This window comes from Crotalus tigris, unplaced genomic scaffold (genome assembly GCF_016545835.1).
Source record: "Crotalus tigris isolate CLP2741 ecotype Arizona unplaced genomic scaffold, ASM1654583v1 scf7180000017647.191426, whole genome shotgun sequence".
NCBI lineage: Eukaryota > Metazoa > Chordata > Lepidosauria > Squamata > Viperidae > Crotalus > Crotalus tigris.
Window position 1 is genome coordinate 27,764 of NW_024096539.1, and position 72,089 is coordinate 99,852.

The 72,089-nt window shown below is 40.5% G+C and overlaps 1 protein-coding gene and 1 pseudogene across 2 annotated transcripts; one reads left to right on the plus strand and one right to left on the minus strand.

The window, feature by feature from the left end:
• The first annotated feature begins 31,952 nt into the window (after positions 1-31,952).
• On the plus strand, positions 31,953-32,064 carry LOC120304765 (annotated as a pseudogene).
• A 4,217-nt stretch (positions 32,065-36,281) lies between these two features.
• IRF1 (interferon regulatory factor 1) lies at positions 36,282-49,232 on the minus strand. 2 transcript variants are annotated; one of them, XM_039335711.1, is made up of 10 exons: positions 49,076-49,232; positions 44,997-45,087; positions 43,739-43,838; positions 41,703-41,879; positions 40,924-40,964; positions 39,809-39,935; positions 39,184-39,303; positions 38,466-38,488; positions 37,974-38,133; positions 36,282-37,197 (listed from the first exon to the last, which is right to left on the minus strand). In XM_039335711.1, the coding sequence occupies exons 2-10, from the start codon at positions 45,078-45,080 to the stop codon at positions 37,109-37,111; spliced, it is 921 nt and encodes a 306-aa protein (XP_039191645.1). In that variant the 5' UTR covers positions 45,081-45,087; positions 49,076-49,232; the 3' UTR covers positions 36,282-37,108. The 2 variants fall into 2 exon arrangements, with proteins under 2 accessions (XP_039191645.1, XP_039191644.1); XM_039335710.1 differs by having other exon boundaries at positions 37,974-38,136.
• Between the last annotated feature and the right edge of the window lie 22,857 nt (positions 49,233-72,089).

Here is a 72,089-nt window from a genome sequence, read left to right on the forward strand (position 1 = left end):
GCTTGTTTGGAAATCTGTGCTGAAGGTCACAGAATCATGGGATTCTGTGACTATCATAATTGCGAGCCGGTCACCAAGGACTTAGATCACAATCACAAACTGCAGAGTCGCTGTAATGACCACAACTTCAAGAAACAGTAGCTTCCTCATTCAGTATTGCCGTAACTTCAAACCACTGCTGAATGAAGTTGTTAACTCTAGATTACCCATACTAGACCTAGCTTCATCCTTAGGTGAAATAAAACATGGATTTCAGAGGCTTCAGTGAGACAAATAGCCAACTAAGTACCTACTGCTGTACCCTCTTTACATCTTTTCTACAGTTTTCTGCAGCAAATATAGCTTATTACACAGAGGTACACTTGTCAAAATTTCTGGTTTTTGTTATATTATTTCTATGTCATCTTTGTGCACTACTATCCATATAAAAATGTCTTCTTTAATTAGTGAATCAAGGATTCTGGGGAAAAATATTGAAACAACTACATAGGTATTGCCCAGTAATTCATTTAGCCTTTTTTAAAAGTATGTGACAAATGTTCACTGATTGAATAAAGTACTGAGCATCATAAGCACTAGTGCAATCTTAGGTGTGAACTCCTTTGAAATTGCTAGTCAGATAAACCACAGCATATTAATTGTGAAAGCACCTTGCCAAAATAGCTTTGTCTTGTTATGGATAGGTGTGAATTATGTGAAGATTGAAAGTTGACCTAAAAGCAAGCCTTTTTCTAAAGCTTTTTTTAACCGAATCAAAAGATACCATCCTTTGGACCATGTCTGTGACTATGTTTTTACTTAATTTACTGTCAAGAAGAAAAAATAGTTAACCGATTAAATAATCAGCTGAATACTTAAAAATATTTCAACTTCAGGTCTACTAGTTTATGACAAGAAAGTCAGAGACAGTCCGGTGTGAGGCGACGGCGATGGCGGCTAGCTTTTAGCCGTCCAGCTGGGGAAGTGTCAGAGCCGCGGAGCGCAGCGTGCATCAGCTGGCCCGCGGCTCGGAACTCCCTTCCCGGGCAAAGGGAAGGGACAGAGAGTGCAGGGATAGAGGTAGAACCCCTGAACCCCCTCTGGATTTGTTTCTAGAGGGGGTGAAAGGAGTGTTCCCTCGGAGCTCCTGCTGATCTCCGCCTCCCAGCTGTTTTTGCTTCCTAGGAAGCAAAAGAAACCGCCGCTTCTATCTCCGTGTTTATAGCATTCTGGTGAGTAATTTTTAAACGGACGGAGCAGTTTAAAGGATTTTTTGTTATAATTTAGGTGTTTATTTTTTTTATTTTTTGATTTCTACTATTATTCCTCCTTTTTTTGTTATATTAGTGAAAGGATTTAAGATGGCGCTTTGAAAGTGTCGGAGTTTTTTTTTCCTTTCTCTTTTGTTTTACTTTCCCTTTTTAAGGACTGGTTTTTGCTTTTACTTTTGCTTTTGGCTTAGAATTTTTTCTTTTGAATTGTTTGCTCTTTTATTTTTTATTCTTTGGATTTACTCTGGACTTTCAAGGACTATAGTTTGTCTCTTTTTAAAAAATTTTTTCTTTTTTTTCCCTCCTCCCTTCCTGGCTGGAGGGGAAAGGAAAGTGACAATTGTGCTTTTTAAAATGGCTTCAAAGAGGCAGCAGCCTTCCTCAATACCCAAGGTTATTTCTTCTCCTATAACTTCCACTGCACAGCTACAACAACAATCTAAACATGTACCACCGGCTCAGCCACCACCCTCCCCTCCTCTATCTGGACTTTCAGCACAAGAGGTTAGAGGCATAATGGGAGAGATTGTAGTTCAAATGAGAGAGGAAATGAATCAATTTGTCTCACAGATTAAATCAGAAATTAAATCTGATCTCAAAGAAGAGATAACGGGGATAAAGACTAAATTGCAAGAAAACAATAATGAATTACGACAAGATATACTGGCAGCTGTTTCAGGTTTGGCTACTGTGGTGGTTAAGCTCGATGCAAGGCTTGAGGAAGTGGAAGACAAAGTTGACTCTTTGGATGACAAAATTCAAGATGTGGAAAGGAAGGTGGACTCCTCACAAGAAGATATTTTGATGTTTCAGTACAGACAAATGGAGTATGCCCTGAGGATCAGAGGCCTCAAGGAAGATGTGAATCAAGATCTGGTGGAGGTGGTCCTTACTGATCTGGCGCTGGCCTTGGATATGGATAAAGGAGAATTACAGAGAGAAGTGGAAAAAATTTATAGGCTCAACTCCTGGATTGCTAAGCAGAAGAACTTGCCTAGAGATGTGGTGATTTATTTTACAAAGAAGTCCCTGCGGAATGAGATTATACAAGCTTTTTACAATAAAAGATTTCAGATTGCTGCCCAAGATGTCATCATTCTAAAGGAAATCCCATCCAAAATTTTAAGAAGCAGGAAAGACTTTGCTTTTTTAACCAATGAGCTTAAAGCTAGATCGATGCCATTTAGATGGGAAATTCCGATGGGTATTGTTTTGAGCCATGCTGGGACACGCTACAGATTGAACACAGTTGATAAAGCTAGAGACTTTTATACTTCGGTCCTGGGTGCAGGCTCAACCTCATCTGGTCGGAAATCTCTGAGTGGCAAGGAAGTTGAGCAGCAATCTGAGGCATTAGATTTGGTTTCCGCTGGGATGATAGAAGCTGTAAAGCAACGCCAGACGGAGGTTAAAGAGCAGAGGATGACCCGTGCAGCCTATAAGCGTAAAGAGAAGGAGCAACGTAAAAAAGAGCCTAAAGAGAGTTCTCCTGGAAGTGCATCACCGCCGGTGGGAGGAGCAAGACCCAAGAGTTATGCAACACACGCAGCTCTTTCAGAGTTTGATGGTGTCTTCTCCAGGCTGCGTGCCAAGGGAGATGGCAAAGTTTTTGACCTGGAATGTTAATGGATTGAATTCTCCTCAGAAACGCAAAAAAATCTTTTATTATTTGAAGCAACATACTAATGATGTTATTTGCTTACAGGAAACTCATATTTTACTTAAAGATCAGAAATATTTAGTTAATGCTCGTTTGGGATCTCATTTTATATCTTCTGCTCCTGGGAAGAAAGGGGGAGTTGTTATATATGTTAAACAAAACCTACCAGCTTGTCTGGTAGAATCAGATCCCCAGGGGAGATATGTGATGATTGAACTTGGTATTTATGGTAAGAAAATACTTATAGTTGGACTTTACGCTCCAAATCAACAACAGGAACAATTTTATAAGCAGTTACATCAAAAAATAACATTGCTTGATTATAGATCAGTGGTATTAATGGGTGATTGGAATGGTGTCTTAGATACACAAAGGGACAAGAAAGGTTCCTCTCCTTTTTTTAAACAAGCAAGGCTACCTAAAGCCTTTTTTGATATGAAAGAAGACTGGGAATTAAGGGATTATTGGCGGGAACGTAACCAAGAGGAGAGAGACTTTACTTTTTTTTCTGATAGACACCAATCTTTTTCAAGAATTGACTTTTTCTTGATTACCACGGACTTGTATAATAAAGTAAAGAATGTTAAGATTTTTCCTAGATCACTGACGGATCATAGTCCAGTTTGGATGGAGCTGATTCAAGAGAAAGAGGAAAGAAGATCCTGGAGAGTTAATGAAAATTTGTTTAGACAAGAGAAGAATGTTCAAAAATTAAAGGAGTGTTTAAAGGATTATTTTGCTTTGAATATGTACAAGGGGACTTCAATGTCAATGGTATGGGATGCAGGTAAAGCATTTATGCGCGGTGTTTTGATAAAAATGAATAATTTTTATAAGCGAAATCAGATTCAGAAACGTAGAGAACTTGAAGATGAAATTAAACTAAAAGAAAGGGCTTTGATTCTAAATCCTTCTGATGAAAGTACTAAAGAATCTGTAAAGTTATTAAGGTCACAATTTAATATGTTGATAGCAGATCAAGCTGCAACCAACTTATTATTTATGAAACAAAATACATTTTGTAATGCTAATAAGCCGGGGAGATGGTTGGCTTATCAATTAAGAAAGAAACAGAGACAGAGAATAATAGAGAAAATAAATTACAAGGGTAAACTAGTTTCTCAGAAGGAATTAATTAAAAAATCTTTTTTGGATTATTATCAAAACTTATATAAATCTACTAATGTACAATTGTTAGATATAAATAAATATTTAGCTGAGGCAAGTTTTCCTAAACTGACTGAGGATCAGAAATATGAAATTAATGGCTTAATTACTAAGGAGGAAATTGCCTCAGCAATTCAACAATTGAAATTAGGGAAAGCACCGGGTACGGATGGGTTAACAGCTGTTTATTATAAAGCTTTAATGGAGGAGATGATCCAACCATTAAATGATCTTTTTAATGGTATCTTACAGGGTTTAGAGATTCCTCCTTCATGGCGTAGTGCCTTTATATCATTGATTCCAAAGGAGGATCAAGATCTTACTTTACCAAAAAATTATAGGCCTATATCTCTTTTAAACGTGGATTATAAGATATTTGTAAAAATTTTGGTAAATAGGCTTATGAGGGTGGTGCATCATCTTGTGCATAAAGATCAATCAGGGTTTATAACAGGAAGGTATATGAAAAACAATGTTAGACAAATTATTAATCTATTAGAATACTTAGATAAGAACAACCAAGTTCCTGCAGGGCTCATATTTTTAGATGCTGAAAAAGCATTTGACCAATTGAATTGGCATTTTATGCTAAGAGTAATGGAAGAAATGAATTTTGGTGAAAACATATTACAAGCCCTTAAGGTAATATATCAAAAACAAACAGCACAACTTATTGTTAATGGAGGTCTTTCGGAGGTTTTCACAATAGAGAAAGGTACTAGACAGGGGTGTCCTTTATCGCCATTGTTGTTTGTTTTAACATTGGAAATATTATTGATCAAAATTCGAGAGTCTCAGGAAATTAAAGGAATATATGTTAATAAAAAAGAATATAAGTTAAGAGCTTTTGCGGATGACTTGGTTGTTACTTTGTCGCAACCTGATTATTCTGTAGTAAACTTATTACAGTTGATTCATCATTATGGCTTGGTCTCGGGTTTTAAGATTAATGTAAATAAGACCAAAATTTTACCTAAAAATATGTCTAGTCAGGAGAAGCAGATTTTGACTAACCTGACGGGTTTTGAGATTGTTAATAAGGTAAAATATTTGGGGGTGATGTTGTCTGTTTCTAATGTAAAATTATTTAAAAATAATTATGAAAGGTTGTGGGTCAGGGTACAGAAGGACTTGAAGAACTGGGAAAAGTTGCAATTATCCCTCATGGGAAGAATTGCAGTGATAAAAATGAATATTTTACCCAAGTTTCTTTTTCTGTTTCAAATGTTACCAATTTTGAAAAATGAGATTAATTTAAATGAGTGGCAGAAGGGTCTTAATAAATTTATCTGGGCAGGGAAAAAGCCAAGGGTTAAGTTTAAAATTATGCAAGACTTCCGTGAGAGGGGTGGACTTAAGGTACCAAATTTGAAATTATATTATGATGCGGTGGTTTTAACACTAATCAGTGATTGGGTAAATTTGACAAATTCTGAGATACTTTATCTAGAGGGATGGGATTTACTTTATGGGTGGCATGCCTATTTAACATTCAATAAAAAAATGGACTGGGCTTTTAAATCTCATATCTTAAGAATTTCTTTACTTAGGATTTGGAGAAAATATTATAAAAGTGATTTCAAAGTACCATTATGGGCTATACCTTGGCATGCGATAGAAGCAATAAAAAGAGGGGTTAAAATGGATATGGTGTCTTACAGACAGTTACTTAAATGGGATGGACAAAACTGGCAATTAAAATCACGGGAAGAGTTAGCACAAGAAAACTTTATTTATTCTTGGTTCCAATATAGGCAATTACTAGACAGATGGAAGATGGATTGTAAGGTGGGTTTTCTTAGAGAAGATGAAAATCTTATTAAGCAAGTGAAGGATTCAAGACAAACCCACATTAAGAGAATTTATGCGGTTTTAGTTGAATTGGATTCAGAAACGGAACTAATTAAAGATTGTATGATAAGATGGGCGCAGAATTTTGGTGAGCCAGTCTCATTGGACACCTGGGAAAATATTTGGGTGAGAAATGTCAAATTTACACAAGCACAGAACTTAAGGGAGAATTTTTATAAAATGTTTTATAGATGGCACCTTGATCCACAAAAAATGTCTTATATGTACCCTGACGTGCAACCCAAATGTTGGAGATGTGGTTATAAGGAGGCTTCCTATTATCATATTTGGTGGTCATGCAGAGAGATAAAAGCATTTTGGATCAAAGTATGGTGGAATATCCAGAGAATTTTTAGAAGGAGGGTAAAATTTACTCCGCAATTATTTTTGTTAGGTATTGTTACAGATTGTGATACAAAGGAGGTTGTTTTGATGTTAAATTTGATTACAGCCGCTAGGCTGTTAGTAGGACAATATTGGAAGAAGGAATCTTTGCCTACATTGCAGGAATGGTTTCTTAAAGTAGCTTATCTGGCGGAAATGGCAAAGATTTCGGCTTTCTTAAAGCAACAAACGCAAGAGAAGTTTCTTGCTGTTTGGGATAAATGGATAAAATTTATACAATTTAGATTGGGTATACAAAAATATTATATAGTTTTTTCATAAGTTTTATTTTCATATATATTATAGATAATCTTTTTATATATATAAATATAAAGTTCTTAATTTAATTTTTATTTTTACTTCTTAAGCCTATATTCTGCTCTGGGAAGCTCAGGGGGGGGGAAGGGAGGGGGGGGTTTGGGAGGGGTGGGGGGTTTTTTTTATATATATATGTATTGTTTAGTTTTATTTTTTTTGTATATGTTGTCTCTTGTTTTGTATTCTTTTTTCTTTTTTGTAAAATTTATAAAACTTTTAATAAAAAAAAAAATATCTCTGGATGTAGGAGATGATGCTGAACCCAAGGGTGGGGTCAAATATAACATTAGTTTGGAATCACTACACCCATGTAATAGACCTAAGTCCAGGCCCCCTTGAAATCCATTGACTCTTATCTGGCACCAACTTTCGTTGATTATTAGTTGATCAGAATCTTGTGTATAATAGCATGTAATAAACTCATGGTGTTTTGGAACTCTAAAAAAAAAAAAAAAAAGAAAGTCAGAGACAGCACATGTCCTTTTTAATTATTTATCTTCTCCAACTTTCTCAGTCTATGTTAAGAATTATGCATTTTTCTATTATTATTTTTTTAGTCTTCAATGCCAGATGAACAAAGATTATATTTAATGGGGCTTTGCAAAGCATTTAAAGGTTGGTGTGCTTTGCAAAGCAATGTTGATTGGTGTGAACAAAAAGCCCTTTCCTGGAAGCCTAAAATAACCACCTTACTGTATTTTAAGGATTCTTAGTGCAGTGGGCATGCACTCCTATGGAAATCATCTGGGAAAGATTTTGAAATAGCCTGGTTGAGCCTTCTCTGTACTTCACAGAGAAATACTTCATTCACACTAACATGCTTTATGAAGCACCTCTTCAGGTCTTTCCCATGAAAATGTGGGACTGGGTAAAGTTCACAAATCAATGCCATAGCTAAAATGAAGGCCCATTTTGGAAGTGCCTGATAAATTAAGAAATGTAGTTATGTCTAGTAATTCAGATATTTGCTCAGTTTATCTACACCTGGTTAAAGCATCTTGGTCTATCTGCTTGTAGTTCCTCCTCAGAAAATTGAACCAAGGCGGTATATTTTTTTCTTACCTAAATCTGCTGCTTTGGGGCACATCTAGACTGTCAGTTTAATGTGTTTTTCTCTAGTCTGTGGAGCAGCATAAGTATATGCTAGCATCATTTGATAAATCTACATAGCCAGTCTTAACTTTGCCTCAGTAAGGAGAATGATCATATTCTTATAAATTACTGCAGGGCAAATTGTGGTGCAGAGACAAATGGATTCCACCCCACCCCATCCCCCAAATTGGGGGAGGACCACAAATTGCTGTACCTCATATGGTCTGGGGGCTGAGTTTGGATAGATGGATGGCTAGATGGATGGATGGATTGATGGCACAGTGTGTTTAGCCATGCCATCTGTCAGATCTTTTAAATGCAACTACAGCTCTAGTGACTAGGCACAACCTGACTGTCAGATAGTGAACACAGGACATTACAGAGCAACCTGTTTTTCTATGTGGGGCTAATAGGCAGGTCACTATATGAAGTCCTGGTCTACCATTAAGAAAAAGTCTGGTCTACTTATTATCACTACTGTAGCAGCAAGCTCACTAGGAAATGTGGTAGACCAGGATCTCTCTAAGATGATCAGCATATTCAAAACAGATGTCTTGATATCCCAAAGATGCTCTTCCATGAGCTGAAGAAGCTTCTTGGATGAGAAGCAAAACGTCTTCAAAGAAAAACAAGAAAGTCCAGTTGCCTCGTGAAAGAGCATCTTTGGGATAACTATGACCTGGATAACTGAGAATCTCCATAGATGTCTTGATAATGGCAATGGCTTTAGCGAGGTTCTGGCCTAACATTTTTTTAGAGATCTCGAAACTGCTTCTCCTAATGGCCTGTGGGGGAAGCTGGAGGAATACATTCCTGCATGACCTGAAAGCAACCAATAGATCTGAGCAGATTTCAGCTCCTACTGCATTTTCACCATAGTTGCATCAAATATGACACAAATTGTGCATATAATAAAAAAATTCTGTCAGGAGAGGACGGCATATGCCATATCCAATCAGACAAATCCCAAATTAACTGATCTTGATTATAGGCCTGGGATGAAATGAAGGCTATGTTAAGTAGGCATGTTGTTGAAGAATGGTCAGCAAGCCATCTTTGAGCCAAAATTAGAGAGAGATGTTAAATGTGCCCTAGGGTATGTTGCATTTGACTTGTTTAAACAAATGTTGGTGGAAAACTCACCCCAAAATTCCAGTAACTTGAAAGGAATTAACAGTGTTTTCTTATGTCCGAAGCTAAAAGGTTATAGGAATCATTAGTTTCTTTCACCCAGATGAGCCCCAAGATTAGAAAGACCTTATGAAGAAGGGTGATTAGAGAGAGCTGGACCACGTCCACAAAGAGGGAATTATTTTACAACTGATAAGAATGTGAAGTCAGAAAGGGATGCCCAGATATCATTCAAAATGGAGAGACACTATAGCATCTTTCTTTGAAAGGCAGTGTAGCAACTTTGATTTGTGAGAGGTGCCCCAACCCTAATTGTTATTTTAACAAGCTGCTCCTGTACTTAATTGTGGAAGGAGAAGAGATAAGAAAGCAGTCATGACACATTCTTGCAATCTGTTAAATTTCACCAAAGGAATAAATTCTATAACTATTTGAGCAACTTGACAGATCTTTGGAACCTCTATAAAGGATTCCACAGTGAGAGGAACAACTAGAACAACACCAGACATTTACCTATTTTAATATTAACTACTAAAAGATCTATAACTAATTTTAGTCTCACAGAGGCTTATGTCATCCTTCCATAGTATCTGCCATTATACAAAATAAAATCTTTAGAAAAATAAATCCAAACTGTCATTTCAGCGCATTAAAGCAAGAAACCACAGATTGAATGAAATGGAGAAGTGATATATTTTCCCTCTTGGTTATAAGTCTGACTTAAGTTGTTACCAATTTGGTTTCTGTATTTGTTTTGTTGGTACATTCCAATTAATATGTCCTTTTTATCCTGCATATCCTGGATATCACCTGCAACTACTAGTCAAAAGTTAGCAATCTGGCTCAATTTAAGGCAAAGCTATGGATTGCTTAAATATGCTTTAAATCAACTTGGCTAAATCAAAACGATTGGAACTGTTATGTCCCGAGCCTTGCAAACGGCTCGGGCGTTTGCAGGCAGTCCCGGGCAGGTGCAAAGCTGCCCGGGACCAGACAGGCTGTCGCCAGCGCCGTGCGCATGCGCGGGTGCTGGCGCGGGAAAAGTAACCCATTTACCCGGGAGTTGCCTATATAAGAGGCTGTGAGGCGTTTGGGCTGAGGCTGAAGCCATCTTCCTGTAAGCTGAACGCTGAATAAAAGAACCTGAGAACTCCAGCTGCTTCTCGTGTCTGTTTTCCCGCCAAGGACGCAACACTGGCGACGAGGGGGGATGCCTTGCACTACCTGGAAAGGAAAAAGTGTAAGCTTACCCAAGGAGTCCTGAGCGGCGGAAGAGGAACGGTGTTGACTCAGCAGCTGCCCGCCAATCCAGTGCGCATTCGGGGGTAGGCTGGCTGATAGACCCGTCTCCTGAAGATCCGAAGATGGCGAAAATCGGAAGGCTTTCGGAATTCGACGTCTCACATCCAGAGCGGTGGGAGTCCTACGTATCCAGAATGGAGAACTACTTCAAGGCAAACCAAGTGAGGGAAGATAGCTTGAAGGCGGCCACCCTGCTTTGCGTTTGCGGCCAAGACGCCTTCGAAATCGCAGAAAATCTTGTAGCACCTGTTCCAGTAGAGTCTGTAAGCTACACAGACCTGAAGAAGCTGCTGAAAGAGCACTTCCACCCCAAGGTGTCCGTTATCTCATGGCGCCACACCTTCGAGCAGAGGGATCAACGGTCCGGTGAAACAGCCAAGGAATACATCGCCGCGCTACGGAAGGCCGCCAAGCCCTGCGAGTTCAAGGACCTCGAGGAACGACTGAGGGACCGATTCGTGTGCGGGCTAAGGCATCGAGAGCTACAACAGAGACTTTTTGCCAAGGAAGAATTATCCTTCCAAGACGCCTTAAGGGAAGTCACCGCAGAAGAAGCAGCAGGCGGCGCCATCAAAAACATGCGGCCGATCAGAAACAGTGCAGAGGGTGCGTCCGTGCACCAGGAAGACGTCCGACGAAACTCCGAGGAGGATCCGGACGAGGAAGTCGACCGTCTACACCCCGCGAAGGAAGAGAACCAGAAGGGAAGCTCTTCGGCTCTGCTCAAGTGCATCGGCTGTGGAGGTCGCCACAGGAGAACCGACTGCAAGTTCCGCTCCGCTACCTGCCGGGCATGCGGCAAACAAGGGCATATTGCAGCTGTGTGTCTGAGCCGACGAAAGGCACAACCCCAAGAAGAACGCCTGAAAGGTACCAGATTCCCCAGCCAGAATAGGGTAGGGTTTTGCGCTTCGCGAAGAAGCATCTGTAGAACAGGCACACACAAGCCCATGAAGAAAAAGCTGTCACTCAACGTGAAGCTACAAGGGGTTCCATTATCTATGGAACTAGACACAGGGTCTGCCCTTCCCATCATTTCATTGCATACATTTAGGAAGATTTGTTCCAGTAGTGGGTCTAAGGCCAAGTTAAGGCCTTCTGATATTGTATTAACAGATTTTCAGAACTCAAGAGTGTGTGTTAAGGGGGAGGCCACCCTTAACGTGCAATACAAGAGTTTTGAAGGTCCACTAGACTTATTAGTAGTAGGGGGTGAACGAACGAGTCTCATAGGACTCGATTGGTTTGAGGCCCTGGGGATACACGTCACAGGACTCAACAGCTTACAAACACTCGACCTACAGGAAGTCTGCAAGAATTTGCAGATGTTTTCAGCCCCCAGCTGGGCACATTCAAAGGACCACCTGTGTCCTTAAAGCTAGACCCCACTGTCACTCCCATTAGGATTAAAGCAAGAAGGGTCCCTTTTGCTTTAAAAAGTAAGATTGACACTGAATTAGACAAACTAATCCAACAAGGAATCCTAGAACCTGTTGATTCCAGCCCATGGGAGACCCCCATTGTCACGCCTCTAAAGGCAAATGGGGACATTCGCATTTGTGCTGATTACAAATGCACACTCAATAAGGCATTGCAGCAACATGCCTATCCTGTTCCTGTGGTCAGTCACATCCTGGCCTCTCTCAAGGGGGGGCGTGTTTTTGCAAAGCTTGACCTAGCTCAAGCATATCAACAGCTGCCTGTTGATAATGATGCTGCCATAGCTCAGACTATTGTGACCCACAGGGGAGCCTTTAAGGTAAAAAGGCTGCAGTTTGGAGTGAATGTCGCTCCTGGGATTTTCCAAAGCGTAATGGAAAACACACTACGAGGTATACCAGGGGTCTGCCCCTACTTTGACGATGTCTTGATTGCAGGAGACTCCACACACATTCTAGCTGAAAGACTTAGGGCTGTCCTGTTAAGATTCAGGGAATCAGGCCTCAAGCTCAGAAAAGACAAATGCAAGATCGGGGTGCCTTCTACTGAATTTCTGGGATTCAAAATTGATGCTGCTGGGATTCATCCTGCTGAATCCAAACTAACTGCTATTTTACAAGCACCCAGGCCAAAGTCTAAGGCCGAACTTCAGGCCTTCCTAGGCCTCCTGAATTTCTACAATTCTTTTCTTCCACATAAAGCTAGTGTAGCTGAGCCTCTTCACAGGCTACTAGACAAACAAGCTGTGTGGCTGTGGTCACAAGCACATGAGGCTTGCTTTAAAGAAGTCAAGGCCTTGCTCACTTCTAACAGTGTTCTTGCACATTTCAACGAGTCTCTTCCTGTGTGCATCGCTTGTGATGCATCCCCCTACGGGGTTGGAGCTGTCCTGAGTCACCTCAGGTCTGATGGAACTCAGGTTCCTATTGCATACTACTCCAGAACACTGTCTTCTGCCGAGCGCAACTACGCTCAGATAGACAGGGAGGCTCTGGCTGTTGTTGCTGGAATTAAAAAATTCCACGATTTTCTATATGGCAGGCATTTCACGGTCTTCACTGACCATAAGCCTCTGCTGGGACTGTTTACCACACGTAAGCAGACTCCCCACATCATTTCCCCTAGAATGCTTAGGTGGTCTATTTTTTTGTCTGCATATGATTTTTCATTACTCCACAAGCCTGGGAAAGAAATGGGCCATGCTGATGGCCTCAGTAGGTTGCCTCTGCCAGTAGTAGAAGCTGACCCCGCGCCAGCTGTCAACATTCTATCAATCCAAGCCTTGCCCGAGCTCCTCTTAGTGCCAGGGATGTTACCGCTGAAACGGGTACAGATCACACACTTTCACGTGTCCGCTCCTGGGTCCTGTCCGGGTGGCCTGAGCACTGCCCTAGTCCTGAGTTTCAGAGTTTCTGGTCAAAAAGAAACGAACTGTCCCTTTCTCAGGGTTGTCTGCTTTGGGGAAACAGAGTTGTCATTCCCACCTCAATGAGGACTAGGGTCTTAGAATCCCTCCACGAGGGTCATCCTGGCATTGTTCGTATGAAGGCTCTTGCACGAAGCCACTTGTGGTGGCCTGGTTTAGATAAAGATATTCAAGCTAAGGTACACGCATGCCACCTGTGCCAACGATCTCGCCCAGAGATGCCCCAAGCTCCTGTGCATAAATGGGAGGAAACACAGTCCCCATGGTCTAGGGTGCACATTGACTACGCTGGGCCCTTTCAGGGCCAGTTCTTCTTGGTCCTTGTTGACAGCCATTCAAAATGGCTTGAGGTTGTGCCTGTCTCGTCCACCACCACTGCAAAGACTATTCAGGTACTGAGGGGGATTTTTGCTGCACACGGGCTGCCAGATGTCATTGTGTCTGACAACGGCCCTCAATTCACCTCCTCCGAATTCCAAGCTTTCTTACAGGCAAACCTGATTCGTCATGCCACATCTGCGCCTTTTCACCCATCCACCAACGGTATGGCTGAACGCATGGTGCGCATCGCAAAGGACGCCTTGAAGAGACTCACCTACGGGGACTGGCATCACAGGTTGGCTGACTTTCTCCTTTCTTATCGCACCACACCGTCCACTTCTACAGGGAGAAGTCCAGCTGAACTTCGTTGGGGGCGCCAACTTACTACGAGACTTGACCGGTTGCATCCGGACAGACTGCCTTCATCTACCTCACATCCTAGGGCACCTAGACAACTACTTGTGGGTGCCCCGGTTTGGGCTCGCAATTACGGGCCTGGTCATACATGGGTCCCCGCTTCTGTGTCCAGGATCACAGGTCCTCTCTCCTACGAGGTTGCCCTGGACAACGGTCGTGTCCTGCGTCGGCACATCGACCAACTCCGCTCTAGGCGGGACTTTTCTGCTGAAACTCCTGGGTCTTTTCCAGGGGGGGAGGGGGACCCTTTGGAGCAAAGGGAAGGGCAAGAGCTACTGCCCATCGCCACTGAGGGAGCCACAAACGGCTCGTCCCAAGATTCTGCAATTGCTCCGAAAAGGAAGTCTTGGAGCTTACCCACACAACAGGCACTCACGCCTACTCCAGCCAGGGAGTTACCCCGGGGGCATACTCACTTTCCACACACAGCACACAGCACTCCAGCAACGGAGGATACCCGGGGGCATCCCAACAAATCATTCCCCGCAAGAGAGCTGGCACACAATGCCCAAGGTTGGCCTGACCTTACCCCAAATCCTACAGGGGGTCAAACATACACAGAGCTAGTCGAGGAACCAAGTCCCGACTACAACACCCCTAGCACAAATCAGGGGACACCTGAGTTTTGGGAGAGTACAGAAACCCACACGAGCCCAAACACAGAATGGGGTTCAGGGAATAGACAGCCTCCTGACAGGTCTTGGACTGACCTAGGGGGTTCTACAGAGACGCCCAGCAGTGGCTATCACTTCAAGGGGCCTGAGGGTCTACAGCTAGGTAGGACAACCAGGTCACAAAGCAACAGAAGCCCTGGCCTGACGAGCCCGGTGGGCAAGCAAGCAGGCCAGGCATCGGGGCACAGTCCTTGGAAGACACCAGGGCACAGTAGAGAGAACAGGCTCATGCCTCCCTCCAGTCAGGGGACTTATGCCAGTAACCCAGAGCTAAGAAGGTCACAGAGAGCAAAGAAATCTCCTAAGTACCTAGAAGATTACATAACATTGTTGGCAAGACAGAAGCCAGTAAACAGTGGGAACACTGGGGAGCAAATTGTCGTGTAAAATAAATGTTGTATGTTGATAGTAGTTTTAGCCCGGGGGAAAGGGGTGTTATGTCCCGAGCCTTGCAAACGGCTCGGGCGTTTGCAGGCAGTCCCGGGCAGGTGCAAAGCTGCCCGGGACCAGACAGGCTGTCGCCAGCGCCGTGCGCATGCGCGGGTGCTGGCGCGGGAAAAGTAACCCATTTACCCGGGAGTTGCCTATATAAGAGGCTGTGAGGCGTTTGGGCTGGGCTGAAGCCATCTTCCTGTAAGCTGAACGCTGAATAAAAGAACCTGAGAACTCCAGCTGCTTCTCGTGTCTGTTTTCCCGCCAAGGACGTAACAGGAACCAAGTTGCCTAAACCAACTATGATTTAAACCAAGTTGGCTAAATTCAAGCAACACAATCAAGTATGGTATATAGACTTTTAGAGCCAGGGCATAGAATAGTACGCTAGAACAGGCCACACAACTCAGATGATGAATATCATTCCGTCCATTGAGTAGCTGGTTTTTTCTTCTTTAATGGATTTTTCTTGTAAGAAAAAGGTAGGACAAGAACATAGAGGAGTACAAATAGAAGACGATATCACACATTTGCACAATCAAAACTTCTGAAAACACTATTTTCTTAGTAAAAACAGTGTCAGTGCTCCAAAAAATACTGTTACTAAACAAGAAGCACACAATTTTATCAAAATGTTAGTTAAAGCCTTATTCAAGCTAGGCTACATTTTAAGAATCACAGTTTATCTTCTCAGAATTTATAAGACCTGAGGAGTGTTATAAGACTGGGGAGGATTTGGGGGGGAGAGGGGAGGTTTCTCTGTATTTTTTCTTTTTAACAACAGTCATTGATTCTCTGTGTTATAGACCTGAGAAGAATAATCAGTGGGATCTGTAAGCAGAAACAGAGCCTCTCTCATTTTTACAGATACTACAGGATTTAACGAACTTAACACAGTACAAGGCTGGTCTTAAACCATCATCTTTCCATATGTAATTTGAATGGAACAAACACATGTAAGATAGAAGAATAATTCTATCAATGCTGAGAAAGCATTCGCAAGATTCGGATATACCTCTACATGTTACCTTATTGACAAGTCTGTCTTTCCTAAACACATGTGTTATAGACCTCTCTGAACTAGCTGGTATTTTTAAAAGTCCTGTCTATTTCCAGGAAAGGCCCTGCTTACCTGCCTGGAACCTTGGATCATCTTTGGAGGCCTTCAATTAGATGCTTCCACTAAGCAAAGCAAAATAAATGGGTACAAGAGAGCAAAACTTCTCATGTCTTCCTGAGGGAAGCACACCCAGCACCCACATCATAGCCTTTTTGTCACTAAGCAAGGACGTTCCTACTATCCCAGGTTCTCCTGTAGTTTGGTTTTAAATACCTACTCTGTACTAGAATAATGAATCGTATGTCTTTTATGTTTTTCTTGCACTCTTGATTAATTGTTGAATTGTTTTCTTTCCTAAAAGGTATGCCTAGCATGGGACACAATATCAAAGTAGAATGATTGCTTCCTGTGATTTGGAAATTATCCTTAACAAAAACTAAAACTGCCTTTGGTTTGGTTACATCAGTTTCTTAAATCATATTCTAACTCATATTCAGTTTGCAATCAACTTTCCAATAGTTTAATCTGCATCAAGCTCTTTTGGTGACATGGAAGATTAGAAATATAATATATGCATAATACATGTCACAACCTGTCTAGAGAAAGTGGTCTGGGAAAGCTGTTTCAGAGCACTTCCATCAAATATAGGAGAACCTTTATCAAGGCTGGTAAATGAATCCATTCAGGTATAGTAATCATGACATAAGATTTGGTCTTGTAATTAAGACACCTTACTATTTAATTATAATTATTTATCCTACAGTGTCTCTCCATTTGTTTATCTGTAAACTGGTAATACTAAATATTCAGCAATTCAAAATAATAATAATAACAAAATAATAGAATTAAGGGACCTTGGAGGTCTTCTAGTCCAACCTCCTGCTCAAGCAAGGGACCCTATAACATTCCAGACAAGTGGCAGTCCAGTCTCTTCATAAAAGCCTGATGATGGAGTATTCAAAGCTTCTGAAGGCAAGCCATTCCACTAGTTAACTGTTCTTATTGTTAGGAAATTTCTCCTTAGTTCTAGGTTGCTTCTCTCCTTGATTAGTTTCCATTCATTGTTTCTAGTCTTGTCTTCTGATGCTTTGAAAAATAGGTTGTGGCAGCCCCTAAAATATTAGAAAATTGCTATAATGTCACCCCTAGTTCTTCCTTTCACTAGACTTGACATACCCAAATATTGCTATAATGTCACCTCTAGTTCTTCCTTTCACTAGACTTGACATACCCAATTCCTGCAACCATTCTTCATAAGTTTTAGCTTCCAGATCTCTAATCATCTTTGTTGCTCTTTTCTGCACTCTTTCCAGAGTCTTAACATATTTTTATAATATGATATAATAATCATATTATACAATTCTATATAATGTAATATGATGCAATAATATAATATAATTCATATATCTTCCCATTAGATTAAAGGAGTCTCTGAAGCAGATCTGGGTACACGCAGAGATTGAAGGGTAAACAGCCAGGATGGGGTAGTAGTTAAGATACAGATTAAGGTGCAAGAATGCCCTTAGCCATGAAAGGTCCTGGATGATTTTGAACCAGCCACTCTGCCTCCACCAAAAAGACTTTACAAAGTTGTTACAGTGATGGAAGAAGGGAGTTTGACATATACCTCACCATGGTGGAGGAAGAGAGAGTTAGCTAATAACTAAGTTTGGGAAAGGGTGGGGAAATCCCCATGTTTGCTTGCCTAGCATAGAATAAGTTCTTTAAAATGTGCAAAGCAAAAGAACATCTCCTCCAGGATTGTCCTACATATGTTTGACTTTGTGTCTTAGTATCTTATGTGAGGTATTCTTATTTGAGCTGGTAAACAAAAACGTTCAGGGCAAAGTCCTCACTTAAATCTACCTCATTAATTAATGTGTTACTTACTCGCATATTGTACAGTGCCAAATGGTGCTACTGTAATACATTCTGTCAAAGTGCATTTGAGTATTGCCAGCCCAAATCAATGGGCTTCTATATGAGAGCTAATTTTGTCTAATAATTAAAGCATTGTACTAGGAATGGGAAAACCTGAATCCTGGTCTTTCTTTAGGGAAGCTTTGAGCCAATCATTTTCTCCCTGCCCTAGAAAGAAGTCAATAGCAAACTACTCCCCCAAAATGTGTGAACTAAATTGCTAGGACAGGAATCAAATCTGATTTAGAGGCACTAATAAAGGAGAAATGTTGTAGCTCAGGGCTGAAATGAGGGGTCCTTGATGCTCTATGAGCTTGGTTGTTTTCTTGCAGATGTTTCATTACCTAAACTAGGTAACATCATCAGTGTCCCCTTAGAGGCACACACAGACACACATACGTACACACACATACACACACACACACAAAAAAAAAAACTTTGAGCTGGATTTTGGCAACATATTCCTCATTAAATATAATCTTTGTGTGTTCATCTGGCATTGAAGACTGCATTTTTAAGCCAGAGGGAACTTTTGTCTCACAACATTCCTAGTTCTTCCTCCAGGCTCTCAGCTGGGCTATTTTTGGACATGGATTGAGCACTTTTTCAAAGAGCACTCAACTTGTGTTTAGAAAGTGCACTCAACTTGTGTTTAGAAACTGATGGATCACAGGTATGGAGGAGAGGTTGTGAGGCACACTTGGGATGTTCCTCCAGCTTCATCCCATGCCTTTCCTTTGTGCGGGTCAGGGTATAGTAGCAGGCCTGGGGGGAGGCTGGGTGAAGTAGGAACTCCATCCTTGCTTAGTGATGCAAGTAACTGACAGTGGGAGTTGAGAGTTGCTGGTTTGGCAGCGCCCAGAAACAGCATGTGGAGTGCTTCCAACTCTGCTCCCCTCCCACTAATTTATTTATTTATTTATGAGACTTATATACCGCTTTAAGTGCAAGCACTCTCTAAGCAGTGTACACCAGTAAGCAATGTGTATATATATATTTACATTGCCCCCAACAATCTGGGTCCTCATTTTACCTACCCCGGAAGGATGGAAGGCTGAGTCAACCTTGAGCCGGTGAGATTTGAACTGCTGACCTGCTGAACACAGTCAGCTAAAGTGGCCTGCAGTACTGCACTCTAACTGCTGCGCCACCTCGGCTCTTTCTTCTGAAATCAGCAAAGAATACAGCCATGTAAAACCACATATAGGCAAGAAGTGTCAGAAAACAAGTAACATGCTTAGGGATCAGAGATCTGCCCCCCCCCACCCCAAGACAAAATAGCCAACAATATAGTAAGGATCTGAACATTAATGTATCAAAAGTAAGGTGGTTGTGGTTGACAGAGAAAATAAAGTGAATAATTATATTGTATGTATGTATATATGCTTCTCAAAAAAATAAAGGGAACACATCCTATAGGATTTCTTATAGGATGTGTTCCCTTTATTTTTTTGAGCAGTATATATTTGGGTACTTTGTTAGAAGATTTGTTAAAGGTAGAAAAATGGCTGGAGAAATATTAAGACACGCAACAGCTGATGGACAGACAGCAAGCAGAAGGCAGTTTGTTGTGAGGAACAAATATCAGAAGAGAAAATGATTGTGTAGAAGTAGGGTGACCATATTTTTTTGGAAAAAATAAAGGAAAAAAAAGGACATACTTAAAAAAGCAAATCTGAAAGAGGTTCATGAACACAAAACTGTTTCTAACTTTGCTTTGCAACTTCAAATATTTTATTAATTTATCAAAATATAAAATACAGAAACAGAAAGAAAAATGAAGATAATGGGAAAGTAAGAGAGGAAAAGTGGAAGATAAAAAAATGTAGGGTAAAAGGAAAAAGAAAAAGAAAAGCATTGACTTCTGACTCCTTTTGGTGCAGTAGAATAAGTTAGTAGCATGAAACCTCAACCTTTTTCTTTTATATAATAATATATACTAGCCATTTCTATAACAACAAACTTATCTAATCAGCAAAACCCGACATCAAAGTTTCTTTCCCCCCCTCAAAGAAAAAGTGCAAAAGCAGCTTCTACATAGATAGAAAATTAATTGTGTTCCATTTAATCAAAGCAGTCAATCATTTTGATTTGCAAAGGAAAAATTCAGGAGTAAAACCCGAAAAACCTTTCAAAAACACAAATCTTAGTTTTTTTAAAAAAAATTGAGGGAAGGGTATCTTTCAATAAGTATTGATTCCTGGCAATTGCCTAAACTAGCCCCACACATTTTTCTCAGCAAGATTTCAGAATTTGCCATTGCCTCTTTCTTAGGGCTGAGGGACGGTGTCTGGCCCAAAGTCATCTGGCTTTTAACTTCAGGCAGGACTAGAACTCATGGTCTCCCAGTTTTTAGGCTGGTGCCTTAATCATTACACTAAAGTGGCTCTCTTATTAAAAATTAGCTTTCTAAAATTGAAGACTGTCATTTATTACAGAAATGAGAGTTGCGTCTCTCAAGAGAATCCTAACAGCTGAATGCAGTGAAAAAGAGCTGTAAAAGAGTGAAGGGTAAAACAAGACAGGTTAGGATTAAGAATGAATAAAGGATGAATTACACTGAATTCAATACTAGGTGGTAAGTTCGAAAGAAATAGACCAAGAAAATTTGAGCATAATAGAAAAATTAAGTGTGAATCAAATGTAGGAAATAAGAATGAATGATTTAAAGTAGGCCTGCACAACAGATGTTCCCTGGCCTGTGTGTGCTGTGCCACAACAGCCTTGGACAGCCCAATGGCATTTTTGTAAAAAGGAGGGATCTGATTTGGAAAAACAAAATCCTAGACATAACAGCTGTTGAACAATGGAACAAGCTAACTCTGGAAAAGGTGGAGTATCCTTGATTAGAGATGTTTAAGTGGAGACTCTTACGGATGACATAGTGGGTTTTCCTGCACTGGGCAGGGGGTTGGGTTAGATGATCTCAGGGCCCCTTCCAACCCTTATATTTTATGATTTTGTTGTTCTTTGCTGTTGTAGTCATTTTTCAGTCAGTGCTATTTCTTATATTTTGAAATATCATTGTTCCAAAGAAAGATCTACTTCCATTTTTTGAGTGTTGTGCAATAGTAAATCTGCCGGGTAAAAGAAAAAAAAATGAATTACTTGTAGCACAAAAGTTTAGGTCTTAATAACTCTAAACAATGAACTTACTGAGAATTAATTACCAACAATTGCCAAGCATTTTTTTTTCAATTTTCCAAAATAGTTTTTAACCAATATCAATAACTAAGAGGCCATTGCTATCAGAAATGATACCATGAACAAAATGTATTACAATCTAACCAGTGAATTCTAGAAAATTTAAATTAACGTAATGCCATTTTCAAAGGATAAAGTACTATTTATGAATTATTTTTTATAATATATTCTGGATAACTAAACTCTGAGATGGATTCCTCTGGATATTTCTGCTATATATGAGGAAATTCTCAAACCCCTCCCCCCCATGTTCCTTTTTATACCCGCCATTACATCTCTCCACAAAAACTTAAAAATCAATCTTTGGGGGAGGGTTATTTTCCCATGTTTCTCTTTTTCCTTTTTCCTATCTTTCTCTTTTCCCCTTTTCCTTTTCTGTAGAATTAAGAAGGAAAGGGGTGCAGGTTTTCTGTGGAAATTAAATCATTTTTTCCATCAATGTTCTAAACTCTCAAAAATAACCTCAAATCAGTCCTGCTGTGTTTCCAGGCTATTGGAGATGTGAGTGAGAACAGAACAGTATAAAAAGAGGAGCAGTTTACCTTCTTAACAGATGCCTCCTGCAGTCAATCTCATCTTTAGAATCTAAAAAAGAAAACAACAACAATTGAATTAAATCAGCCTCACCTGCTCCTTCTGAAGAGATGCATGTCTTCAGGTGCTTCCTACAATCTTCTGGAAGATTGGGACCCTGAGTTGTCCCTCCCACCTCTACCACCACGCAGCCTTTCAATCTGACTCTTAACTGCAGAGCCCAAATCTTCATTCCATAGTTTTCTTTTTTTTTTTTGTAAAAGCTTTATTGGTTTTTTACAATAACAACCTTAGTCCCTGGTGTACAGCATGTTGTCTTGGTTCATAATTTTTTTTAAGAAAAGAATATACAATTGATAATAGTTAATAAACAATCAATAATAATTTTATATTTCCTTAATTAGGATATCAGTTAATTATGTATTTCCTTGATCTTCCTCTTCACCTGGTAGTATTCTCCTTCTACAACATTAAACAAATATCATTTTAATATTTGATATTTTCCATATTTAAATGATTAAATAAAAACATTTTCTTTTATATTTATACCAACAATAGTAGTGTCCATATATAGCTATTTTTTTCTTATCAGCTTATATTATTTTCGTAAGGGTCATCTTATTGATTCACCACTATCTTATTTTCATAAATCTTGTTCATAAATCTTCATTCCATAGTTTTCAAGGCTTCCATGAGAACCTGTGATAATTAATGCAGCACTGAAGGTATTTCTCTGAGTTAAAATTATGTGGATAAACAGTGTTCCTAAAAATATGGTCAACAGTTCTGACAGTGAGATTTATATACTAAACATCTAAAAAGATGATGGAACTTGTTTCATTTGTAAGCAGTTTGGAAGCATTAATTGGTTCTTTAGTAAAATGCAGCTTATTAAACAGAGGACTAAACAGGTTCTTTAGTAAAATACAGCTTATTAAACATTCCCATACATGATTACATCTCTAACCTTGTACAATTTCTCTGTTCTTATTTTTTGCACTTCTCTAGAGGTATTTGAATGTTATCTAAATGATGCTCTAATGGGAGCTACATCCAGATCTCTTGTTGCATTTCAGTGCATGTTTGACCATGTCCCCACAAATGGGGATTATTTGGAGATCTAGTTTTAATAGATATCAGAAACTGAATTATGGTTCTGAACTACACAACATCTTAAACTATAGATACAATTTCTTGTCTATGCTGCACCTTCCCTGGGATCTGAGAGGGCTTGCAAAATCTGCAGTTTACTCCTGAAGATTCACAAATGAAACTAACCAGGAAGCCAAGTATGCAAAATTTTGGAAGTGTTTCTGCCCTAACATGACAACTGTTTTTTTTAATGTTATTTAAAATTCCTTGATGAATCATTTCAAATGAAATTCTATAAATCCTTAAATATACTGTTAAGGGGTTGGATTGTGTAATGCACACCATATTGGTCTGTTTGTTTTGATAGTGTTAGTTATTGTTAATCAGTTAGTGCTGACACATACTTTTCAAGGCAATTAACAGATTCAGAAGAAAACTCTTTGTAAGAGTCATAACAGATGAATGTTGCCTGTTCAAATAGTTTGTCAGTCCCTTAATTGTAGTTTCTCTCTTCTAAAGACTTTCTTCCTTCCTCCCAAGATTCTTGTTCATCACAGAAACTGTTCCATTTTTAAAAAATATACCTGCAACATAGACTGCTAAATATAACATTCACTTAACTAAGCCTCTTACAGACCCAGGCTGCATCCATCTGGGATCAGTGCTACACTCCGCATTCCTACAACCCCATTGATCTTGGGCAGATCTTCAGCACTGAGCTAATTCATTTCCAGCTCCTCTGCTGCTTGAGAGGAAATGCTAGTGTTGAAGGGAAAATCTTCATCGGGGTCTAGTCCAAGCCGGGAATAAACAACATGGCAACTGCTTTAGAAAGAAGTTGTAGTTGTATTTTATTGAAGAGGTTGTAGTTTATTGAAGAGAAGAGCCAGAGCCAGAAAGATGTCTCTGAGAAAAAACCTGACCACATATAGTGGGGAGTGGGTTTTTATACCTTCTTGGGCTTTTGTTTGGAGTTGTTCCTGTGGCATGAACTTTGACCTGAGTCTAAGTGTGCCTTTCTGGTATTCTGATGGTGGTGGGTTAATCCTATTATGTCCCAGGTCATATCCTGCTTCCCTGGGGCTGGGGCTGATGATCATTGGATTTTTTGGTGTGAGGGATTGTTGATCATAAGGATCGTTCTTTCTAATCCCACTTCCTGAATCCAATCTTTCTGACAAGATTATCACATCTGCATTTCTGCAGACCTGATTTCTGTTTGGGGCAGAGAGACTTGGTGGTGGGGGTTGGTTTCTGCCTTTAAAATCCTTTGGAAAAATATATTCTGCCTTTTAATATTTCCCAAAATATTTCTTTCTCTGGATTCTTCCCACACTAGGAAGTCAATTGGCAGAACTTCTTCTGGAGCTAGAGGCCAACTGGTGTCCGTTGATGGGATTCCCTCCTTATCCTACTTCCTGCATCCTGGGATTTTCCCACTTCTTTGTGGAACCCCCTCCCCACCCCATCTAATTTTGGAGTTATTCTAGAGGCAGCTTTTCTGTGTCTTCCATATAGCCTTCAGAAAAAGACTCAGCAAGGAAATGATGTGCAACAAATTGAACAAGAAATTATGAAGAGTGGAGCAGGTAGCTGGCAGAGCAGTGAGCTTTCTACCCCCTCTTAGATAGTGGGATGGCCTTTCAGATTTCTTTATCCTCCTCAGGAGCAGCAAGAACAGTATGGCAGTGCAAGCCAGTGAACAAAGTAAGTGTATAGAAGTGCCCTAGGACAGTTAAACCTGCCTGGAAGCATAGAAGTTTTCAGCAGCTGAGTATGCTCTAAGAATTGTCCCATTTGGTTTCCACTATGGAAAGGATCAGGATCACTCAAAGGGTGTCTTGGAAGATTGGGGGGATTCTTCAAGGCAAAATTCATTTGGGATAATAAGATTGCAGAAAGAAGAGGAACAAAAACAAATGTGTAGCATTCAAATCCATCTAAAAAATTTTTAGATATTTTATTCGGCTTTCATTATTTTTATAAATAACTCAATGCAGTGGACAAATACTAATATTCCTTTCTCCTCCTATTTCCTGACAAAAACAGCCCTACGAAGTGAATTGGACTGAGAGAAAATGACTGGCCCAAAGTCACCCAGCTGGCTTTCATGCCTAAAATTGTCTTCTGGCAACACATGGCCACCATTGAATAAATGGTCATTTCTCAATCTACTGTTCTTAGCCATTGGCTATTGACCATTCTGGCTGGAAGTTCTTCGAACTGTAAACCATCGCATCTGAAGGATACCAGGTTGGGGAAGAATAGAACAAAGTGCCAGTGTGATATAAAAGACAGAAATAATGTGAGTGAGATGTCATTGCTGCAGATATTTGCTGAATCTTTTAATCCAGTCATCTGTGCACATCTGCCTTTTCAAGCATGAAGGGCAATGAGTAGTGGTTATTCATCTCCCGGCAGGTAAAGTTGGGTGGTAGGGGAAGCACACAGAGGGAAATCCACTAATCACTGTCCTTTAATTGTCCCACCTTAACATAATGAGAACAACACCAATCACTAGTCTCTCAATTAAGGTGGAACAAAGCTTGGTTATCAGATTGAGAAAATTATGCCATCATGCCTTTCTGCTAATTTAAGCATGAGAAAACTACAACTTGACAGTGAGGAAGAATAGGTAACCAGCATTTTGATCCTCCCAGTGACAAAATGGATGCTTCTTGGGTGCTCACTGCATGGAAACATATCCTCTCCCACTATTGTTTCCTTGCAATTGGTGTCAGAAATCATACTGCTTTTGTCCCAGTAGCAAGACCGATTTTTCAAGACCAATTACTCTGGATGAATCTGTTATGTCCCGAGCCTTGCAAACGGGCTCGGGGCGTTTGCAGGCAGTCCCGGGCAGGTGCAAGCTGCCCGGGACCAGACAGGCTGTCGCCAACGCCTGTGCGCATGCGCGGGTGCTGGCGCGGGAAAAGTAACACATTGACCCGGGAATTGCCTATATAAGAGGCTGGGAGCTTTTGGGCGTTGCTGAAGCCTTCACCTGTAAGCTGAACACAGAATAAAAGGAAACCTGAGAACTACAACTTTGTGTCTGTGGTCAAGACGCCTTCGAAATCACAGAGAACCTTGCAGCACCTGTCCCATTAGAGTCTGTCAGCTACGCAGATCTAAAGAAGCTATTGAGGGAGCACTTCCAGCCCAAGATGTCCGTCATCGCATGGCGCCACACCTTCGAGCAGAGGGATCAGCGATCCGGAGAGTCGGCCAAAGAATACATCGCCGCATTGAGGAAGGCCGCCAAGCACTGCAAGTTCAAGGACCTCGAAGAACGACTGAGGGACCGATTCGTGTGCGGCTTAAGGCATCGAGATCTACAACAGAGGCTTTTCGCCAAAGAAGACTTGTCCTTCCAAGATGCCTTAAGAGAGGTCACCGCAGAAGAAGCAGCAGGCGGCGCCATCAAAAACATGCGGCCGATCAGGAACGGTCCAGATGTTGCATCCGTGCACCAAGAGGACGTCCAAGGGAACTCCGAGGAGGATCCGGACGAGGAAGTCGACCGTCTCCACCCCACGAAGGAAGGGAATCAGAAAGGAAGCTCTGCAGCTCCCCTCAAGTGCATCGGCTGTGGAGGTCGCCACAGGAGAACCGACTGCAAGTTCCGCTCCGCTATCTGCCGGGCGTGCGGGAAACAAGGACATATTGCAGCTGTGTGTCTGGGCCGACGAAAGGTACAACCTCAGGAAGAACTGCGCCTGAAAGGTACCAGGGTCCCCAGCCAGAATAGGGTAGGTTTTTGCGCTTCGCGAAGAAGCATCTTCAGGACAGGCACACACAAGCCCATCAAGAAAAAGCTGTCACTCAAGGTGAAGCTACAAGGGGTTCCATTAACTATGGAACTAGACACGGGGTCTGCCCTTTCAATCATATCCTTACATACATTTAGGAAGATTTGTTCCGGCAGTGGAACTCAGGCTAAATTAAGGCCTTCTGACATTGTGTTAACAGACTTTCAAAATTCGAGAGTGTGTGTTAAGGGGGAGGCCACCCTTAACGTACAGTATAAGAATTTTGAAGGTCCACTAGACATATTAGTAGTAGGGGGTGAACGAACGAGTCTCATAGGACTCGATTGGTTTGAAGCCTTGGGGATACACGTCACGGGGCTCAACAGCTTACAAACACTCGACCTACAGGAAGTCTGCAAAGAATTTGCAGATGTCTTCAGCCCCCAGCTGGGCACATTCAAGGGACCCCCTGTGTCCTTAAAACTAGACCCCACTGTCACTCCCATTAGAATTAAAGCAAGAAGGGTCCCTTTTGCTTTAAAGAGTAAAATTGACACTGAGTTAGACAAACTGATCCAACAGGGAATCCTAGAACCTGTTGATTCCAGCCCTTGGGAGACCCCCATTGTCATGCCTCTAAAGGCAAATGGGCTCATTCACCTTTGTGCTGACTACAAATGCACTCTTAATAAGGCATTGCAGCAACATGCCTATCCTGTTCCTGTGGTCAGTCATATTCTGGCCTCCCTCAAGGGGGGGCGCGTTTTTGCAAAGCTTGACCTAGCTCAAGCGTATCAACAGCTGCCTGTTGATGATGATGCTGCTATAGCTCAGACTATTGTGACCCACAGGGGAGCCTTTAAGGTAAAAAGGCTACAGTTTGGAGTGAATGTCGCTCCTGGGATTTTCCAAAGCGTAATGGAAAACACACTACGGGGCATACCGGGGGTTTGCCCCTACTTTGATGATGTCTTAATTGCAGGAGACTCCACACACATTCTAGCTGAAAGGCTAAGGGCTGTTCTGTTAAGGTTCAGGAAAACAGGCCTCAAGCTCAAAAAAGACAAATGCAAAATTGGGGTGCCTTCTACTGAATTTCTGGGATTCAAAATTGATGCTGCTGGGATTCACCCTGCTGAATCCAAACTAACTGCCATTTTAGAAGCACCTAGGCCAAAGTCTAAGGCCGAACTTCAGGCCTTTCTGGGCCTCCTGAATTTCTACAATTCCTTTCTTCCACATAAAGCTAGTGTAGCTGAGCCTCTTCACAGGCTATTAGACAAACAAGCAGTGTGGCAGTGGTCACAAACACATGAGGCTAGTTTCAATGAGGTCAAGGCCTTACTCACTTCTAACAGTGTACTTGCACACTTCAATGAGTCCCTTCCTGTGTGCATCGCTTGTGATGCTTCCCCTTACGGGGTAGGAGCCGTCCTGAGCCACCTCAGGTCTGATGGAACTCAGGTTCCTGTTGCATATTACTCCAGAACACTGTCTTCTGCTGAGCGCAACTATGCTCAGATAGACAGGGAGGCTCTGGCTGTTGTTGCTGGAATTAAAAAATTCCATGATTTCTTGTATGGCAGGCATTTCACGGTCTTCACTGACCATAAGCCTCTGCTGGGACTGTTTACCACACGTAAACAAACTCCCCAAATCATTTCCCCTAGAATGCTTAGGTGGTCTATTTTTCTGTCTGCATATGATTTTTCCTTACTCCACAAGCCTGGGAAAGAAATGGGCCATGCTGATGGCCTCAGTAGATTGCCCTGCCAGTAGTAGAAGCTGACTCTGCGCCAGCTGTCAACATTCTATCCATCCAAGCCTTGTCCGAGTCCCCTCTGAATGCCAGGGATGTCGCCGCTGAAACAGGCACAGATCACACACTTTCACGTGTCCTTTCTTGGGTTTTGTCTGGATGGCCTGAGCACTGCCCTAGTCCTGAGTTTCAGAGTTTCTGGTCCAAAAGGAACGAGTTGTCCACTTCTCAGGGTTGTCTGCTTTGGGGAAACAGAGTTGTCATTCCCACCTCAATGAGGACTAGGATCTTAGAGTCCCTCCACGAGGGTCATCCTGGCATTGTTCGCATGAAGGCCCTTGCGCGCAGCCACTTGTGGTGGCCTGGTTTAGATAAGGACATTGAGGCTAAGGTGCATGCATGCCACCTGTGCCAGCGCTCTCGCCCAGAGATGCCCCAAGCTCCTGTGCATAGATGGGAGGATACACAGTCCCCATGGTCTAGGGTGCACATTGACTACGCTGGGCCCTTTCAGGGCCAGTTCTTCTTGGTCCTCGTTGACAGTCATTCAAAATGGCTTGAGGTTGTACCTGTCTCATCCACCACCACTGCAAAGACTATTCAGGTACTGAGGGGGATTTTTGCTGCACACGGGCTCCCAGATGTCATCGTGTCTGACAACGGCCCTCAATTTACTTCCTCCGAATTCCAAGCTTTCTTACAGGCTAACATGATTCGTCATGCCACGTCTGCACCCTTCCACCCGTCCACCAACGGTATGGCTGAACGCATGGTCCGCATCACAAAGGACGCCTTGAAAAGACTCACCTATGGGGACTGGCATCACAGGTTGGCTGACTTTCTCCTTTCTTACCGCACCACACCGTCCACTTCTACAGGGAGAAGCCCAGCTGAACTTCGCTGGGGGCGCAAACTTACTACGAAGCTTGACCGGTTGCATCCGGACAGACTGCCTTCATCTACCTCACATCCTAGGGCACCTAGACAACTACTTGTGGGTGCCCCGGTTTGGACTCGCAATTACGGGCCTGGTCATACATGGGTCCCCGCTTCTATTTCCAGGGTCACAGGTCCTCTATCCTACGAGGTAGCCCTGGACAACGGTCGTGTCCTGCGTCGGCACATCGACCAACTCCGCCCTAGGCGGGATCTTTCAGATGAGACTCCTGGGTCTTTTCCAGGGGGGAGGGGGACCCTTTAGAGCAAAGGGAGGGGCACGAGCTGCTGCCCACCTCCAATGATGGAGCCACAAACGGCCCATTCCAAGATTCCGCGAGTGCCCCAAACAGGAATTCTAAGAGCCTATCCAACTACCAGGCATTCATGCCTACTCCAGCCAGGGAGTCACCCCGGGGGTACAATCACTATTCACCTGCACAGCACAGTACTCCAGTCAGGGAGGATACCCGGGAGCATCCCAATAAATCATACCCCGCAAGAGAGCTGGCACATAATCCCCAGAGTTGGCCTGACCTTACCCCAAGTCCTACAGGGGGTCAAACATACAGGGAGGTGGTCGAGGAACCAAGTCCCGACCGCAACACCTCTAGCCCAAATCAGGGAGTAACTGAGTTTTGGGAAGGTACAGAAACCCACACGAGCCCGGACACAGAACGGGGTTTAGGGAATGGACAGCCTCCTGACAGGTCTTGGACGGACCTTGGAGGTTCTACAGAGACGCCCAGCAGTGGCTATCACTTCAAGGGGCCCAAGGGCCTACAGCTAAGCAGGTCAACCAGGTCACAAAGTGACAGAAGGCCTGGCCTGACGAGCCCGGTGGGCGAGCGAGCAGGCCAGGCATTGGGGCACAGTCCTTGGAAGGCACCAAGGCATGATAAGGAGAACAGGCTCACGTCTCCCCTCAGTCAGGGAACACCTGTCAGAAACCCAGAGCTGAGAAGGTCACAGAGAGCAAGGAAATCTCCTAAATACTTAGAGGATTACATAACATTGCTGGCCAAACAAAAGCCAGTAAACAGTAGAAGCACTGGGGAGTAGAACATTGCATCAAGAAATAATTGTATGTTGGTAGTAGTCTTAGCCCGGGGGAAAGGGGTGTTATGTCCCGAGCCTTGCAAACGGGCTCGGGGCGTTTGCAGGCAGTCCCGGGCAGGTGCAAGCTGCCCGGGACCAGACAGGCTGTCGCCAGCGCCTGTGCGCATGCGCGGGTGCTGGCACGGGAAAAGTAACACATTGACCCGGGAATTGCCTATATAAGAGGCTGGGAGCTTTTGGGCGTTGCTGAAGCCTTCACCTGTAAGCTGAACACAGAATAAAAGGAAACCTGAGAACTACAACTGCTTCTCGTGTCTGCTTTTCGCCAAGGACTCAACAGAATCTATCCTTCATCATTTTATCCAATCCTGTTTTAATTTCCAGGTTAATGGCCATCAACTTTACAGAATAATTATACACTGTGTGAAAAATGTCCTTTTTTGTTAGTTCTAGATCTTCCAATCAATTTTCAGATGATCATTTTTCCTACTGTTTTGAGAAGACATTTCTCCATGTCCACTTTCTCATAGCATGAGTGATCCCTGACTCCAGAGTAGGAATTCAGAAAAAAAACTGCCTTCATTGCCACGGTCTTCCACTGTGGGGGTCCCCAACCTGTGGGCCATGGCCCACTACTGGGCCATGGCCTTCTGGCCACCAGGCCACGGAACAGGCTGGCCAGTGCATGCACTCACTCCCACTTGTGCTAGCGCTGCCACGACTATGCAAAGAGTGTGCTGTGCAGCGAAAACCGGGCGGCACACGGGAAAAATGGGGAAAAAACAGGGTACCACGTGGGGAAAACAGGGTGGTGCAAGCACTCACATGGCAAAAAATGGGGCAGTCCTAGTGAGTGTCATGCAGGTGCTAGCACCTCCCCACTTGCATCACGCATGCTCACGGCTCTGTTTATACGCACACGCACATAAAATGCTTCCCCCTTCTCTCCAATCTGCCAACCGAGAAAGGTTGGAGACCTCTGTTCCAGTGTACATGTGGCCAATACATTTATCTCCTTTTTTTTGCATTTTTTAGCAAGAGCAATAGGACTTAAACTTATATACTTCCCCATAGTGCTTTAAAGCACTCTCTGAGTGGTTTACAAATGTCAGCAAATTATCCCCAACAATATGGGTCCTCATTTTACTGACTTCGGAAGGATGGAAGGCTGAGTCAATCTTGAGCCAGTGAGATTCAAACTGCTGAACTTCTGGCAGCCAGCAGTCAGCAGAAGTAGCCTGCAGTATTGAATTCTAACCACTGCACCACTACGGCTCATATGCATGTATGTATGTAATCTTAGAAAATTCAGCAAATAAACTGCACTGACCCAGAAGGAAAAAGAACCTTAGATAATCTACCTACATTGGTAGATCTTGATCTACTGACATTCTTTTCAACGTACAGGTAATCTTCAACTTATAGGCATTCATTTAATGACCATTTGAAGTTCCAACGGCACTGAAAAAAGTGACTTATGTTATTTTTCATACTTATAACTGTTGCAGCATTCTCGTGGTCACATGGTCAAGCTTCAGATGCTTAGTATCTGGTTCATATTCATGACGGTTGCAGTGTCACATGATCATCTTTTGCGACCTTCTGATAAGCAAAGTCAATGGACAAGCCAGATTCACTTATCAACTGTGTTTTTAACAACTGCAGTGATTCATTTAACAACTGTGGCTAGGAAAATCCTCAAATGAAGCAAAATTATCTCGCTTAGCAAGAGAAATTTTGGGCTCCAACACTGCATTCTAACCACTGCACCACCACTTCTCAGCCTTTTGGCTAAGATCAAGTGTAGTATCTGTTCTTATCAATTTAATTTTTTAGATTTCAGACTAAAGGGCAAAATACTTATTTTAATTAAGACATCCATTTTATTTCTTAAATCACCTAAATCACCAAAATACAGGGCCTGACTTCACTTTGGGATGTGTCACTTGTACAAAGCAGAGTTTGCCTCTTGGGTGGGCAGAAGTTGCATACATATACTGTAGAACATAGATAACAATTCTCTCTCTCTCTCTCTCTCTCTCTCTCTCTCTCTTTCCCTCTCTCTCTCTCTCTCTCTCTCTCTCTCCCTCCCTCCCTCCCTCCCTCTCTCTCTGCTGCTTTACCTATTGTTCCCAAATGGCAACACACACAGTATAGTTGTATATTCATTGTTGCTTTTTAGAAGAGACTCTAAAGATTTTTCAGATATTGGAGTTTAAGTCAATAATCACAATATTATTTTTCCATTGTGTATTGCAAATGTATAAGAGATTTTGGAAGTTTTATATACCTCTTTTGTAGTAATCGCTTGTGATGATGATTTTCAGTTGTATCCTGAGGAACTATGGAATTTTGCAGAAAACAAAAAATGGATTCCTCAGTTCGGAAATCAGTGAGTTATGACATGCAAACTTTCCATGACTCATTGATTTACTTAATGGGAAAATAAATTTCTTCTGCATTAGAAACTTTTTTTGTACAGACACAATAGCACACTGGGAATTTTGTCCTAAAGCAGAATTGTGGGTAGACAGGCTTGTGGGTTCTATTTTACTTTTTCATTGGAATTCTGAGGTTTCTTAATTTCAGCCAGAAGGAAAACAATGACTCAGTTGGGCACATAAGCTATTTAAAAAAAAAAAATGGGCAGAGAGCTTAAGCTTGCATTCAAATTCTGTTTTACACACACACTTTCTTGATTGTACCTTGTTTGCTAGTGTTAAATCATGGAAAGCTTGAAATTTTTGTTGATTTGCTGCAGGCAAGTGCTTCACTGATCCATATGTACGATTTGCTGCTTTTGTTCTAGGCATATCCTGAGTCATTTTAAAGCAATAGCAAGACTTTGTGGGGATTTCTTAAATGAAAAGGACAATCCAATAATAAATCCTGCACTACTGCCTAATAATTACTTTGCACAAATCCTCTGATGTTGTAGGAACATTTTTTGTCTCAAACAGGAAACAGCCCCTAGTGAGCAGGAAGTATTTGCTGTGGGAAATGATATTTCATTTGTCTAGCTTGAACTGGACAGTTTTTAATTCACTAAATGGGGCTCAGTTTTGGTAGTCCAGACTGAACAGCAACACCTAATTAAAGGCTCAATTACAGAGTAAAGAAAGTGGTTTTGATAGATTCTCATAATGAAAAGGACCTAAAACTAATTATTTTTTTCTTTATGGAGTAGAAATGGTTTTATTTTGTGAATGAAACAAAAGTGTTAGGAAAAAGCCCTTCTTGATGAGCAACAAATGAACACTGGTGGTTTTCTCTGTGTTGCTTATGTGGCTTTATAGTGTTTGTCTTTTGTTCTTGTTTTCATAGTGCATTTTGTGTTGGAAACTACCGGATGTCCATGTTTTATTTAAACATGATTAAAAAATCAAACTAAGGCATCTCTAGAAGGATTGATAAATTATGACTGGCCATTGGTTTTCTGGCGAACATTATAAACCATAAGCCGCCCAGAGTCACTTTGGATAGTGAGATTGGGTGGCATATAAATAAAAGAAGTAGCTGTCCCAAGCACTTTTTTAAAAAAATTGTGAGATTGGAAATCTTGGATGATCAGAAGGTTGGGAATTCCCCATTGCTGACCTTTGACTCTGGAATAAGTTGACTGTGATTCTACAATTCATGGATTCCAAGAGACAGATGGATTTCTCAGATGTGTTTCTCAGCAAACTACATCTGGGGAGTTATTGAGGCAGCATTTCTCAAGCTGAGGCTCAGGATCTGCAGTGGGATTTCAGATGTTTCTAAGATTTCTCCTAAATTCTGCCAGACAAAATAACAGTGATGGGCAGATTAAAATAAAAATTCACCACAGAAAATCGGCTATTTTTTTCAGGAATAATTGTTCTATGCTCTGGGTCCATTTGTATCCGTTTCATGAAAGGTTTTGATGATTTTATTTGTCCTTTCCAATGGGCATAAGGAATAGAAAATCTGAGAAATCCTATATTGAAAGATTGATGGCTGATCTTCACAACGTTCTTACCTTGGCAGGCATATTACTGTGTTTCCCTGAAAATAAATCCTAGCTTGATTTTGGGGGTGGGCCTAATATAAGCCCTACTCCAAAAATAAGCCCTAGTTTGGGGGCGAGGTGCATGCCTAAAAATCAAGCTAGGTGGGGGTGTGGAGCTGCCCCACGCACCCTGCACCTGCTTACTGTTGCAGCCAAGCCTCCCATCAATTGACACCTGCCTCATCTTGCCGGCCCACTTCTTCTGTGGTGCCCCCTGGCCTGCATTTCACCATCAGAGGCCTTTCTGGAAGCCTCTGATGGTGAAATGCAGGCTGGAGCTCCATTCTCAGCTGCAGAGGCATTTCCTTCAGCCGCATAAGAAGTGGGCTGACAGTCGGTGCTGCTGCTGTGAGGTGAAACCATGGAAAAGACACGTAACTGGTGCCTCTTTTGGGGCAAAAAAAGAGACCAGGTCTTACTTTCGGGGAAACACGGTAGATTTCATTTGATTTACTTGATATGTTTACTTGACATGGAATCATCAGCTTAGAAATCTGCAGTGAATGGATTCAGATATAATCATAATTTGAATTGATACAGTGAGATCTGCACTCAATCTAAGCAGAAATAACCGTAACCTAGTCTATAATTTTTTTTGTTTTAAATTTATATGCTGCCCATTTCACTAGGTCACTCTGGGTAGCTTGCATCATAAAGAACAAAAATAGGTTATACTTTTTCCTGTACTCTGTGCCAAGTCCAAAGAAATTTAAATGTTGAAGAAAGTGTGAAAACTTGTGTTTTGAAGACCTACTAGATTATAATATAAGCAGCCACTGACTTGATGGCAACACAATTTTTCAATAATTCCTGTAGTTTCCTGTATATAGGAGATAACTTTGTTACAATACAAATAATTAGCAGGAAGCAATAGAAGCAAATTATATTCTACATAATAAAGTGAAACATAATAAAGTGAACATAATAAAAGTATAAATATAATGTAATAAACTTTTGTTGTTGAATGGGATTTATTTGTAAGCAAACATCAGAAGAGGTGCTATCAATAGAAAAATGTGAAGTAGGAAATCTCAGTTTTCAAAATGAAAATCACTCTTGGATTAAAGAGATTTTTTTTCCAAAACAGTTAAATCATTGAATCATTGATTTAACATAAACTATTGTGAATAGTACCTGTCTTTGTTTGCAGCTTATACTTTATACACATACTGCCAAGAACAAAACAAAGAGTAATGAATTGTGGAAAATCCAGTCTTTACCGATAACTTCATACTGTTTCACAGTGCTTTACAGCCCTCTCTAAGCTGTTTACGGAGTCAGCATATTGCCCCCCAACACTTTGGGTCCTCATTTTACTGACCTGGGAAGGATGGAAGGCTGAGTCAACCTTGAGCCAGTGAGGCCAGTGAGACTCAAACTGCAGAAGTAGCCTGCAGTACTGAATTCTAACCACTGCGCCACCACGGCTCATATGTTATGTATGTATGTAATCTTAGTGCAATGACCATTTGAAGTTCCAACTGCACTGAAAAAAATGACTTATGGCATTTTTCATACAAGGTTGTGGCATTCCCATGGGTCACAGTCAAACTGGTTCATATTTATAATGGTCGCAGGACCCAGAGTCATGTGATGCGACCTTCTGATAAGCAAAGTCAGAGAAAGCCAGATTCACTTAGCAACTGTGTTTACCAACACATTTAACAACTGTGGCAAGGAAGCAAAATTATCTTGCTTAGCAACAGAAATGTTGGGCTCCATTGTGGCAAGTTGAGAACCAACTGTTAAGCAGGAACTTCATTAATTCAATGCAAATGGATAGGAGTAAATAACGGGAGTTCTGGCACCTTTTTTGGATGGAACCTAGCAGGAACTTCATTAATTCAATGCAAATGGATAGGAGTAAATAACGGGAGTTCCGGCACCTTTTTTGGATGGAACCTTGTAGGTTGGCAAAGCGGGTGTTTAAGTTCTGGCACCTTTTTATTTATTGAGATTTCTTTAGTTGAAAATGTCTTCAGTGTCAAACTCTAGTCAAGCTAAGAAAATACTTTCCTAATTTCTTTTTCAGTAATACGATAGGTAATAAAAAAGAAAATTAAACATATCTTCATATGTAATCTTTTATATGTTTAAAAGTTTTATTAAAACAATTGTAATTGTAAATTTTATGTACAACAACATATGTACAAACAAAAAGAATGTACAAGAATTTAAGCTGCAGCCTAGCAGTCTGGCAAATCTTTTTTTCTTTCATGTGTGGTGTAGTTGATAGAACCCTCTTATATTCAGCACAGTGCAAATGATCCATACATCACCTATCAACTTCAAAGCATATTTTCACTGGGAAAAAATGTAATGCAGGTATTGTCTAAGATAAATCTAAAGTAACCAATGGAATGTACTATAAATAAAATGTTGAAGAATTATAATATGGAACAAACAACTATCTAGTTTTCACAGTTTGGAAAAATAGGGTTCCAGACTAAAGGCCAGCATAAATTTGAAGAAAAAAAGATAATCAAGAAATATCAGGTTGAAACCTTACCCTCCCCTTATCCTCAGGGCATCACTAGTCTTCAAGGGGGTAATTTTAAGCTTATACTCTGGATGAGCTTAAAATATATATGAATTTACCAACAGTGAAAAGCCATCTGCTTTTACTTTCTCCATGTTTAAAATTATTTATACTCTAATCCCTACTAATAGATGAACAGAGTGAAAGAAGCAGCAAACAAGCCCTTAATTGGCTTTATAAGGTAGTTAGGCACAAAAAGTAGAGTTTTATCACAAAGATATTCCTACACACATATACTGTACATAAATCAGTGAGACTTTTCACACTCTAAACTTGGAGAGTATCAATAACTGATCAATTTGTCAAGACTGCAAATAGCATTCAAAACAAAGCAGTACAAGCCTAGTGATGAAAAGGTTTAAATGCCACAGGATATAGGGGGCACAAAGTGTCGAATATCCAACAAAGTGTATTCTGCGCTGGATTTTGAGTCGTGTGGAATTACTTCTGCAGGAAAAAAAAGGAGAAATAAACGTTTAGAATATGGTTTCACTAGAAAACATAGTAGAGAATCCATCACAAGTTCAATAAAACTGCCAGAATCATATATGGGTGTGATGATCTTCTTCCCTCCCCCAACAGAGCTCTCATTAGATTAGAAGAGATGGGATAGAGGTCTAAAACTGTAAGCATGAGTAGATAGAAGATCTTAGCCCCCCCCCCCCCCGTATAATCATAATTCCGATCAGCACTACTTCCATGAAATGCAATGCATGTAGCTCCCAGAACCCTGTTATGGTCGGGAAATATGATAATAGATAATGCATGATTTTATAATGCTGGCCTAAAGAGATTAGTGAGTAGAACAATCAGAATAAAGGGCCTATAAAGATAGTCCTCAACTTACAACCATTCATTTAATGACCATTCAAAGTTACAACGGCAATGAAAAAAAGTGAGTTATGACCAGTTTTCACACCTGTGAACATTGCAGCCAGCATTCCCCACAATCATGTGAGCATGCAGCCATCCTGGGGTCCTGGAATTGTCATTTGGAAGCAAAATCATTGGGAAGGGTAGCCAAATTTGGTTAATGATTGAATGATTCACATAACAAATTTAGTGATTCACCTAACATAGGTAATAAGGTCATAAAATGGGCTTAGTGGGCGTAAGCCAAAGACTATCTGTATGTGACAAAGGAGAGTTGTTATTCAGTACTATTCTAATGAGACAGGTACATTTCTATAAATTGAATGAAGATAGAAGTGAAATGTTTATACCTAGTTTTGGTATGTCAAAGCCAGTATCTTGCTCTTGCAAAGTAAAGTCAAGGGAGAGATTCTGCATTGCAGCTTCACTTAAGTTGAACACTTTTCCTTCATTTAACAGGAACCCTCTTCCACCAACGCTGCTTTGGTGCCACTCAGAGCTGGTAAACATCTGCTAGAGAAGAAAAATATGAGATCAATAATCTAAACTGTTTTCTAGTTCAATTCAAAAACAGTTAATTCCTTTCTAAGATGTAGGTTACAAAACAAAGATTGCAGCTGCATTCTTATGTTCCTGTGCATTCTTACGTTCCTGTGGATTCTTATGATTTAATATTTTTCAGAAGCAACAAAAGACACCCTAAAAAGTATCCCTTCTTAACCAAGAGTTGCATGCCTGCCCACCCCCTTTGAATACTGCCCTTAGACTTTATGTACTGCCCCAATGCCAAAACCAAAATTATTTACAATGTCAAAATTATTTAGAAAGAGAGAGAGTCTTACATCATACAGTGGAATATCCTCGTCTTCATCAGTTATTGTGAGGTTATAAAAAGCCATCAGGGAAAGGAAGGGGAGAGAAAAGGAACATATCCAATGAATCTCAGAATTCCAATGAATCTCAGAATTCAATTTACTAAAATGTTTTCCAGTTTTCTATTATCAACAATAACACATTTCTACTCAGTGACAAAATTAAAAGAAAGCATTTGATAATTTATTATGCTCATGTAAGTAATGCCTCTGTTTCAGCTCACACTGGCTTAATATAGGGCTCTATATTTCAGCAGGAGAGATTTAGGTATATATTTCCATTCTCTTAATGAGATTTACATGGGCTTAGCTTTCACTGGGTTAGGCCAGTAGTAAACTAAATAAAAGTTTATAAAACCTTATAAAACCTATTTCTAACCAAGAATGAATGCATCAGATAAGACTACACAGAATTTTTTTGACTTTTTGAAAAGAAAGTAGAGTAGACAGATAATCTAAACAGCCTTCCTTAATCTGAATTTCAGTTTCAGTGAGATGAATTATTTGCCTCGTGGGTTTCAGCATGCCCGCGGGCCTGAGAGTTTGACATGCCTATCTAAGGCATTATGGGAGTTAAACTCCAACCCATGTGGGAACTAACCTAAATCCTGCCTTTCTCTTAGTTTTGTTCCTCAATCCAATTACGATCAATCAGCTGTCCACAGGTTCCAAACAATTAAATACTAACCTTCAGAAGAAGAATAGCAGGGTGAAACCTGAAGTCTGTACATGTTGTCTGTGCTGTCGGGAGCCTGAACATCCAGTGGGTAATTCCTCCAGGCATCACTGTTTAATTCACACTGAAGACCTACAAAAAGTCCATTGAAAGTATGAGATTTACAATGCAAGAGAGGTTTTTTTTCTCCCTAAGATTGTCCTACAATCTAAAGAAGCCATTTTGTTTCACACAAACAAAACGATTGATAGCCCCTCCCCACCCAGGATGAATAAAACATGAGATGTTATGCCCAGACAAATAACTGACATTGCAGCCTTAAGTCAATGGTCGCAACTTCACATAAAAGCTAACTCAACATCTGAGTTCCTACCACATACTCAGCCACAAACCTAATCAACCCCATTTCAGCCAGTCACATAAATCCAACCTTTTCATTTTCTTTAGTTTTAAGAAGTTCTCCAATAGTTTGTAGGGAGTTTGTCAGTGTAGAATAAATAAATAAAGAAAAATGTCTTAATTCTGAAGCATCCCTGAGAAGCCTAGCTTTTCTTTACTCAAGCAAGCTGAAAAATGGACTCAGCAGGCCCGGCTTTTCCTTGCGAGACCCACACAACTGATTAATATTGTTTCTTACCAAATGTGCTCCCCACTTCCATGTCCTCTGCTGCACAGCTGGGAAGTGCATAGCCACTGTGGTCATCAGCCAACTGAATGCTGTTTGTTGCTTCGACCGTCTCTTCTTCCTTAATATCGTCCGTGGACTGCAAAAGATGAAGCACCTCATTATGGCAAAATGTCAACTGTATGTCTTTTAAAGCACCTGGAACCGGTTCCGTGGAGAGGTTTTTCTACGGACCGGATGGGGCGTGCAAAAAATTGATCAAGAAACTAAAGATATGTCATGTGAATCCCCAAATGCTTCTCTACAGGTAGTCCTTGACTTATGACCACAATTTAGCCCAAAATTTCCGTTGCTGAGCAAGACAGTTGTTAAATGACTTTTGCCCCATTCTGCGACCCTTCTTGCCACAGTTGTTCAGTGGATCACTGCACTTGTTAAGTTAGTAAGACGGTTGTTAAGTGAATCTGGTTTCCCCACTGACTTTGCTTTTCAGAAGGTCTCAAAAGGGGATCATATGATCCCAGGACGCTGCAAACTGTCATAGATCACATGATCGCAGAGCTACTGCAATCATTTTAGGTGTGAAAAATAAGTCAAAAATCACTTTTTTTCAGCCCCATTGGAACTTCAAAAGGTCACTAAATGAATGGTTGTAAGTCAAGAACTACAGGTATTTCCCTCAACTGGAATGATTTCTGCCAGCAGCCATCTTTTTGCATCTTGCACAACATATTGTCAATAGGAAGGTTTTCAATGGATGCAGAGAGACAGGAAGTACCCTCTATATGAAAGCTGGACAGCGGCATGTTCAGGGGAAGAGCAGGGTTCAAATCTACAAGATGGCAGGCACAATTTCTATCACAGTTGGGCCAGTCACCTTGCAGGTTTTGACATCTGCCCTGCAAATACCCATGAATCTGTGCCCTTTTAATAACTCACATGCATGTTTTACGTAAGCTATTGAAGAAAATACATATGTTGTATGGATGGCTTTACATATTTTATTGTTTTTATGATAGGTTTTATGATTTTTATAATTCTAGATATATTATTGTTGTGGCCAATTGCCTCAAGTTTTGGTTTTGGATGGGCAGCCATATAAATCTTTTAAACACATACACACATACCTTTCTTGGGCTCTTGCTTTTTGGAGACCTTGACTTTTTTTCTGTTTGAAAAAACAAAACAAAAACACAGGCTTAGAATAAACACTTTTTAAAAGAGAGTGGGTGACAGACAATACAACTGCCACACAATTCGGGTGTTATCCATCTTATAATATTTTCTTCTCAAAGTTTGCAATAGTGTAATTTTCTTGGCCACAAAGCAATAGCCATTCTTGGAATTTTTTTCTATGGATTTCGGTAGAAATTCACACACTTAGAAAGATAGCCATAGACTGGCTATGAGACAATCTATGGCTGTCATGAAAATGATTCTATGTAGCTCTTACTGCCAAGAATGTACTTCTAGTGAATTGATTGTTAACTTTGAGAATCTAAAGGCCTAACAAGAAGCCTTTCCTTAAGACACAATCTATCTAATTCCATATCCTTTCCCCCCATTTAAGCAAAAAAAAAAAAAAAAATGGATAGAAAAAATCCAAAAGCAGGACTTGAGGAAAATTACCTATTCATCCCATAATCGCCTAATGACTCATTTTCCCAGTGACTGGTATTGACAGCTGTCAATAATCAAGAAAGCAAAATGTAGCTATTCTCTATAAATCTAATTTACAAATGAGCAGAACTAGTTCACCATCCATCACTCAAGTTGATCCAGACAAAGTAACTTCAACTTCTAAGGGAAGCAACTAAATTGCTATTTTGCAAATGCAGATGATGCGTGACAAATTGTATATTACAAGTATTGGAAATAATACACATCCGTAAGTTTTGAGTAATACCTTTTTTATCTAATTTTACTGTGGGTTTCAGCATCTTATAGACTCGAACAGCACCGGGTCCTCTGCTAATGCTTTGATCCTTCACTTCTTGAATGTCAGGCAAGGAATTCATGGCACAACGGAAATTTGCCTTCCATGTTTTTGGATCAGGGTCTACATCACCATCTTTGTATCTCCCTGTAAAAAGACAGATGGTGTAAATAAATCTAGGCATGCAAAAAAAAAAAAGTAAAGGCCACATCCAGCTAATGGGATCCTAAATCTCATTACACTAAGATACTGAGAAGAACCCACTGTCACTTCTGTTTGCTTGACAATAATTTTTTCAGTCTGTACAGTTCACTGTAATTCATATATACAAACCTTAGTTATTGAAGGTATTAACTGAAATCAGAAGTTAGGCATCACAAAATGAGCCCACTGGTCCCAAGCTATATATGATTATGTGACACTAACTATATCTAGCTATTCTATAAACAAGTTCTTATTTATTTATTGCTAGTGAATCACGGCTTGTGAAAGGATACAGAAATTAAGTCCAGATGGCCCTGATTCTGATGACTTTCTTGAAGGCCTTGAAGGCTTGGTTTTCCCCCCAGACATTGGGGCTGAAACACTAATGAAGACTGCTGGCAAGTGTGTCTTTTCATTATGGTGTTGGGTATTTTCAGTTTTATGTCACTGGAAAATGTTTTATGGTCCTCAACTAGATATTTCATTGGTTGTTGTGATTAAATACATACATTTGAAAAATATCAAAGTCTTTCAATATATAACAAGAGCCAATTTTATTTCCCCTGGACTGCATCTGGAGTGAGAAGATAGGAGGAAGGGGAGAAATAAGTAGGAAGGTTGAGGAGAAGGAGGAGAGGGGGAGTGAGGAAGAAGAAGGAAAGGGGGAAGTGAGAGAAGAGGTTAGAGGGTGGATGCGGTTTGGGGGGAAATGGGTGAGCAATACCGAAAGTTGTGTGTATAAATTTACTTTATTCTTTATCTGAAGTACTCTTTATGAATGTAATGAAAAATTGAAAATAAAAAAAAAAATCTTTTACAAAAAAAAGAGCCAATTTTGGTAACCAAAAATCAAGGGGGGGGGGAAGTAGAAAAATACAGAAAGGTTTAAAAGGCAGTTGTACTATTATCACCATCACCTTTCTATAACAACATACATTAAGGAAGATTCAATAAACACTTCACAATGAACAACTGACTGTTCATTGTAAAGAGAGGTTTTGTCAACATGCCAATGTAGTATTTAGCAGCAAAACCAGAAATCTACTCCCTACTACAAGTATAGTACTGTACATACATACAGAGAATGACCAGCCCATCATTATCTCCCAAGGTGATAAAACTTGTCCTATTTTTCACACATCAACCATTCATGCAGACTTGGTGGCCAAAAGTCTTAGGAAGCTTGTAACTCTGACATGGAAATACTATACAATAGCACAATCTCATGAATAGGCAGGCCATAAACATATTATCAACATTCTTTTTTTTGAGGGGGGGGGGTGTCTTTCCAGTTGCTGTGACTAGTAAATGCTGGAGTTATACTTGCTTGAAAAACTATTTAGAACAGTGTTTCTCAACCTTGACAATTTTAAGGCATGTGGACTTCAACTCCCAGAATTCCACAGCCAGCATTGTTGGCTGTGGAATTCTGGGAGTTGAAGTCCACATGCCTTAAAATTGTCAAGGTTGAGAAACACTGATTTAGAGGAAGTGTTTAAAGAGGCTCATTCTTTGTTAGACTTCCATGCAAGCCTAAAAAATGTTGCATGATTTAAGAAGGTACTGAGCTTGTTGGGGCATTCTGAAACAAATTTTTAACAGCATGCAACACCCTATTAGTATACTGACCACAGAACTCAAGGAAGGAACTAAAAACTCTTTGCCTAAAGAGGGAGGGAAGGAAAAGGGAACCTTTTGGCTAGCATTAATATGATGATTCCTTCCCCAAATATGGTAACCGTATGAGTCTCCAGAAAAGTTTCTCTATCACCAGAACAAAACAGCACATACATAGTACATACCGGTATGAACAGCCCAGTTTTTGAACAGGCAGGCATCTTTTTCCAGTTCCCACCCATGCTTAGCGGCATGTTTCCAAGGGATCTGGAACTTTTTCTCTTTCTGCAATTGAAAAAAAATACAGTCCTGAATAAGCATCACTGAAATGCCCAGAGGAAACAAAAATCAAGAAAAATGGTAGAAAGCTGAAAATGAAAAACAATCCCTGACCTGTGAATTAACCAAGTAGTAGACAACCCTACATTTCTGATGCTTTATTTTGTGTAGCATTTACCTTGTCTATTGTATAGAGCAGGGGTTCTCAACCTTGGCAACTTTAAGACTTGTGGACTTCAACTCCCAGAATTCCTCAGCCAGCTGGCTGAGGAAATCCACAAGTCTTAAAGTTGCCAAGGTTGAGAACCCCTGGTATAGAGCCTCCAATTTAATAGCGTAGCATTTCAGAACCAGGTGTTGTATAAAACAAAATAAACAAAGACATATTGATTTCTTTCCCTAGAGCAGTGATGGCGAACCTTTTAGAGAGCGAGTGCCCAAACTGCAACCCAAAACCCACTTATGCATCGTCAGGTGCCAGGTGGGTGTGGCCCATTGGGTGGGTGTGGCCCATTGGGTGGGCGTGGCTGCAGTGGTAACAGCAGACTGGGTGGGACTAAAAAGTTCAGTCAATCAATTCCAACTTTGCAAGATCTTTTTTTTGTGAGAAGTTGAAATTGACTGATTGAACCTTTTTTTTTTTTTTGTACACGGAGGCTTAAAGCAAAAAGGTTTTATAAAACCCAGCTGAAGGCCTAGGACTGGGGCAACGGGTGTGCGTGCCCACAGAGAGGGCTCTGAGTGCTGCCTCTGGCACCCGTGCCACAGGTTCGCCACCACTGCCCTAGAGTTTACTAGAACAAATGTAAATATTCTGGACATAGCCTTAACCACAGAGAAATGGGCTTGTTAGCTGTGCCTGAATCTCTTACATATCTCAACTATTTGGAATTTTAAAAAGCTAGAAAAGCACAAGAGCATATTATCAAGTTAACATCAACATTTATTCAATTTTCATTCTCAATTTCTTTTCAATATTTTTGCTCCTTTCCTATGGCACTTTTTTTCTATGATAGTTACAGTGAGGAAAGTAGTCAACAAGCCTCACTACTTTCTTCACTATAATGTTTCATTTTCTATAATAACCTTGTTTTAAACTTGAAGCAAGAAAAGTACACAAAGATAGCCTTTTGAAAGACAGTACATGAATAAAGTTTTCTGTACCTTATCGAGCCAATGAAGCCCAGGAATTTTATTTGAATTAATCTGCATTTCCAGCCAAGGTCTCATGCGCATCCTTTGTGGCATTTTGGCTCTAAAAAAGAAAAAAAACCAGGAATTGTAAGCACAAGACAAAATCTCTAACTTGTAGGAATATCATGGAGACCAGAATAGCTCATATTGTAACCCCAAAATTGCTTATTGAAATCTGTTTTTCTCTAATTTACCTATAAAGAAAGCAGTGTTTTTTTATTCATGCAACACCATCTGTCTGTACAGTGCTTCACAGAATACAAGATCCTAAGAAAAAGCTTAATAGTATCATCACATTGTGAGTATTACACTGTTATGTTGCTTTTACATGATACTGTAAAAAAGACAATCTGGTTAGTGGTCAAGATACTGGCCTAGAAGTCAGGAGACTGAATTCTACTCCCGCCTTAGGCATGAAAGCCATTGGTGACTTTGGGCCAGTCACTCTCTCTCAGTTCAACCCACCTCACAGGATTGTTGTGGATTGTTGTGGGAAAATAGGAAGTAGGAATCTAGGCATGTTCACCTCGGGATTACATATAATTCATACCATACAACCTTGGAATGGTTGGTGCCTTGAGGGCATTCTCTCTGTCTTTTAATTTATCTTTTACTTTGAATTTGTTTCTCATTCTGTTTTAATTCTATTTTAATTGAGTCTTTTTATATGGTTTTATGACTTTTAATCTGGAAACTGCCCAGAGTCACTTAGATGGTCATATGGGATCTACTTAATGGGATATAAATCTAATAATTATATTTATTATTATTATTATTAACATTTGCCTATCCCAGGTTCTTAATATTTTTGATATAGTACAGTTCTTTTCTTGAAGCATCACTTCTTAAGGATGCTACAAATTTAACTGACTATTGGTGGCTACAGCCATTGATCAGTTATAAAATGTTTATAGCTTGGATGAAAACCAAACTGGAAATACTTCTTCATGGAACAACTACTTAATTTTCAGAAGGCACTGTCAGACCAAGCTGAACACAAACTATTCATACAGATAACTTTAAAAATAAAAGCTAAGAAAATAATTTTCATTTGCAAAAGGTAAGTGGAAATGGCTTGCTTCCATCTTGCCCTTCCCCCCCCCCCAGTGATTTCCAAACAACTAGCAAATCTTTTACAAATGAGATTTTTTTCCCCATCCTGGATGCATTGGCACAGCTTTTTAGGGTACAATATATGGCACAGAATCAGATCATCAAATACCCTGACTAGATCTCATATATACATAGGAAGAATGCAGGCACACAATTCCCTCCAGAAACTGTTGCCCAGTCATCCAGTGAGTCTCCCCAGCTCTAATAAAACTCCTTATGCCAGTGATGGTAAGCCTTTTAGAGACTGAGTGCCCAAACTGCAACCGAAACCCCACTTAGACCCATGTCTAGTACCAGATAGGTGTGGCCCATTGGGTAGGCGTGGCTGCAGTGGTAACGGCAGACTGGGTGGGACTAAAAAGTTGGGACTAAAAAGTTCAATCAATCAATTCCAACTTTGCAAGATCTTTTTTTTCCCCCAAGTTGAAATTGATTGATTGAACCTTTTTTTTTTGCACATGGCAGCAAGAGGCCTAAAACGAAAAAACCCAGCTGAAGGCCTAGGACTGGGGCGACGACGTGCATGCCCACAGAGAGGGCTCTGAGTGCCGCCTCTGGCACCCGTGCCATAGGTTTGCCACCACTGTATGCTATCCTGGTTTTGGGAGGGAGGGGACTTGCAGGGTGATTGCACTGTCTGCATGTTGGTGTCCACAGGAGGTTTCTGCTTTTGTAAGAATGACAAAAATGTACCGGAAGTTCCATTTTTTTTTTCATGATGCTCATCTATAAAACAGGTATGGCTTGGATCACACCTCAGTGCGGCTTTCATCCAGTGATGGGATTCAAATATGTGAACAACCTGTCCAGTCCATTCTGGGCCTGGGAACAAAAAATTAGCTACTGGTGCAAACCGGCTGAATCCCACCACTGGTGCAAACTGGCTGAATCCCACCACTGCTTTCATCACATTGCCCTCTGGATCCATTACCTCCTAAATATTCTGTTTGGACAACTCTTTTTAAGCTTAATGATATTTCTAGCTAGTGAACTTTCCCTGAAATGCCTAACAGATGCAGAATGCCTTTATGTGTGGTAGTAAGAGTCAGGACTGAAAATGGCCCTTACTCTTAGGGGAAATTTTATAAAACAGCATGAGATCCTGCACTAGGAATGTTGTCAAGGCTTGATGATTTCCTGTTTGCAAGATTTGGATTGGGGCCAGGTAGTTTCAGACTGTATAAACTCATTCAGGGGAAAAGACTAATTAGTTCAACTTTAATAAAGAGGATCTCATCTTTATTGTTTAAATCCTTAACAAGAGCATTTATGAAGAAAAAGGTCAAGAGTATCTACTGCTTTCTAGAGGTTTTCAACCAGCCTTTTGAATCTTCTATGTTCCAACTAATACTAGGGATATAGTAACATGGACTTACAAATCTCCCTACCCCAAGCCAATTCAAGCTTGTAATTCAGCTCTGGCTGGTGTCCAGATTCCTTGTTGCAAAGCATATTCCTCCGTGTAGCACTGTTCTCCCATGGCTCTGGTGCAAAGGGTATTTCCAAAGAGTGAAGCAAAGGCATTCTTGCACTTTCATGCGCTTGTTGCAGAAGCAAAACTATCTGCTCCATGCATTTGCTCTGTCTAAGAAGTTTAAGGCTGACACCTGCAAATCATGTATTTACTTCCATGAAAAAACTTCTATGCTGAATTCAATGGGGGGTTATCAGTAAAGCACAATCTTGGTCTGTTTCTGATTCTGCTGTTCCACTACAATTGTATTCATCCTTGCAAAGGATTCAAGAATACAACTTACTGGATATCTCTATTCCTTTATCTAGTCTTTTCCAAAATCCTTTCCAAGATTCCGATTTGTTTTAGAATTCCTTTTTCCTTTGCAACTTCTGGACAGCACTCAAGAGATACAGAGCTAACAACTGGCCTTCCCCTCCTCACCCCCCCCTTCTGTCTCTTCTCTCTCTCCAAGCTCTACTTCCTGGTCCAAACAACAAAAGAAGCAACACCACCCATTTACTGTAAATCACGGGTCACAACATTCTCTGTGGCAAAACGCGGATAGAAAGAGGGTGGACCCAAGCCACTAACTTTTTTTTTTTGCAACTTTGAGAATAAAACGATTACTGTTGCAATTTAAAAATAAAACACAACACGTTCGCCTCTCACTTCGCCAGAGATCCCTTACCGAGAGTAACCGGAGCGCTGACTGCACCTTGCGCTAAATTCTACTGAAGCCGCTATGCGCGCGCGCTTCTGCAAACACCGCAGGGGCCCTCGCTCGCTTCCCCCGACTCCTCGGTCTCAACTGGTAGGGATACGTTTTATTTATTTCTTTATAACCCGCCTTTTATTATTTTTTTTATAAAGAACTTCAAGGCGACGAATATTCCTTCCTCCACCTATGTTCTCCAGAACAACCACCCTGTGAGGTAGGTTGGGCTGAGACAGACGGACTGGCTCAAACTCACCCAGCCAACACTCTTGCCTATGGCGGGACTAGAAGTCACCGCACCCACCCACCCACCCACCCACCCCGGGTACTTTGAGAACATTTCCATCCTTGAAGGCGCTTTGCAACGAGGTAATCTCTCGGCCCCCGGAGTAGGTCACAACTGGCCAGGAAGTTTTTAAAGAAATTCTTACTGCAAACGGCTAACCGCTTCGGATGTCTCCAAACGACATTTCTCCCCGTCTAAAAAGGGGCTAATGCGGAAAGCGGACCTGCACTTCATCGCAGCGCTAGAAGAATTATAATCTGCAAATAAACCCCGGCGAATCTACTTGAACCTCCGATCCTAGCCTCGGTGCACTTCAGAGCGCTTCTGCCACCCCACCGCCTCATCCCTGCGAGACCACGCAACTGTGCTCCGGTGGATGAAAGTTATCCAGGTGAGGGTGCCCAGTGGGACTTGCACAGAACTGCACCGCGCCCGCCTCGATTTAGCGCGATGCCGCCAGCAGCTGACCCGCGACCCACCTTGCAGAACTTGATGTAGGCTCACACCCTTCAACAGCACCCGAGCGACCGACTGCGTCTTCCCGCGCAGGCTCCAGCTCTGCTCGGTCCAAGACACTCCCGGCTTCTGCAGGCGGCTGTCCAGGAGACGCCTATATTATTCTACAGGTCGCCGGGAATCCCCCCCGGCGGGCACACGAGTGCGGCCAGCTTAACCAATCAGCGCTCCGGAAGCCTTGCACCGCGGCCAATCAGCGCTTCGAGGCAGGCGGCTGTTTAGCGGAGCCTGATTTCTGAGAAATCAGGCAATTGAAAACCAGCGGCGGGAGGGGAAGTCCGAGTTCTCTTCCCCGCCCCTTTCTCAAACTTTGGCGGCGTGTTGGTTACATTGGACGAAGGAGAAGAGGAAGAAAACACGGGTTCTTATTTTGGAACGCAAAAGCCGGAGCACGTGGATCGTTCTCAGGGCTCCGCAAATCTTTTGCTGCCAGCCCGACGCCCACGCACACGTAAACCATCCTAACGGCAGCCCCTGCCTGTTGGAATGGCCTGAAATCCAGCCTGCCTTGAAAACGTAGGGTTGAATCGTGCTCAAATGAGTTGTGATCTCCTTTAACTGTTAACGTTAGTTATTTTCGAGCTGTGGGTCTCAGCCCATCCCCTCACCCTCTCCAGGATCGTGAGCAGTTGGAGAGGATCACAGTTGTGCTTCAATTAAAAACCACAAGGCAGACATAATGTTTGGAACATACAGGTTTTCGGGGTCAAAGTCCACCAAGTGTTTGAGATATCCTATAATTTATAGCTTCAAAACTATGGAAACAAAACGGCGTATTTATTTACTCCCCAACCTTGAACTAAACGAAGTTACTTTATTTGAGGAGGACCTCATAAATTAATTTTTCATTTAATGGAGCTCCAGGATAATTGCCCAATGCCAGAGCTACGTGAGCCTGGGATGCAGCTGAAACATCTGAGGCTGTCTTAAGAATGCTCCATGCTTCCATCCCAAAACCACCCCCTTCCAGTTGTGCCAGACTACAAAACCCATAATCTCTACTCGGGATCTCATGTGCTGCACCCCAAGCAGAAAAGCACCAGTTTGGGGGGGGGGGGGAAATTGCCATTCCAGTATGTAGAAGAATATGCATGGGTTCTCGTCTCAATAGGCTCTCTTGGGAAAAGGTTGCCATATACAGAAAACAAAGAAGCCCCTCCCCAAATATAATAACTCTTTTCCTAAACATGGACAAAGTTCTCTTTAGGGTCATGTCAGCTTGGCTCAGAAGTCGATTGCCATTGCTGGAAGCAGCCTTTCCCACTTGCTGGTTGCCTTTAAGCAGAGGCTGGAATACTCTCCAAAGCCGGTGACACTTTTATCTGGATTCCTGCAGAAATCAAGGACTGGACTCAGCCTAAAGAACCCCTTTGAACTCTTAACGGTTTATGAAATAAGTTTATTTCTCCAAGGGTATGGCACTTGCTTGGCTTTGGCTCAGGGGTGCTCTTCATAGAGCATTGTATGGAGGCTCAGTGGGGTTCAGTGGAATGGGGAGGATATGGGCTATAAGCAGGCAGCATTGGCAAGGAGGAAAAGGAAAAACAAGGTTAAAAAAACTGGGGAGTAAAAGTATAGTCAGCACAGTGGGAGGAGGGAGAACCAGACTAGGAGGATCCAGTTCTCCAATAAAAAACCTGCAGGATCCAATCAGTCCATATGTTTTCTCTACTAAGTTCTAAGAAGGAATCTTACAGAGAATGCCACACTGCATGCGCACACACACACACACACACACACACACACACACACACACACATCACCCTTCCTAATCCAGTGTTCCTTCTGATGAAGACTTTATGGTTCAGTCCAAGCTGGGAATAAACAACATGGCGACTACTTTAGAAAGAAAGTTGCAGTTTATTGAAGAGGAAAGCCAGACAGGAAGATGGCTCTGGAAGAAAAGAGAGCCCACATGTAGTAGGGAGTGGGTTTCATACCCTCTTGGACTTTTGTTTGGAGTTATTTTCTGTTCCTGTTTGAGGCTTTGTATTTCCTGTGTCATGCACTTTGACCTGAATCTGAGTGTGCCCTTTTGGCATCTATGGGTTAATCCTATTATGTCCTGTCCTAGAGTTTGGGTGGGGTATGTAGATTTTAGGTTTCTTTGTCTTCCTAAGCTTCTAGCTGGAGGGCTACAACCTTCCTGAATGGATTATTTACATCTGCATTTCTACAGAGCTGGTTTCTGCTTGGGGAAGGAGACTTGGGGCTATTAAGAAAAACTGGCATGCTTTTCTGCCTCTTTAAGATCCTTTGAAGAAATATAATATTCTGCCCTTTTAATATTTCCTTCTCTGGTGGGGGGGCTGACTTCCCACACTTCCAAACTTCTGGGACTCTGTTGGGATCCTGACCATCTCAGTGTGCTCAGAGGATGCAAGTTGGCATATGTATCTGAACATCCAGTGCTCCATTATCCTTTCCCCAGGATGCCCTAAATATGAACTTGGAGTGAATTCAGATGATTTTGGGGAAGCTGTTTGATCCCATCTCCATTTCATGTTGGAGTCATATGCACAAAAATAAATATAACATAAGCAAAATATAAGAAATGCGGCGTATTATCTTGAAGTCTCAAGGTTAGGGAACAGTGGCAAAATATATCTAGCCACAGCAACTTTCAAAGATACTGGACTATGGACTACACATTACTCACATTACACATTACTTACATAATGGATTCCCTTTCCAGGAAATCACTTGACTATCATGATAGAAAAGATAGGTGAAAGCAAATGGATTTAGTACAATCTATTCTTGTTACTGTCTAATTCAGAAATATCAAATTTGCGACATCACGTGACATTGCGCAACGTATCGGAGCTTTTTTGCCATTGCCGGCAATGGGGTGGGCATGGTTTCCTGGTGACGCGTCCGATGCAATTATTATGGCATCCTTTCATCCTTAATACACACCTGTCAAGCAAAGATGGGAATATGAATTTATAACTTACTGGATTCCCAGTGTGTGTGTAATCTGACTAAAGAGGAAGTACAAATTTAAAGCATGTGTAATAAAATATTATACCTTCAGGCCTTGCCTAGAAGCAGTAAGACCTTATTTTAATAACTATACAGTTTGATTATTTTAGCCATGTTTTTTAAAATTCATTTGCAGCCACAGATCTACTGCCTAAACCCAGAAGATTCATATAGGGGCAAGATGAACTGTGTTGTTCTCCCACACGTGTTCTTTTCTAATTAGGCCGGTTCATCACAAATAAATACCTTCTCTTTTTTCACTTTCTTGTAGAGTAGGGGTGGGGAGAATTAGGAACACATCCTGTCTTTCATTCATTCCTCAGCTGCTGTCTGCTATCTGAATCCGTGTAAATGTATGTCTCAAGTAGGTATTGTTCCTTCCTATGATTTGGTATTAAATTCAGGCAGCTCTACTGACAATTTGCAGGGCCTTAAGCCTTGGCTATCTGCCCTGGCTTTTAATTAGGCTGATCCAAGACTCTTCTAAGCAGTGTATGCATATTTTCATTACTACTGCCTTTTGTTATCTTTTTGTCCAGTTGTCTTTAATGGTTTTATTACTATTTCCTTCTGTGTTTTTTACTTCGTGAACCACCCAGAGTGGCTAGGAATTGGGCAGTATATCTATGAAAGAAAGAAAAAGAAAGAAAGAAAGAAAGAAGGAAGGAAGGAAGGAAGGAAGGAAGGACGGACGGAAGGAAGGAAGGAAGGAAGGAAGGAAGGAAGGAAGGAAGGAAGGAAGGAAGGAAGGAAGGAAGGAAGGGCTTGTCCAGAAGAAGGACTAAAACCTATATTGGATTATCAAATTTCTCAGCTGCCCTATGTATTTAATTTTTCTTTTTTGTACTGTTCCTGTAAATTGGTTTTTAGTTGATTTCATGATTGCTTACCACCTAGAACCACTTGCTTGAGATGGACAGCCATACCGGTTGAAGAAAGAAATAAAAATAAAGGTCACATGGCACAAACCACAGCACTATCAAAATGATGGCCGAGGCATCCTGAAAAGGAGGTCAAAAAGTAATAGTTTCATCAAGTCAGCTCTGTTAGGGTTGCATATCGCTTGATTAACTGTAACCTGACATTTCACTTGCGGCTCATCAGAAGGAAGTTAGTCTTATTCTAGCTTTGCTTTATTTGCATTTTTTCTTTTGAAGCATCATGGCCTGCCTTTGAGCACAATGGATTGGTGGCTTTGCACTTGACAGAAGACAGCATAGAAGCTAGCTCTTTTTTTGAGAAATAGGTTTCTGTGCATCACAGTTTATTTCCTTATTTGCAGGACTTATATCATTCAATGACTCTAGGAAGCTCACAACAATCCCTAAAAAATTGAATAAAAACAAAAGTATCCTTCTTCCCAGACGGGTACTATGTTACAATGGTGTGAATACTGTTATATTATTATCAAAATTACTGTAAGGATATGTTTATTTATTTGTCTGTTATCACTACTAATCATTTCTATTGTGAAAGCAGCCGAACTCAGTTCAAAGAAGAACTTGTTTCAGATTATTCCCATACCTGGATTAGAAAGCACTATCACAACGTTTGCTTAAAAGGGCAGGTTAGTTGTAAAGAGGTTCTGCATCAAAAGTGTATACACTGTGGGCATTTCTGTAGAGCCATATTTACAGTGCTGCCATTCATTTCATAAGTGGAGGCAGAAATGCAGAGCCATATTTTTCCTTCACATGAATATTAGATTTTTATCCCACGTTGATTACTTTACAAGTAAGTCAAGGCAGCAAATACACTTAATACTCCTTCCTTCTCCTATTTTTCCCACAACAACCTTGTGAGGTATGTTGGGCGAGAGAGAGTGACTGCCTCAAAGTCACCCAGCCGGTTTTCATGGCTAAGGTGGGACTAGAACTCAACGTTTTCCCGGTTTGTGGATATTCTAATCTAACTCTCAAGTTTCTGTTTTGAAGCATTGAAAAAAATTTATTTGTGATATCTCCAAAAACACACATAGATACAAATATACACACACACAGGAGAGAAGGAGGAAGGGAGTAATTAGATATCTGTGGGGGTGACGGGAAGAGAGAATTGTCATTTGGGCTAAAACGTCCATTTTCTTAAAAACATTAAACATGAATAATATAAATTACAATATGGAAAATACTTGGAAGTCAATTTTAGATGAAGATACAATTATTTGCATGTTGTTTGGATTTTCTACCCCATGTATAAACTATTCTGGATCCTCTGAAACCAGATTCCTAGTTTGGCAACCACAGAAAGTGATTGTTTGCAGTTTCACTATTTTCAGAAAGATGAACTATTGAGGGTGAAGGCTTGTTCTCTGAGCTTGTAGTTTGGTTTCTGAACATTTCATTACCAGGCTAGGTAACATCTTCAGCAGAAATCAGTATCAGTTTTCTTCTGTTTATAAGGGCTTCAGGTGTGTGTGTGTCAAGTGAAGGACTGTGATGAACTGTTCACAATGATAAAAAAAAATAAGTGTGTCTGTGAAGAGTTCTAGAAGGTTCACTTTACATAGGGTGAGTGATCAACCAGTGGCAAATGCAGTTCAGTTGAAGGAAGTACAAATCTAAGCCAGTTAAGCAGTATAAAAATCCCTCAACCCTAACTTTACATTACATGGGATACGGGCTTTCTCTCACCAGGAAAAAAGACAAAAATCCATGCTGGTTATTTTTTTAGCAAAGACAATAAAAATGAATAATGCCAACATTGCAACGCCCTTACACAAGTCTATACTATGTCCACATTTTATATACCATGCCTGGCTTAGGCATTTTTAAAATAAAGATTGGATTAATCTTTACCAAATTCAAAACAATATTCCCAGTGTAAAAAATGGCATGTAAACTGTTCTAGTTTCACCTGATTTGCACAAGCAGATCCCGAGTGAGGGTGGCTTATTATTTACTGCATCGATTCTCTAAAAATACCCAGGGTGGAACTCAAAGGTGCTTTTTCAAAAGGCAACTAGACTGTTTTTTCCATGAGTGAGAAGAACAAAATGTTTCATTTCTTATCCAAGAAGCTTCATCAGTTGTGATGGTGTGGGGGGAGGATGGAGAATAGGTACTGATAGTTGAGACTGGGCGGGGGAGGGATGGAGAATAGGTACTGGATGGATTTTTTTTAGGAGGGAGGGAGATGGAAGGATTGTATTTCTTTGCAGTCATCTGGTCAGTTAGTACTCTCTGTGAGAGCTCTTGAGGCCACTTGGGGGAAGAGGGTTATCTTTGCCCTCGGGGTGCAATTGGTTATGGATGTTCCTAGGGCTGAATATCAGGATGAGGATTCTTGGTAGCTGGGGGAGTTAATAAATCTTCAAATCTCTTTTGAATGTGAACATATCCCATATCTACTATTAGGTTACACGTTTTGCCTTACATCACATACTGACAATAGTAGATGCTCATGCCAAAAGCAATAGGAGAACAGTTTGCCTGTAATTATTCTTCTATCACTTTGACCTGTCATTGCCGTATACTATTAGTGACACCCAGCTTAGAGGAGTTAAGCTTCCACCAAGCAAAACAACTAAATAAACAATATTAATTTATTAATTAATTATATTTATTTACAATAAAACTTTGGCTTTGATTCTCAGACACCAGTGGTATTGGCAAGCCCTTCCTGCTTTGGGGCACAGACATAAAAACCTGGGCTTGACCCAGGCTTGCATCACAGTGCTGCAATGCTATTTGCATTATCCTGTCATCCTTTATTCCACCATCGCCCCGCCCATCTCTCACAGATGCTGCTATCAGTAGTCCAGCTTCTAATCTCAGAAGTGTGTTTAGGAATAAAAATAAAAAAAAGTTAATTTTACTTTTTCAAGGGTCTAAAGTTACAATAAAAGTGCAGTTGAATCTCATATACACGTTGTGTCCTGAATTTCAGCATCAATAATTTGAAGATGGACTAATTAAAATTATCCCGTACATCCAATGAAATTTCAGATTGTTATAAAATTGTTTTATAGCTTGGAATTAGTATAATTGGCATATATATAGTTTTCCTGTCAAGAAGAACAATGTCTTGAAACTTGAAACATTTTACCTGATCTATTGTATGTTGTTGTGGTTATCTTTATACCAGTTCAGAATCTTGGAAGTGTGTTGGAAGATATTTTCTTTCTTTCTTTCTTTCTTTCTTTCTTTCTTTCTTTCTTTCTTTCTTTCTTTCTTTCTTTCTTTCTTTCTTTCTTTCTTTCCAGCATGGGCAACGATAGCCATGATTCAGTATTTCTACGTGACATCTCTGCTTTACAAGTTGCACTGGTTGCCAGTTTGCTTTTGGGTGCAATTCAAGATACTGATCAGTACCTATAAAGGCCTACATGGCGTAGGGCAGGGGTCTTCAAACTTGGCCTTTTTATGATTTGTGGACTTCAACTCCCAGAATTCCTCAGCCAGCAAAGTCATAAAAGGGCCAAGTTTGAAGACCCCTGGTGCAGGGCCTGGTTATTTGAGGGACTGTCCATTGTACCTGTCTGATTAATCTGATCTGGCAGGGCTGGTGCTCTCCCAGTTCCTTCAATTAAACATTGTTGCCTGTTGTGAGCCTAAAAATGTGCCTTCTCTGTAGTAGCACTTGGCCTATAGAATGAGGTTCTCCCTAAGATTTGAAGGGCCCGCCCTACTGGTATTTGAAAGGGCCCTGAAGCCCTGGCTCTGTGCCCAGGCACAGCAACCATGACTGAACTCCCCCCACCCCTGTTCTTCTGTTTTTCTTTATTCCCATTTGGGTTTGTTATCTCTGCCACTTTTGTTTTTTGTTTTGTGACATTTTAATAAATAAATAAACTGCCAGCTCATCTTTGCAGTGTTGGTCAAGGATCTAAAGCAGTGGTTCTCAATCTGTGGGTCGGGACCCCATTTGGGGTCGAACGACCATTTCACGGGGATCGCCAAACAACGCAGTCCACCATTTTTTCCCTCTTTTCCTTAGCTGTGCTACTCCCTTTTATTCTATTGGCTTTTGAAAGCCAATAGAATAGACTCTCTTGAATAGAGTCTAATTCTATTGGCTTTCAAAAGCCAATAGGAATTGTCCAGGCTGTCTCTGCCCTGCTGAGCCCGCCAAAAGTCCCATTCTGCAAACGGTGCTGCATCAGTTGAGTAGTCCTCGACTTACGACCAGTTGAGTAGTCCTCAACTTATGACCGGTTGGGGGTTGCGGCATTAAAAAGGTTGAGAACCACTGATCTAAAGGGACTCTCCTAAAACTAAAAAACCAACTAACAAGATCTAAAAAGATCGTCAGTGTAAAGCAAAATAGTTAATGTATTCATATATTTCAGACCATGATACTCTAACCCCTGCATATGAATAAAATATTACATGTTACATTATTTATAATATACTGTGTATTATAATATTATATAAAATATATGATATATGACTATTAAATAAAAATAAAGATTAAAAGGATATCTTGTTTTACCCCATTTCCTGTAATGATTGAACGTGGAGAACTATCTGACAAGACTACATCGTACTTGAACTTTTGGGTTGTCATAACATTTACCTAACAGTAGGAACGGCTATTTAAGAATAGTAGAGTTCTTAACCTTTTTCTGTAATAGAATTTTGGTATCAGATTAAAGGTTTCCCTAAAATCCACATATGCTGCAAATGGTTGAAAATATATGCTGCAGATAAAAAAATTTGGCCAGAAGTTGCAATACCGGTATAGTGAAGTTCCTGCTCTAAATCAAGCTTCTTCATCTTCAGGTATGTTCTGTTGGTCAAGCCAACCACAAATATCTGGGCCTATGATTTGATGACATAAAATCCCACTTTGCATGGATAAAATAGAATTCTCCCTCTTCCAGTCCAATGAAATTTTGTCTCTTTGTTGAAAATCACGCAGGCAGCAATTCAAGGATGTTAATTTATGACTAGCAAATTAATTGCAAGGTATAGAGACATTTAAGTAGATAGGATCCAGATGTTAAACATGCCGTTAAACCAGCTTCCTAAAATGGAGTAGCAATGGCCCTGCTGTCTAGAGATATATTTGGAGAACAATGTATTAGAACTTTAATGAATTAATTATTCACATGCTCTGTGTAGGTTTCTAATGTGCAGGACTTAAGCACCATAATTTATCCCTCCCTTCCTTTCTATGAAGAATGCTTAGAAAAGTGCTCTCCCAGTTCGGTCTACTTCAAGTTGGCCTAACGAAGGTGTTGGGGTCTCTCCTTTTTCTGGATGATCAATAACATCATTACTTCTTTTGTGTGTATATGATTCCAGAAACAACTAGAGAGACATGCTAGAGAGAAGCTGAAGCAGCAATGAGGAATGTGTTCTGAACAGGCATCCCTTCTCACTGCTGTGTAGATCTGTTTCCTGCCAAAAATCTTGCAAGGGTAAGATATGGTTGAGAATACAAACGTCTGCCTATAAATGACTCAGCATAACAAATATCCTACAGCTCCAGCTATGAGAAGCAGTGTTATTTATGTGTCTCCCGCCCTGCTCCCTCCCTCTCTCCCTCCCTCTCTCGCCCCAGTCAGCTCAAAGCTGTTTCCATTTCTTATAAACAGCACTGCTAAGAGGAAGCAATGAGGAAAGAGCTTGATTTCAGCATTGTGAGATAATTTATGTGAACTCTGGGGAAGGTTTGCTTACCTGGCATAAAATGATTTGGATGGCTGCTAGAGAGATTCGGATGAAGTCAATCTGGTCCAAAAATCAGCCTGTGAGGCTTTCTTGGAATCTCTCTTTCCTAAATGAGGGGCTGATTCTCATGTTGATTGTTAATTATATCCATTCCCTTTGTTTTGAAAGGAGTAAATTAAAATGCCCCCTTGTGACTGACATTTGGGTTTATACCCAGAGGGAATTGCGATGTTTTTTCTTCAAATTGTAAGAACCGAAGTGCATTGCAAAAGCTGGGAAAGCAGTCTTTAGGGGCCACTGACGAACCATGTTTGCTAAGGTTGGTAACCTGAAAGGCATTTGCACCGTCTTGAATAGGTGGCAGTTTTCTGAGATGCAACTCCAGGTTTCCTGGCATTCAGTTTAATATGGCCCCAGCATGGCCCTGAAAACTAGATTCACTGCTCTGGTGGAGCAGCTACACTAGATAACTTGATCCTGATCATTTCTTGGCTATCTCATGCCATTGACCAGCCCTCCTGCTCAGTGCTTTCAGATCTGTCACCCACATTCTGGGATGAAAGGCACCCCTTTGGGAGAGCCTGACAATGACAGTGTCATAGCTGGAATTGAGTTTAGAAAGTAACTTAGAGTCTCTAAGGTAAAGCTGTTTTAGCGCTTTTCCTTACGGCCTTTTATATTCAAAACACTACAAGCTTATAACCTTTTTCCATATGCTTTTGAACATCTAAATCAGTGTTTCTCAACCTTGACAATTTTAAGGCATGTGGACTTCAACTCCCAGAATTTTGAGTGGGGGTGTCTTTCCAGTTGCTGTGACTAGTAAATGCTGGAGTTATACTTGCTTGAAAAACTATTTAGAGCAGTGTTTCTCAACCTTGACAATTTTAAGGCATGTGGACTTCAACTCCCAGAATTCCACAGCCAGCTGCTGGCTGTGGAATTCTGGGAGTTGAAGTCCACATGCCTTAAAATTGTCAAGGTTGAGAAACACTGATCTAAATGAAGCTAGAATAGTGAAGCGATGACATAGGTATCCAAGGAGACCGGCTACAACATTCTTGGTGATATGCCATTGTTCTTGTGCAATTTTCAGAGACGGTGGAGACCACACAAAATAGGGTGTGATCTCTTGGGGCTTCCTGAGCCTCTGGAAATCATGTGAGAACAGGATGTGTTTTTATGTGGTTTTTGGAGGCTGCAGAGGGCATGGATGAGCATTGTCCAAAGCTGCTTCAAGAATGAAGGCCTCATGTAACCCATAGCAACCTCTGGTAAGCCACAGGGGCCTGTTCATAGAAAGAAAACACTGCCCAAAGGTAATTGGGGCATGGCAGATTCGGGAGAGCACTGGGCCACAGAGGCAATTGCATGATTTCTTGCACATCTTGGAAAATGCCACAAGGCAGCCTTTTTGAGTTTCAGTAGTGGTTTTGGGGCTGAAGTCGAGACCCAGCCAATTTTTCAGGCCCAGCCTTGGCGCTGGTGCTGAATGCCACTGTTCAGGATGGCCTAGATGGGGTGGGGGTGGGGATACAAAATTGTTTCTCTTTTTTTCAGAGGGGGACATAACTGCAGAATCAAAGGCATTTTCTGAAGTTTTGACATCCCCAAGCCCAAAAGGGCTGCCATCATGGGCTAGTACGATATTAATAATCTGCTGACTGTCAGCAATCTCTCATCATAGTTTCATTTCAACAAATCCTGGGGAGATGACAGAAGTTGTGAAGAAGCATTTGATGAACCAAATCTAGTACAAGTAATATACTAATTATTACTTGCAAAGGATTTCTAATGATCTAATTTTCATGTTGGGAAAGTAGTAGGAAGTAGTAAGCTTTTATCCATCCATCCATCCATTCATCCAATTTATTGGCCGCCTATTTTATCTCTCTGGGTGACTTACAATATTAACAATAATACTATATATAGTATATATATATATACTATACACATTGCTTCTAGGAGCAATGTGTGATTGTAGCTGTTTCTTCCTAACCAATCAGAACACACCTCCACCCAATTAGAACACAGCCAAGCTCCCACCCAATCAGTTCATACCCCCTCTAGAAGCACGAAGCCAAAAACACCAGCCTGAAGATGACGAATGGGACTTCGTCAAAACGTTGCCAAGACACTTCCAATTTTATGCGGGAGAAAACTCAAATAACCAAAGACCTACATACATATATTCCATTCTCCCTTAATTCTTTGTTAGCAATCCAAATTTTATATATATATATATATATATATATATATATATATATATATATGTATGTATGTATGTATGTATGTATGTGTGTGTTTGTGTGTGTGTGTATTTGTGTGTGTGTGTGTGTGTGTGTGTGTGTGTGTGTGTTGGGGCTGATTGATACAAGAATGTTATATATTGGGTGATCTGGATTATTCCTATAGCAATAGCACGTAGACTTATGAAGATCCTTGGTGGCGCAATGATTAGAATGTAGTATTGCAGGCTAACTCTGCTGACTGCCAGTAGTTTGATTCTCACTGAAACAAGGTTTACTCAGCCTTCCATCCTTCCGAGTTCGGTAAAATGAGGACCCAGATTGTTGGGGGCAATATGCTGACTCTGTAAACCGCTTAGAGAGGGCTGTAGAGCACTGAAGCGGTATATAAGGCTAAGTGCTATTGCTATTGTGTTTCCCTGAAAATAAGACCTGGGCTTATAATTTTTTTTTGCCTCCAAAAGAGGCATTAGGTCTTATTTTTTGGGGGGGTGTCTTATTTTTTCACTGTCTTGCCTCTGGGTGGTGGCACTGACACCCCGTCCAGCAGGAGCCTGCATGGCCGTCACCAGCCCACTATCTGTTTAAAATATGAATGCTCATTGCACCAGCTTTAGATCAGTTTCCCAGGCTGACAATTGATTACCAAGTTTAATATAAGGTGTGATATTAAACCTGAAGTGCTAGTTGAGTCTAAGAATTCCCCGGATTCTCCTCCCTTCTGAGCTCCAAACTTTGCTCTCCTTCTGTGCTCTTGTGGCATTGTTATTCTTGTCCCCCCCTCCCCATAGAACTGGAGTATTGGGAACAACAAAGGGGCCTTTTAATTGATGGTCCTAGACTCCAGAATGCTCTTCCCCGAGGAATTTAAATATTTTCCTTGTCTGTTCATTTTTTTGCTTCTTTTGTTTCATTTCCAAATATGAGTGGCACTAATGGTCTGATTTTATCTTTATTATTTTTTTTAAGAGATGCTAAGCCCAAACTCATATATCAGATGGCTAAATATCTTGGTCAGCTTAGACAATTGAGCAAAATTTGTAATTCGATTTGTTGTCCTATTGTTTTACTGTTTTTTTCCCTTTCCCAATAATGAATTGTTGTATCCAACTATTTCTCTTTTTTTGCCATAAAGGCTGGTCAAACAGCGTAATAAAGATGTTTATCCCAATTAGTTTGGAATTAATTAACTTCAGGGGCAAGACATCTGCACGCTCCTTTGCACATTGTTTATTTAGCAAGTTTATTTTATTGCACAATATATTGCAATCAATGAAGATAAGGTGAAGATGAGGATAAGGTGAAGTGTGCATGATATTTCTCCTTTGCTGAATTATTGGGGTTTTCATTTATGGATGGTTTTTTTGGTTTTTTTTAAAGAAAAACAGCATGTTTTAAAAGAATATCAAGGTAATTGTTTTAGCCAATTCAATCATATAACAGTTTGACATTTAGAGGTGAACAGAGTCGTACAGAATGTCTGGAATATATCAAACACCCTGTCTTCTTTTTCTGGAATTTGAGAAAAAGAATGTAGCATCTAAAAAGCTAATTTATTGGATAAGTGTGGAGTGAGTAACTTACCATATAACAATAAATTAGTCTTCAGATGCGCAAAATTCCGGAGTTCTTATCTTTGTTATAATTTATGGTCAATTCTCCCCACTAAGATAAAGAAGAACAAGGTTTCCAATAGATAAATTATTTTAATAATATGAATATTTTTTAAGAAAAATTGCCCCCCAAAACTAGTTGTAATGTGCATACTAATCAGCAATTCTAAAGGTGCACAGTTATTATTCCTACTGTCCATAGTGTTAAATTGAAAGTCTGACATTGATCAGTATGATGGAGGACTTACACCTCAATTCTTCAGAAAATGCAACTAAACAGTAAGTAATTTGTCAGAATTGTACCCACTCTTTGAAAACCATTGCTGAATTACAGGGTTTTTCTTTTAAAGAAGAGGGAGTTAAATCACACATAACTAAAATAAAAGCAACATTATCACTAAATTTTACTTGCTTAGCAAGAGTTCTGCATTACCATTAAATTTCACCAAGACCGAGGGGGGGGGAATGAAAATGTCCATGTTGGGAATGAATAGATATCACAAAAATGGATGTCTCTTCCATGTTTGTGTGAAGATGAATGGATTGTCAAGCCCAGACATGGATCATTCACATTCCATTTTTTTTTCTTTTAAAGCATTGCAGAACTGCAGTCAGTGAATAAATATTGTGCAAAGCTAATGTAAACAAAATGCTGATTGTGCAGATCATGATGGACTATAAAAGTAGAAGATGGTCTTCCAACATGGGTGATCCAGCTTTTGTATCTAGATTGCTATATTCATAAAGGACAGCTCAAGGACATCTCCCTTGCTCTGTAGCTTCACTGAAAGAAAAGCTTCAGCAGGCCATGCCTTCTCCATCATGACACATTATAAAGAAAAGGAAACCACAACTGCCATAGTGATAATTTATGCTCTTCTGCTGTTTTGTCTTCTATTGCGGAAATGATAAACATCCAAACATTCAAAAGGAAAGATAATTTCACAGTTCAAGCCTAAGCATGATTTTTCAGAAATGTCATCCAATTTACTTCCAAGTAAGTGTGCAGAAGCCTGTAGATGCAGCCTACTAAGGATCCATGAACTTCACTAGATTTAACAAATCACCAATAAAAGTATTTTAAAAAATTAAAATTGTAGCAGCATTCAAAAGGGAATAAAAATGAAGCCTACTTCACACCTGTTTAACACATGCCATAATATTAGGATACAAACTTTTAACATATATATGCACAGAAATGATTTTGTAGTAAGGAATCTTCAAGTTTTTTGAGACAGATGGCAAGATTTGGAGTTTTGAACAACCAATTGTGACTCTTCTGGGCACCCTCACAAAATGGTTTCTATATTAGATGTCACAAGTCAGAAAACACTCATTTACCAGAAAGATAAAATATGAAGTAGTTTCCTACCACCCTTTATCAGGATGATGTGACCGCCTTCCATTATAATTTCTTAAAAATAGCATTAATACCCAGAGATGATCTTGGAAAACAAAATTTAGTTGGGCACAAACATATTTTTGTACATTGATCAATGATGTTTCCTACAAAACAATGTGTAGATTTCAAATTTTATATCGTTAGATATCTGCCCTGCTTCCCCTCCAGGAGCTCTAAAGAGTAAATGTGCCTTGTGAAACAGGGATGGCTGAAGGAGAATAGCTGGTCCAAAGTTCCTTAGTGAAAATGGTGAAACTTTAGATCTATGCTATCTAAGTCCACTGGTCTATAACCCTTGCACAGCTCCTTAGTATAAAGAAGGTGTGGATTGGGAGAAACCTCTCTTTTGGAGTGAATTGTTTTTAATTCTATAGACTACAGACCTATCAGCCTGACCCCAATATCTGGGAAGATCTTGGAAGAGATAATCAAGCAACAAATCAGCGAACACTGAAAGGAAAGTCATTGCCAAAAGCCAACATGGGTTTGTCAAAAACAGATCATGCCAGACAAATCTTACTGCATTCTTTGACAAGTTGACAAAAATTAATGGACCAAAGGAATGCTGTGGGTATAATTTACTTGGACTTCAGTAAGGCATTTGATAAAGTAGACCACAACCTACTACTTGATAAGATAGAAAAATGTGGGTTAGACAGCATCACTATCAGATGGATTTGTAGCTGGCTGACCAGCCGTACTCATTGTCTAGTCCTCAATGGAACTGCATATACATGGAGGGAAGTGTGTAATGGGGTGTCCCAGGGCTCTGTTCTGGGCCCAGTGCTGTTCAACATCTTCATTAATGATTTGGATGAGGAGATAGATGGGGAACTCATCAAATTTGCAGATGACACCAAGCTGACAGGAATAGCCAACACTCCAGCTGCAGCTGCCAAGAAAGCCAATACAGTGCTAGGCTGCATTAACAGAGGGATAGAATCAAGATCACGTGAAGTATTAATACCACTTTACAATGCCTTGGTAAGGCCAAACCTGAAATACTGCATCCAGTTTTGGTCACCACGATGTAAAAAAGATGTTGAGACTCTAGAAAAAGTACAGAGAAGAGCAATAAAGATGATTAGGGGACTGGAGGCTAAAACATATAAGGAACCGTTGCTGGAATTGGTATATCTAGTTCAGGGGTGTCAAACTGCCAATCTGCAGGCTGGATGTGTCATGGCGAAACCATGCCCACTCCATTGCTGGCAATGGGAAAAAAGTCGCAATACGTCACAAAACATCACGTGACGTTGCAACACGTTGTGTGGCATTGCGAGTTTGATACCCCTGGTCTAGTTTAATGAAGAGAAGGACGAAGGGTGACATAGCAATGTTCCAATATCTCAGGGGCTGCCACATAGAATATGGAGTCAAGCTATTCTCCAAAGCATCTGAAGGCAGGACAAGAAGCAACAAATGGAAACTAATCAAAGAGAGAAGTAACCTAGAACTAAGTAGAAATTTTCTGACAGTTAGAACAATCAGTGGAACAACCTGCCTCCAGAAGCTGTGAATGCTCCAACACTGGAAGTTTTTAAGAAGAACCATTTGTCTGAAATGCAAATGCAAAAGAGCAATTTGTCTGAGCAGGGGGTTGGACTAGATGACCTCCAAGGTCCCTTCCAACTTGTTGTTGTTGTTGTTGTTGTTATTATTATTATGTTATGTCTGCTCAATATCTTTAATCATTTTGCTCTTTTTTAAAAAAAACATTCCCTTTCTTTCCTTGGTATTCCAAGTAGTTAAGAAACAATGGCAAAATTTTGCGTGGCCTTTTAAGTCCACTTTCTCTGACTTTGTGGTTTCCAAACATTCTGAACCATACTTCTACTTATCCCAAGTTAGCATGAAATATCAACCATTGTAATTCAATATATCTGCAAGGCTGCTAGATTAAATTGATATATTATAAATCAAATTACTTGAATAAGGATTGAGCCATTATAAAGCTTGCTTTGTGGAAATGATTATAACAAATAATCTATATATATTTATGACCTGCTTCATGCATAGTTGCTTTTCCAAGGAGTTAATTTACATGTGTGCGAAGGCTACCAGATTACAGCTGTAAAAATTTGGATAACCATAGAATTATTTTATTTTATTATTTATTTTATTTTATTATTTTATTTATTTTTTATTTTATTTATAGGATTGCAACAAAGAGTTACTAGTTTTCTGTCTCTTTGTTGCCCTTTAATTATTGTGCAGATTTTTGCAGCCCAGATCTGATTGTCATAATCTATGCCACAAAATAAGTAATTACTAAAGATGATCTAATATGGTATGTTTCTTTAACGTTCATATTCTTCTAATTTGGATGATTATTTGATTGAATGCTTGACTAGTGTCTTTCTGGTTATATTTGTTTAGATAAGTTCAGTGATTAATTTCTGGGGATACCGAGCAATCAATGGGAGGCAACATGTTTCTCTGGTTACTGCTGTCTTTTTTGTTGACTGAACTAAGGGCAGTGCTTTTTTTGTCATAGAACGCATGGAATGGCGTTCCGGCACCTTTTTTTGAATGGAAGAACTGGTTCCTTCTAAACTGCCAGCGCGAGTGAGTTACGAGTGTTCACTTAACACTCTCATGCTTCCCCCTCCCTTCCTGCAACATGGGACTCACCTGGAAACGGTTTGTCTCCTCTCTGCCACAGTTCCTGCTGCTGCTCCGATCTGAGGCCAGGGGACATGTCCACAGCCCCCCGCGGCCCGATCTGGGCTCCAGAGGCCTGGAAAAGACCTCCAGAGCCCAGATCTATGGCTGTGAAATGATTTTGTGATCCCCCTGTGGCCTGATCTGGGCTCCAGAGGCCTTTTCCAAGCCTCTGGAACCTGGATCCATGGCCGCAGAATGATTTTGTGGCCCCCTGCAGCCCAATCTAGGCTCCGGAGGCCTAGAAAAGACCTCTGGAGCCCAGATCTATGGCTGTGGAATGATTTTTCAGTCCCCCTGTGACCCAATCCAGGCTCCGCAGGCCTTTTCCAAGCCTCCAGAGCCCAGATCCATGGCCACGGAGCAATTTTGCGGAGCCCCCAGCCATCCAATCCAGGCTACGGAGGTCTGGAAATGACCTCTGAAGCCCAGATTTGTGGCTGTGGAATGATTTTGCGGCCCCCTGCGGCCATGGATGTGGATGCATCCCCTGGCCTCAGATCAGAGTGGCAGTAGGAACCACGGCAGAGAGGAGACAGACCTTTTCCAGATGAGTGATCTGCACCTTGGAAGCTCCCTGAAGCAGTTTCTTCTCACCACTCCATAAAGGGCTTTCGAGTGGAGCCTTTTTTTTTTTTTTTTACAAAAAAAGCACTGAGGGAGTTTGGGCAATATGGTCTAGAATAGTTTTCTATGATACGATGTACTTCAGAATTAAACTAGAATTATCCAAAATGTTATGTATGGTCTTTGCTGGCTAAGCATACTGGAAATTGTAGTCCAACACCTCTGCAAGGCACCAAGCTTGGAAAACCTTTTATATGGTGAATGTCTCTTACCATAAGCAGGTTTTTAAAGGGGCCAATGTTTTTGAAGATAATCATGGTATAAATAGTTGACCTGAATTTGGTTTGCCTTCATATCAATCATACATAGGTAGCCCCCAAAGAATCACAGAAACTGGGAACTCCAAAAGACTTGACTGAATTCAAAAACCTTTTAACATGAAATTTGGAACATCTGCTGGGTTTAATTTATAAGCTGTTAAAAAAGGATTATTCAGAAGTCCATATTATTATTATTATGGACAAGTCAAAGAAGGTATGATTAAATGAATGCAGAATTTGAATGCAATAATACAGATGCAACAATGGGAAATTCAACGGAAGAATATTATATTTATTCTGATCATTATAGCGAGAGAAAATTGGTACAAGATATCATCATGCAGTTAATCTGGATTGCTAAAATGGATAATACATTCTCTAAAAATTGCTGCAAAGGTAATGAACAAATTTGGTGGCAATGTTGTAAAGCTCAACTATTTTGGAAAAGGATCCATGCTAAAATGAAGCAAGTTTTAAAAGGTGAACTTCCATTTCAACTTGCTATATTTATGTTAAATTTTATTAAACCTTACAATAGAGAAAGGTACTAGACAGGGGTGTCCTTTATCGCCATTGTTGTTTGTTTTAACATTGGAAATATTATTGATCAAAATTCGAGAGTCTCAGGAAATTAAAGGAATATATGTTAATAAAAAAGAATATAAGTTGAGAGCTTTTGCGGATGACTTGGTTGTTACTTTGTCGCAACCTGATTATTCTGTAGTAAACTTATTACAGTTGATTCATCATTATGGTTTGGTTTCGGGTTTTAAGATTAACGTAAATAAGACTAAAATTTTACCTAAAAATATGTCGAGTCAGGAGAAGCAGATTTTGGTCAACTTGACGGGTTTTGAGATTGTTAATAAGGTAAAATATTTGGGGGTGATGCTGTCTGTTTCTAATGCAAAATTATTTAAAAATAATTATGAAAGGTTGTGGGTCAGGGTACAGAAGGACTTGAAGAATTGGGAAAAGTTGCAATTATCCCTCATGGGAAGAATTGCAGTGATAAAAATGAATATTCTACCCAAGTTTCTTTTTTTGTTTCAAATGTTACCAATTTTGAAAAATGAGATTAATTTAAATGAGTGGCAGAAGGGTCTCAACAAATTTATTTGGGCAGGGAAAAAACCAAGGGTTAAGTTTAAAATTATGCAAGACTTCCGTGAGAGGGGTGGACTTAAGGTACCAAATTTGAAATTATATTATGATGCGGTGGTTTTAACATTAATTAGTGATTGGGTAAATTTGACAAATTCTGAGATACTTTACTTAGAGGGATGGGATTTACTTTATGGGTGGCATGCCTATTTAATATTTAATAAAAAAATAGATTGGGCTTTTAAATCTCATATTTTAAGAATTTCTTTACTTAGGATTTGGAGAAAATATTATAAAAGTGATTTTAAAGTACCATTATGGGCTATACCTTGGCATGCGATAGAAGGAATAAAAAGAGGGGTTAAAATGGATATGGTGTCTTATAGACAGTTACTTAAATGGGATGGACAAAACTGGCAATTAAAATCACGGGAAGAGTTAGCACAAGAAAATTTTACTTATTCTTGGTTCCAATATAGGCAATTATTAGATAGATGGAAGATGGATTGTAAGGTGGGTTTTCTTAGAGAAGATGAAAACCTTATTAAGCAACTGAAGGATCAAAGACAAACCCACATTAAGAGAATTTATGGGGTTTTAGTTGAATTGGACTCAGAAACGGAACTAATTAAAGATTGTATGATTAGATGGGCGCAGAATTTTGGTGAGCCAGTTTCATTGGACACCTGGGAAACTATTTGGGTGAGAAATGTCAAATTTACTCAAGCACAGAACTTAAGGGAGAATTTTTATAAAATGTTTTATAGATGGCACCTTGATCCACAAAAAATGTCTTATATGTATCCTGACGTGCAACCCAAATGTTGGAGATGTGGTTATAAGGAGGCTTCTTATTATCATATTTGGTGGTCATGCAGAGAGATAAAAGCATTTTGGATTAAAATATGGTGGAATATCCAGAGAATTTTTAGAAGGAGGGTAAAATTTACTCCGCAATTATTTTTGTTAGGTATTGTTACAGATTGTGATACAAAGGAGGTTGTATTGATGTTAAACTTGATCACAGCCGCTAGGCTGTTAGTAGGACAATACTGGAAGAAGGAATCTTTGCCTACATTGCAGGAATGGTTTCTTAAAGTAGCTTATCTGGCAGAAATGGCAAAGATTTCGGCTTTCTTAAAGCAACAAACGCAAGAGAAGTTTTTTGCTGTTTGGGATAAATGGATAAAATTTATACAATTTAGATTGGGTATACAAAAATATTATATAGTTTTTTCATAAGTTTTATTTTCATATATATTATAGATAATTTTTTTATATATATAAATATAAAGTTTTTAATTTAATTTTTATTTTTATTTTTTAAGCCTATATTCTGCTCTGGGAAGCTCAGGGGGGGGGGAAGGGAGGGTTTTTTTTTTTTTTTTTTTTTTTGGGAGGGCTGGGGGATGGGGTTTTTTTTTTATTTAATATATGTATTGTTTAGTTTTATTTTTCTGTATATGTTGTCTTTTGTTTTGTATTATTTTTCCTTTTTTGTAAAATTTATAAAACTTTCAATAAAAAAAAAAAAAAAAAAAATTTATTAAACCTTACATTCCTTCAAAGTACATTAATTAGCATTTCTATGTTAATTACCACATATTATTTGTTTCATACGGAAGTATTGCTTGATTCCCTCCTTGGAAGAATGATTAACTAAGCTGTGGGAATATGTTTTGATGTCCAGAATAAGCTTGTACCTTAAAAGTAAATTTGACACAGAATCTAATTTTAATTGAAAATCATACATACAGAACAATATTTTAACTTCATGGTTTATTCAAATTAAAGTACTAGTAGACAATCTCCACCTCACTGAGTCATTGTTTCAGAGATATTTTTCCCTCCCTCCCTCCTTCCCTTCCTTCCTTCCTTCTTCAACAATTTCATGTTGAATTCTATCACTGTGGAGCATATCCATTCCCAATTCTAAGATATCTTGAGGAGCCATTAAGTAAATTTGAATAAATTTGGCTGGCTGGTTGGGGTCTGGCATTAAATGTGTAATGTAATGATGGATTTGTCCTCAAATAATTTCAGAAGGATTCCATCTGTTCCTCATTGGAAGAATAAATTTGGCACGAAAGGATATCATTTGGGAGAGGCTGTGTATTGTCTGATGTTCTTTCTGAACTTATTTGCAATAGGTTCATCCTTGTTAATGAATTCAGGACTTCATTAGGTAGGGATTGCAAATTGCCTATCCTGATCTTTCCCTTCATACAGCAGAAACTGGCAGGTTTTTCCAGGGAATAGGAACGCAGAACAGTGAGGGCAGACTTTGACCATGGCACCGACATCAGCAGAAATATTATATTGTGCGGGTCGTGCATTTTGCCTCGCCCTTTCCCTGTTGATAACTTCTTGTTGAAGGAACTTTCAAGTAATTAATTTGCCACGTATTCTTGAACTGATCTTCCCTTTTCTCCTCCATCTTTTCTTGTCTCCTCATTTTGTACCTAAACCTGTCCTTGTAGTTCTGGAAATGTGCAGCCTTTTCATCCTCTGTTTCTTCATCTCTCCTCCATGTCACATCCTAATGTTTGGTGTAATCTTTTGACCATAACAACCTCATTGTCTTTCCACCTGGCATAATTATGTTAACAATATTTTAATTAATTAATTTTCTTTACCACAATGTTATACATTGCTCAGAACAGTTTGGAATCCCTTCCGGCTTCTGCATTGAGTTGTAGGAAGCTGTCAGAGACAGTTTAACAATAGGATCACATGACTTCTGGAGGGAGAGGCCTGGACCAGTCTTTCTGATTGATCCAGTCGAAACCCTTGGTTTCAGAGTAGTAAGCAGTTGAAAAATGAAACAGGTTTGGCAAGGACTAAGGCAGTGGTTCTCAACCTGTGGGTCGGGACCCCATTTGGGGTCGAACGACCATTTCACGGGGGTCGCCAAACAAGGCTGTCCACCATTTTCCCCCCCTTTTCTTTGGCCACGCCCCTGGCACCCGGTGATGTATAAGTGGTTGGGGGTCACCACAATATGGGGAACTGTATTATGGGGTCGCGGCATTAGAAAGGTTGAGAACCACTGGACTAAGGCATGGTGGATAATGTATTTGATTGACATCAGAGAGATCCATTCTCTACTCCATTTTCAGCCACAGTAGCTCACTTGGTGACTTTCATCACAACCTACCTTACAGGATTGTTGTGAAGAAATATAGGAGGATGGAGCATTATGTATGTGCCTTGAATTCTTGAACATACATACTATTTAAAGTTCTTGCTGAATCAATTCCTTGTCACTGGGGGATGGAAGCAAGGGATTGTGAGACTGGCTGGGAAACTGTCACAGAATGTTCAAAATGATCATTACTTGACTGCAACAGAATCCTCATCACAGCCTCAACTTGTCCAAGTTTCATTTCCTTGGGAATCATGGATCTCAGATTTTAGACACATTCTTTGCCCATTTGAGGTCCCTGACTTCTAAAT

Coding starts and splice junctions, on each gene's coding strand:
- IRF1 (XM_039335710.1), bottom strand. CDS start 45,080: ATGCCACAAAGGATGCGCATGAGACCTTGGCTGGAAATGCAGATTAAT. Junction 43,839..44,996: donor GGCTTCATTGGCTCGATAAG/GTACAGAAAACT, acceptor TTTCAATTGCAG/AAAGAGAAAAAGTTCCAGAT. Junction 39,304..39,808: donor GGAAGTGGGGAGCACATTTG/GTAAGAAACAAT, acceptor GACTTTTTGTAG/GTCTTCAGTGTGAATTAAAC.